The following is a 72,089-nucleotide window of genomic DNA, read 5'->3' on the forward strand; positions in this document are numbered from 1 at the left end:
AGAGAATCTGGTTAAGGAAATTCTAATACTGTTGGAGATACAGTTACGAACAGGATTAGAGCTAATGTTAATGTAACACCAAACGTGGCAAGCGAACCAGCGCTAATACCTACAGTGGCTAACTTTCTTGCCAAGAAAGATTTTTTCACGAGTATACATAATAACACGAACAATGGGGTAGAAAATGGTCAAGATGTTTTGGTGAGTCCGAGCTCTTCTACTTCATTTGTTGACAAATTGAATATTTTTGATAACAAATTATATTGTAGCAGAAAGCTACAGTTGGAGGTTTCATACCTCCAAGAATGCATCAATCTAAAAATCGTTCCCAAAGGGTTACGCCAGTGGCGTTACCCTGCTGGACTGATAAACAATTCAGTATTTCACCAAGAGTTACTTGTCCTGTTTGACAAGCAAGGCACAGAATTCCTAAGCTCACTTATTAACTTTTATAATATGGAATTGAACATATTATTGGAGGAATTAACACAGTTGGAATAATTTTTACAAGGTCATTCAGATTTCATTAGGTACAAGTATGATTATGTTAGGATTCTATCAAGTATTGAAGCATCCATTAATAAATTAGTGTTGAACAAAAAACGGAAAATTGACAGAGATGTTAAAGAGTATGCTAACAAAAGAGCGTACCCCCTCCCCCTTTAGGCCAGTCTAGGTTGGGGGATACAAATGTGAATGTCACTACTGATTCTATGCCACAAACCATTCAGCAGGCTTCAGAGAATGCTGATACACAACCCATTAGAAGGAGTAAGCGTATTAGAAACCAAGGTACTCATGTTAACAATGACAATGGTGGTTTTAATAACCACAATCAGAGTGATGGTGGACATAATGTGAATGATAATAACCAGGGTTTTCACAGGAGGAGGGATGGCTCGACTCCTGGCATGAGCAACAACAACAATCCCACATCCAATTACAGGGGGAGATTGCAGAGAAGGAAGAAGGGGAACCAATGGAGGAGATAGAGACTATTGAAGAATCTGGTCCCATCATCCTTACCAGCCAACAAGGGGATTTCAAAATCTACAATTATACTGTTCTTACAATTGAACAAAATCTTACTGACTTTTTTTCAAAAGATCTTACTTTTGTTCCAGATAGAAAATGTAATATAGTGAACACAATTGTAGATTTGAAATTATATGTTTGTAAATTGAACCTTGCTTTTAGACTAGGCAACATGCCTTCCCTTCTCAGCACCCACAGAGTTTCAAGTGTTTTTAATCCCCCATTACACAGTTCTTTAAATATTTTTGAGAAAGTTTGTGAGATTGATTTAAGAACATTACTCTCCTGTCATAGTATCCCTAAAAACATGAAAGCCAACATTTCTAAGGAAGAGTTAGCATTTATTTCTTTGCTTAATGAATGTAACATAAGAGTGATGTTGCCAGACAAAGAAGGGGGTTTAGTATTTATGGATGAATACTTTTACAACGGAAAGTTATTGGAACATCTGGATTCTGACACATTCAAAATCTAGTCTCAATGAGATACACATGGCTTATAAAAAGATCAAAGGTATCTTATACGATCTTTTATTCAAGGGACTATAGATTCCGACATGTTACAATATCTTGACATGACAGCACCTAAGATTCCCACCATGTTTGGCACACCTAAAATTCATAAAAACTTGGTTAACCCCCTCTCAGACCCATTGTGGATGGAAGGGGTTCCATCACGTACGCATGTGCCAAACTGGTGGACAGTATTCTTAAACCATTATTAAGTAGTGAGTCTCAAATTTGTAAAGACTCTTGGGGGTTTTTGCAACAAATTGACAAGATGGTTTATAACCCAGACCTTACGTTTTTAGTTGTTGACATCAAGGATTTGTACACAATTATCCCACAACAGTTGGGGATTGAATGGACAAGGGAATTCATGCTTAGTAAAAAAGCCTCTAATGAACAAATGAACTTGGTTGAAACACTACTTGAGATCGTGCTGTTAAATAATTTTTTAACATTTAAGAGTCAATATTATCTTCAAAAGACTGGTATAGCCATGGGGTCCCCATGTGGATGCAGTTTTGCGAACAGCGTCCTTGCATACTGGGAGCACCAACATTTATTTCAAAATGAGTTATATCAAGAAAATGTCACCTGGTACAATAGATACCAGGATGACATGTTCTTGTTATGGAAAGGGCCACTAGAATTGATCCCCCAGTTTATAGACAGTATTTCAAAGATGACAAATTTTCTCCAATTTACTTTTAATATTGGAGAAAATGAAATCAATTTTTTGGATGTCAAACTAAGTAAGGACATCTCTAATAACAGATTCAAATCTGTTATATATAGAAAGCCTACCCACTCAAATTCCCTTCTCTACTTCTCAAGCGGACATCCATTCCACCAGAAGAGAACTGTGGTGAAGGGACAATTTGTGAGGGCAGCAAGAATTACATCGGATCAACAGGATTTAGTTAGTGAATGTGAAAACCTGAGTGAAAAGTTTGTCATGAGAGGATATCCTAAAGCTTTAATTCACGAAGTCATGAAAGAGGTGCTGCACAAAAGAGAAGTGGGCTTTTTTAAGCCACTATTAGGAGGGGGTAGTATGCAAACCTCACTGAAACCAATAGTAGGGCAGACACCTGAAATTAATTTTATTTTCACTTATTGTATTGACTTTAATATCATAAGGAGCATCATTAACAAAAATTGGAGCATCATTTTGGAAGACACACTTTTGGCAAAAGCAGTAGGCTCTAAGCCAAAGTTCGTGTATAGGAGGGGGGTCAATCTAAAAAAGTTAGTTGAAAAACCCACTGGTAAAACTAAAAGTACGAAAGTGGGCATGACAAAGTGCGGGATGTGCCCACAATGTAAACACATCCTCCCAGGTAACGAGGTACACATCAATGGTATTAAATATCGGATTAATGGCAAATACAATTGTGAAAGTAAAAATGTGGTTTATGTGGCAGTGTGCGTAAAATGTTCTTCATTTTACATAGGCAAGACTGAGCGGGCACTAAAGAAGAGAGTGTATGAACATCTCTATGCCATTGGGCGGAAAGATCTAAATAACGCACTTGCCAGACACATTTGTGAACAACCTGACCACTATTTCTTATTTACTGCCATACAACAAGTTAACATAGGTATTAGGGAGGGCCCATGGCAACTATGGCTTGAAGAACAAGAACTCTTATGGCAAATCAGAACACTTGCCCAACTCCCCCCAGGTTTAAATGAGTATGCATCGATAAAATGCATATTAAAACTAAGGGCATTAAAGAGATAATGTATATTGTTTGATAAGTTATATATACAATAGTACTAACATGGTGAGTTTTATGTTTTATGTGTATTCGTAAATTAAAACAGTGTGCGATAGGTATATATATATAAATACTTAAAAAATATATGTCTTTTTAAGATAACCTAGATGTCAAGATATATGGTTATCTCTTATATTTAGTAATACAGTTTTTTAACTTTTACATATTTAATAGTAATTTATTTTAAATAAGAGTCTGGTTTGTTGGAGAGTTTAGTGTTATAACATTCATCATCTAAAACTTAAAAAATATTGAAATGTTCACATAAAATATTAACTTTTTATAAAGTAAGAACATTTTTAAAGAAAATGGTGATTTAATGTTTTAATACAGTTTTAATATAATTATAATATTGTATATATACATAAATGGTTTTTATACAAAATAAGTTATATTAAGCAGCATGTGTGGTATAAACACAATATACAATATATATTTTTATATTTTTATATGTCTTCAGCTTTAAGAGGTTACAATAATTAATAGGTTAACTGGTGCCTATTTTCTAATTATGCATTGTATATTTAAGGATGTTTTATGGTTGTGTTAATTGTATTTGTCTGATGAAGGTTGAGGTATCACCTCGACCGAAAGCGCTTACATTAAAGTCCGTGCTCTGTTTCTTCTGCTGTGGCCATTTTTACTTTTTTCGTTTGCAGTTACAGTTTGGTATCGTTTTTGAACTCTTTTCCAAAGATAGGAACACTTATGACAACATTAAAAGAATTCTTTCCTTAATTGATTATATAAATGTCACAAAAAACAAAATGAATGTTATTAGCTTAGACATAAATAGCACATTTGATTCAGTGAACTGGGATTATCTGTGGTTAGTTTTAGAAGAATATGGCTTCTCAAACAACTTCACTTTGTTAATAAAATCATTATATGAAAAATCATTGGCTTATATAAAACTGGGATCTTGTCTGCCTAAATCTATTAAAATAACTAAGGGCACAAAACAAGGCTGCCCTCTTTCTCCATTATTGTTTGTGCTAGTCATTGAACCCTTAGCAAATAATATACATATGGATAAAAATATTGAAGGAATACAACTAGACAACAGCCTAGAGCTTAAAATTCAACTTTTGCTGATGATATTTTAATTACCTTAAAAATAATAATAGCAGTTTAAAAGCATTATGGGACTCAATTCAAAACTTTCAAAACTTTTCAAGTCTTAAATTTAATGAGAACAAAACAAATGTATTGCTTATAAATACTAATAAAAAGATCTAAATAAAAAATACCATAAATATATCTCTACCGATAATATAATTAAATAATTGGGAATTATAATAACTAACAACCTAGATACTACAATTGAAACAAATTATAAAGAGACCTTAAATAATATTAAAAATCTAATACAAAGATGGAATAAATTCTTCTTTTCAATGGAAGAAAGGCTTTATATAATTAAAATGATCATATTTCCAAAAATTCTTTATGTCATACAAGCTTGTTCTTTGCCACCAGCTAAATCGCACCTAAAACAATTAAATGATTTAATGGTAAGATTACTATGGTATCCAAAAAAAACAAGGATAGCTATGAAGTATCATCTAGATGATTGGGATATAGGTGGCATAGGTTTACCAGACATAGAAATATATTTGTATTCATCCATTATTAAAACAATATCATTATGGCTAAATACAAAATATACATCAAAATGGAAGCTAGTTCATGAGAGAATCTGGTTAAAATCAGGATTTGTAGTAGCAAATAAGTATACAGATTTCATACCAAACAATTTTCTATGGCTGATGAAGGAATATATGATGATACATAAGAATAAAAATATAAGTTCCAAATACATTACTTATACATTAAAAATTTTCCAAAATCTTATTAATAGCAATCCTGATATTAAAGCATGGTCATTTCTTTTATATCCAGTAGCGTACACACAAGGTAATATAATAACATTTAATATGGAAGTAGTCAAGGGATTAATATATTGGCATCAATTGCTAAACTCTGGAAAACCTCTGACAATAGACCAGATTAAACAGAAATTAAATATGGAAGATAGTTCGTGGTTACATGTACAAGAATTAAGACAGTATATATTAAGCAAACAAGAAACAATGCAACCATCAATAAGACAAAATGTTCCTAACCTTATAGAACATATAATATTACTAATGAATCAACCCATCTATTTATAAAACAAACAAAAAAATAAAAATGCATAATAATAACAAAACATGGAATTATTATAGATCAGTTAATGGACATGTGCCAGATGACAGAGATAAAAAACTAATTCTTCTCTCTCCAAAGCAGACATTACTTTCATTACATTGGAGACTTTTTACATGGCAATTCATACACAGATGTTATGTAACCCCTCATAAAATGGAACTTATGTTTAAGAAAAATATTGGCTGCTGGAGATGTGATTTATCAATAAAATGCCATTTGATTAAACCATATTGGGATAAAATAAATTATTTTCTGCAAATGGTATTCAATGATAAATTCCAGATTTCCAAATCTATTATTTTATTTAATGTACCTTTACCCGACTGTGTGCCAAGAACAAAATATGTAATCTTATGGACTCTCCTAGCTATTGCAAGGAAGAACATTACATCAAACTGGAAATCCAAAGCTTCTCCAACTTTTAAGCAATTCATGAATATGGTGTCAGCAGTATTGCAATTGGAAATGAACACTATTAAAGGAATAACTGAAAGAACTACATCATTATATGTGGCATGGCAAAAAGTAACTGAAATACTGGAGAATAATGACTGCAGCAGAATATAATCAGGAAACAATTGTATAGAAAGTCAATTATATGTCAACAATAAACACCCTTGTAAAAACTTTATTTTGGTTTTAATGTTTGATATCTGTTTAGAGGTTTTAGCCTACCTTTTTAAATAATTTGTAAATACTTCATTGTCATAAATAACCTGCATTCATGTTTTCTTGTTTTTGGAAATGAATAAAAATATTAAAAAAAAAAAAAAGAAGTACATTTTGCCACACAGAGACCAGGGTTTGAATTCAGCACCCTGTAGCACTATATAGTAGCAGTCGCAAAATGATAACAGATTTTCTCTCTACAGGAACTAAAGGAAAGTGGGTTTGTTAGGCCATAGTCTGGGTAAAAATAACTGTGTGCTTAGATATCACAGACTGTTAAAATCATTACCAAGTATGTGACTATACAGAATCAGATAAAGGAAATAAATAGAATACTAATAAAAGAAAAGAAAAGAAAAGAAAATAAATAAAATGTGTAATCATTGGTATGGATGATTGCCTGGAGTGTCTGTTAAAGGTTGCTGCAGTCGAGTAATACATTTGATACAGATGTCCCCTGCAGTCACTGCTATTGGGTACCATCCCCATGCCTGTCAAACAAGGCATGATAGTAGTATAGTTTATGTACTGTACACACATACATGTCTATCAAGTGTCACGCTGTCACAGAATGTAACTAGTAGTGCATAATCCCTCTGTCACACATTTAACTTCAACATGAGCATCTAACCAGGAATGTATCATGACATCAGCCCACAGTGCACCTTGGTAGTTATATAGGTCCACCTGATGTGCTAGTGTTCTGTGTAGTTTACTACCTGAAGTTGTTATGGCTTCATCCATAATATTGTCCCATGTGGATAGTTTGAGAGGTATGTACGTGCTACAGCAGCTATAGTCCACTTGTAAACATAGAGAAAGGACAGACCTGTAGAGTAAATAACAGTACTGTTCTCCACAAAATAGACTAATAATGGTATTAATGGACTGATTATTTCTCTCTCCCTACCTCTTATCTTCATTTATTTGTTATTGTTATCCATTGGTTATGGTTTACTGTTAGCATCTGTTGTTACATGACACTTTATTTTGGGGCATGTTTTCTACTATTGTTATGTATTATAATAGTTGCATATTAACATATCTTGTTAAATACCTATGTTGTCGGCATTATGCTGTAACTGTTAATGACATGCTGCTAATATATTGACTGTTATATTATTTATTGTTGTGTTCCATATAATATGCAGTGAAATGTGAATGGGTTATTTCAACTTTTCTAGCATGCTGTTATTACTAACAAACTGTATTGTTCATAACTAACCTATACCCATTGTTATACCTCTATCACCACAGCACGACAGGGTAGGCTGGTTCCTACTGATCCGCCTACCCTACCTCAGCTGGTCGTGGTATGGAGTACCAGCATGTACATGAACATGTTTGCACTTATAGTTATGAGCAACCACGCAGCCTGCTATACATGAAGCATTTACTGCAAGATGCCCATTCAGACATAATAGGGAGAAGGTACATACCTGGGGCAGTGGTTCTACACCTGGCATATCATTGTCAAGATAGGTGTACTGCATTTTATGTGTACTTCTGTCTCATGTACTGTCATATTGTATACCTCACAGGTGTATTGAACTGGCAAAATTACCCAGATGTAGCTGATGTGCATGTTATACAAGGCCTGAGGGTGTGTGTGGTGTGCATGGGATCAGAGATGAGAACATGTAGGACATGTATTGCAGTTGTGGATCCCCATTTAGCTAATTCCGCTTAAAACCCTGATATTTTAGAGTTTCTGTGATTTAAAAAGCTTGTTTCAGCTACATATTGTACTTATTTTACTGCCTGCATTTTAACAAAGTTGTTTTTGTGTTTAACTTACCTGTTTAACTGTTGTAGGCTACACACTCAAGTGTGATAACCATTTCTGTGCATTTAAAGTGTTTTTTTTTATTGTATCTGCTTTATTTTCGGAAAAAAAAAACAAAAAAACAAAAAAAAAATACTTGTTTTCCCACCTTTCTAAGCTAGTTTAGTCCAGTTTTCAGGTTAGTGCTGAATTCAGGGCTGTGTTACAAGTTTCTGTGTTTGCCCATACCTTACTTGAAACGTGAAATAATACCACTATTCTCCAAAGTATCCTGGAGCAAAGCAAAACAGCAACCAGTAAGCAAGATAAAACTCCAAAGGACACACCACAAAGTATTAGTAAGATTATATTTCTTTCCCTTATTCAGATTAGTCTTACTAATACTTTGTAAACAGTGAGTGATTCACATGAAATATGTGTTTTACTAGTTTCGGGTTATGGCATTGGAGTTGAGTAAATGCAATTGATTAATGTGTATATATTATAGTTTCATATTTTCAGTTAGTTGAAACTGCGATACACAGGATCTCTGGTTGAGCTGAAGTATGCTGTGCAACATTTACCACAGGGCTTACTGCAAATTGTAAATTGATGTATCAATTATCAGTTTGACTTAATTAGGCTGTTTGATTAATGTGTGTTTTTTATTGGTTGACATCTACTATATAAGGAATGTTGTATTTATTATCAAATAGATCTGATGAAGCGTGCACAGCGCACGCGAAAGCGCTTATCCATTCATTCTGTTTTATGTGCTGTTTGGAATAAAAGACAGTGATTTTATCCTACTTCTCGTGGTGTGTCCTTTGGAGTTTTATCTTGCCATACCTTACTTGGATAGAAGGAAGTTTCTCTGTTTACCTGTGAGAGAGCGGAGCTTTGAGCAGCCTATCTGTCCCTGGAGGAGTGGTTTCAGCCCAGAAATTAGTAGTTTATTGGCCATTTTGGGCTAATTTCTATCTCTTTTATTTCCCTGCTACAAAACCTGCATTAGCGCTATTTTACGCACTGGGCTGTGCTGGTTAGCTAGGGTATAACTATCCCCGGCTCCACAAAGTCTACTGTTCAATTTTTCCCTTGGAACTAGACAAGCTTTCAACTTAAGCACTCAAACTATTCACTTCTCAGCCCGGCACTTGCTCAAAACTCATAGCAAGCACTAATAAACCTTAGCACTAGACCCCCCTATACTGTAGAGAAGGACAAGGCTCTCTATTCGACCTTACCAGCAAATCAGTAAAACAGCTCACTGTACCTATCCAGGCATGTCCAAAGGGCAGTTTCAGGTGTACTCTCTGGTCCAACTGGTGAATCTGGGCATTTTGAGGCAATGTTACAACTGCCTCATGTACACTGACAACCCTCTCCTCCTACCACCAAACACTAATACATGCGAGAGATGCAATTATACAGCCAAACTGGAGGCTAAGCTCTCTCAACCCAAGACTGGTCCAGATAGTCAAGAGGAGAAGGGAATTACTTGCATCACACCACCAGTCTCACACAGACCTATGAAACCAGCACTGGCAAAAAAACACACATAAATACACAAAAACATACTTGGAGGCTTTAAATAAAAATCTGCAAAAGCAACAGAGACCTCCAAAGCAGACATCCAAGCAATCTCCACCCCTCCCAACATAAACCATGAAACACATACTTCACAAAACCAGTGTGCCACGCAATCACAGCCCTTAACGCAAAATAACATACCCAACACACTAGTAATTGGTGACTCTATAGTCAAGCACACTGACGTCCCACTCACTAGGCTGAACAAGGAGAAGGTTACTGTTAGCTGCCTGTCGGGTGCCAGGATCCGCCACATAACACAAGCACTCAGGTCTCTCCAGAACAAGTACAAATACGACTCTGTCATTGTTCATGTTGGTGTGAATGACCTGAGTCTTACCCCCCTGGACTACATGAAAAGAGACATGGAAGAGCTCTCTGATCACATAGCCCAGGCTGGTATGACCCTGACCCTAAGTAGCATCCTGCCATCATCAAGAATGATACCATGGTATAAAGAAAAAAAATGTATCAATTTCAACAACTGGCTAAGCTTCTGGTGTCATTCAAAGGGGATCCAGTGTCTGTCAGCTTGGGATGATATGCTCGACAAGCCACACTGCTTCGCTAGAGACAGCTTGCACCTGTCACCCTTAGGCTTTTGAATACTGGCCAAGGCTCTTGCCACCCACATAGTGCCTTTTTTAGGCAAGGCTCAAAAGACAAACCCACCGCTGTAAATAGCACAAGTAACAAAAAACTGAGGGTAATGCTATTCAATGCCAGAAGTCTAAACCTCAAAATGCACGCACTCGAGGCACTTCTCAGTATGGAGAAAATCGATATATGTGCAGAAACAGAAACCTGGTTTAAGGCTCCATAGAGCATCCCAGCACTACAAGGCTACAACTCATACCATACATTTTGGCGGGGGCGTATCCATATTCATCAAGGATACCCACACCTCCAGGTTAGTGGCACAGCACGATGCTTCAGAGATCATCCGCGTGCAACTAACAACGGGCAGAACTGCAATTCAAATTATAGCTTGTTACAGATCATTCACCATGTCCCAGGACTGCCATTCCACACTTCTGGAAATACTGAGAAACATAAAAGTCCTACCAAACACCCTGATATTGGGTGATATCAATTACCCAAACATTAACTGGGAGAACTACTCAAGTACTAACTCGCTTGCCCAACATTTCCTAGAATTTATAAACTCAAACACCCTGTATCAACTGGTCAACACCCCCACTAGAGGTGACAACATATTGGACCTGGTCATCACCAACATGGGCGACCAGTGTTCCGTACCAGAGGTCAACCCCTCGCTGGTTAGATCTGACCATAAACTAATCACTCTGGAAATCCACATTCTGCCCCCACACCCGGTCAAAGAAACCACCATGAAAAACTTTTCAAAAGCAAACGTCATGTTACTTAAGACCGAGATGGAACGTTTTAAATCCCCCATGCTAAAGGATAACGCCACCCAAGCTGCAAAATCCTTTACTAATGCAATCTATGGACACCTAGAAGAATGCATGGATCGTGCTATCCTAAGCAAAACCAAGACTCACTCCTCCAGGAAAAGGAAGCCGGTCTGGTGGACCCCTGCCATAAACAAGCTATACAATAGAAGGAGGAAACTAGTAGAGAAAAGAGTGAAATCCTAAGAGGGGAAGGCATTGCTGATCAGAATTAGCAAGAAACTACGATCCCTCATAAAATCATCCAAGGCTAGCTTCGAAAGAAAAAATGCCAAGGACTCCAAAGATAACCACAAGGCATTCTTTAGCTATGTCAAGAATCTAAGTGGCAATTCCCAGATCTGCTCAGAGTTAGTGCAGAATGGCACAAAATACACTGAACCGACTGATATCACCAACATCCTGGCAGACAGGTTCAGTGCAAAAGTCACCCCCCTCTCACCCCCAAAAGGGCCCATAACCATACCAGAAGAATGTAGTGCCCCTGAAATCAGACACTCAGATTAAAACAGCCCTCTCCAAAGCCAAAAACACAGCATCAATGGGACCGGACAATGTCCCAGGCTGTGTCCTACATGAGCTCAAAGATGAACTACCCCCTCACCTAAACACACTCTTCAAACTCATCCTCTCCACAGGCTATGTGCGCAAGAGTTGTGCACAGCAACGGTTATTCCAGTCCACAAAGGTGAAGCCACAACAGACCCTGGGAAATATCACCCTATAAGCTTGATAAGCTTGGTCTGCAAGGCTATGGAGCGCATCATCATGGATCTCATTAACAGAGACACTGAGAACCTCCAAACACTGGACCCTACCCAGTTCGGTTTTATTAAGGGCAGATCATGCCTCCTAAGCCTGGTGGACTTCTTTGAGACAGTTACCAAGGCTATAGATGAGGGATAGGTGGTCCACACATCCTACCTAGACCTTGTAAAGGCCTTTGGCACCATTCCCCATTCTGGTATTATAGACAAGCTCACCAGCCTAAACATAAACCCCTGCATCACGAGATGGGTTGCCAACTGGCTCATGGACAGAACCCACATGGTAAGAGTTGCGGGAGCTAGGTCTGACTCTAAACCGGTTACAAGTGGCATTCCCCAGGGCTCAGGCCTAGGACCCTTCCTGTTCAGCATATACTTCTCAGAGGTACAGGCAAGCAAAGGAGGACTATGGCTGGCCAAGTTCACGGACGACTGCAAACTTAGGGCTATAATTGACAATACAGCTGACACAGACATCCTCCAAAAGAGTCTCACTGAGACAGATACCTGGTGTCAAAACCATGGCCTCAAGCTATATGCCAAGAAGTGCATTGTCATCCCCTTTGGAAAAAATAAAGTACCCAGAAATTACCACATAGGTGGTAGTCCTGAAGATGAAATAAGGGATCTGGAGACCCAAGTAGATAGTAATCTCTCCTTTGATAATCACATTGCCAAAGTGGTTAGAAAATCCTTATATGTGGCCCACCTATTCACAAAAGGGTTTGCATCCAGATCAAAAGAGGTCATTGTGCTCCTCTATGCATCACTCATCAGACCCATCATAAAGTACAACACCCCATTTGGGATGTACCTTACAAGACAACTGCAACAGCTGGAAAGATCACAGAAGTACCTCACCAAGAGGATCACTGGCCTCAAACAGATGCCCTATTCAGCTCGACTGAAGAAACTCCAGCTTTACTCAGCTTTACTCAGTTGCATGCCACCTACTCAGAGGTGATCTCTGCCTGACATACAAGGTCATGTCCAACCCAGAATTGATGGAAATGCTCCACCTAAAGAAAACCATATCCCCTCATGCCATACACTCTAGGGATCTAAACCTCACCACAATAATAAATAGGAAGTGCTGGAGGGATAGATTCCTGTCCCAGAGACTTCCCATGCTCTGGATCAAGATTCCAATCTACATTAGGCAGAGCTCCTCACTAACACTCTTCAAGAGAAGCCTTGATGAGTGGATGGGAAACAGGAAGTTTACCCTGGGGATCTCTTCAGTGGCTCTGCTGGACAGAGGCACAGAGAACTAATCTAAGGGAGAGGCAAAAGCCAACACATTCTGGCTAGGCTTATAAATGCCTTTTGGCAGCTAGCCTAGTACCTACCTATGAACCTATGCATGAGTCTGTGTGGATTACCATACATAATAGTGCAGGTGGTAATGTACTGCTTTATCTTGCTTCTCACAGGTGATCAGAGGGTTGGTGTCTGTCCTACTCACAACCAGCTGTCAGTGTCTCATCAGACTCTGATGATTATGGTGACCATAGTGAGGCACAGGTGGGGTTGGCAGAGGCTGGATATGTCCCAGACATTGACATCCCTCTTTTGCCCCATTGTCCCTGCACACAGTCAGTATGCCCACACATACCCAATCACCAGAGGCCACAGATATTGGACAGTCAGAGGGTGGAGACATAGTACAGAACAGTGGGAGAACTATGGTGTCAGTGAATGTGGACACTGGCCATAGGCAGACAACTGTTGAGGTCCCACACAGGCAGATTGACAGGGGTGCTCGAAGGAGGACTGCTGCCCATCCACTTCCTGTTGCAAGTGTCACATTGCAGGTCACTCGCCACATATTCTGGGCTGTAATGGAGGCACAGGCATGAGACAAATGCAACACCAGATGGATGCTTAGGATTATGGATATGGCACAGTCTGATATCAGTGATTGCCTGCACCTCATTGGTGATGCCATGGAACATTTCACTGATATAGTGGATAGAAGGTGGGCTCAGACATTGCCTGTCTTTGAGTGCACATTGTCTGTGCTGGAACATGAGGTTGGGGTTGGGCATTGCACATGTGGATGTAGACCAGCAACACCGTCTGTTGGTAGTCCATGTGGCCATGCACACGCACATCCCCATAGTGGCAGCACCTCCAGTGCTACAGAGGGAGGTGTGCTGTCCACACCATGACATGTCAGGCCATGTGCACATGGTCCTGGGTGGCCCCATGAGGGACATGGGCCCAGCAAACATTAGTCAACATCAGGTACTAACACTGCATCCAACCTTGGGCGTAGTGGTGCCAGTGCTACACCAGAGAGGGAAATTCCCATGTTCATGGCCAGAGATGGTGAACTGTCCATTCTATCATGTATGTTTCCCAGGTGTCTAACATATACACATGTAGGGCTAGCACTGGGCTTAACTGTGTACAAGCACACCAGCAAACTTCACTGTTACATGCAGGTCACCAACAGACACACATGGCACCTCTCCATGGGACATCTGACCAACACCCCTTCCTGACTCACACACATGCTGCCAAGTTTATGGTACATCCTAGGCCTATGGTAACCCCACATCACACCGTATGCATGTGCTGTAGCTGTACCACATCCCTGCCATCTGTGCCATCGATGCAAGGACATGCAAATATGTGTGTGATGCACAGGGTGACCATATTACTTTCAATGTAGTTGTGTAGAGCAGTATTGTTATGCCATTGAAGTTGTTGTGGGCGACAACAGGTACTGCATGTCGGCATGTGCCATGGCTACACAGCAAGCCTTGTGTATCTTAAGGGCATGATGTTAGACTGGTGGCAATGTGACAGAATGGCAGGTGTATCACGGACCTGTGTATGTCTCCCAGAGGTTTAAGTGGTTATTCTATGGACACATGGTGGCAGTACATCAGAACAGGATGGCATGGCAGCACAGCAGAAATATGATGTCAGCAAGGTACAGCAGTATTTGTGTATGGTTTCCTAGGTATATATGTGTAGAAGGTCATGTCTGGGACAATTGGGGCAGCTGGCATAATTATGTATTTATACTTTGTGAGAAGGTCTGCTACCCTTTACACATGTCACCTGGGTTTTCTGACTGTACAAACCTAGATGGTGGCAGACATCTGTGATGCCTATATAGGACATGGAGCTTGTCACATGACTGTAAAATGCATAGCCATTGCACAGAAATGTATCATATGGGCATGTCCATAACAATACTAGGGGATATATCTGTGACCACACACACACATACACACACACACTCACACACTCACACACACACACACACACACACACACACACACACACACACACACACACACACACACACACACACTCACAGAGTCGGCTGGTGGGAACTAGAACCTACCTATCGACTATTACACAATACAGCTCGCAATAGTTATCATATGTGCCCAGAGTTTATCTGATTTTGGGCTGTCAGTTGGTACTGTTAAGGTGGATGGCATCAGCAGGCTTTGTAGGGGAGGGTATTTAGAGGCCAGCAAGTAGTCTTAGGCCCATAAAATGAGCAACCAGTGCCCTTGGATCCCAGGAACTACTGCCCCATCAGTATGACAAGCCTAATCTGCAAGGCCATGAAACATAGTATAATGGAACTTATAAGCAAAGACATTGGCAACCTTCAAACATTGGACCCCACCCAGTTTGGGTTTGTGAAGGGCTGATCTTGTCTCCTGAACCTGATTGACTTCTTCAAATCAGTCTCCAGAGCCATGGACAAGGGTAAGGCAGTCCACACATCCTATCTGGACCTTGCTAAGGCTTTGACACCACCTCCCACTCTGGAATCATAGATAGACTTACTAGGCTCGGCATTAATCCCTACATCACTTGATGGGTTGCCAACTGGCTTACTGACAAAACCCACACTGTAAAAGTAGCTGACTCCAAATACAGCTCCAGACAAGTGACAAGTGGAGTACCTCAGGGTTCAGTCCTGGGACCACTCTTGTTTGGCATCTACTTCTCTGAAGTACAGGCCAACACAAAGGGACTCTGGCTAACAAAGTTCACAGATGACTGCAAGCTGGGAGCCATTACTGAATCCCCAAATGATGTGGATCTACAAAAGGGCCTTACAGAAACAGATGCTTGGTGCCAGAGGTAGAGCCATGGGTTCAAGCTCAATGCCAAGAAATGTATAGTTATCCCCTTTGGGAAAAAACATGTACCCATGAATTACCACATAGGTAGCAGTACACTAAACACCAAAAGTGTGATAAGAGACTTAGGGACATAGGGACACAGGTGGACAGTGGTCTCACCTTCGGTAACCACATCACCGCAACAGTCAGGAATTCCTTCTTTGTGGCACACCTCATCACTAAGGGCTTTTCATCCAGAAAAAAGGAGGTCATTGTCCCACTGTACTCATCCCTCATTAGACCCATTATAGAATACAATGCCCCGTTTGGTATGTACCTCTCAAGACATATGCAATAACTAGAAAGGCCACAGAAATACCTCACTAAAAGAATCCCAAGCTTAAAGCAGATGCCCTACGCTGACTGCCTTAAAAACCTCCAGCTATACTCTGTCACATATTGTCTACTCAGAGGTGATCTCTGCTTAACATACAAGGCCATGTGAAACCCAGAGCTGTTGGACATGCTACACTTAAAGAAATCCCAATCCCTCAGAGCCACACGCTTCAGGGATCTAAACCTTGTCATCACAATAAACAAAACATGCTGGAGGGATAAGTTCCTGACCCAGAGACTCCCCAGACTCTGGAATAGACTGCCCATACATGTCATGCAAAGGGCCTCTTTGGCCCTCTTTAAAAGGAACCTTGACGATTAAATGGGAGAAAGGAAATTCACCCCGGGGATCATGTCAGTCTCCCTGCTAGGGGTCTAGGGAAATAACTAGTGTGGGAAGAAATAGCCAGGGAATTGTTATGGCTAGGCTTGTATAGGCCCTGAGGCCAATAGCCTAGTACTAACCTATGAACCTATGAACAAAGATAACCCACTTGGCCTTGTCTGTAATGCTGCAGATGGATACATGCATACACACACTCATGGAGAGTTAGCTTTTAGGGAGATTAGAATCCCTACCTAAGTAATAGTACACACTACAGCTTACAGTACTTATCACATGTGCCACAAAGATTGTTTGAATATAGACTGTCAGCCAATGCTGTTAAGGTGTATGAGATCAGCAGGCTTTGTAAAGGAGGGCAATGTAGAGGCCATGTCTGTACTGCTGCAGGGAGTGATATCCACACACACACACACACACACACACACACACACACACACACACACACACACACACACACACACACACACACACACATTGGGCTGTTGCAAGATTAGAACTCCTACCTATCTAGTAGTAGACACTAGAGCTTGCAATATTTATCACATATGCCACAGAATTACTTGACAGTAGACTGTCAGCCAGTGCTTTTAAGGTAGATGACATCAGCAGGTAAAGGAGGCCAATGTAGAGGAAAGCAGCTAGTCACAGGGCCATAAAATGAATAAGCATTGAACAGACATAGACCAGATGGGCACGTCTTTACTGCTACAGGGGATATATCTGTATACACACACAGAGCTGCCTGCTGTGAGATTAGAACCCCTACCTATCTAGCTGTACCCACTATAGCTTGCAGTACTTATTACATGCACTACAGGTTATGTCTGTTGTATTTCTTGGTGCAGCCACAGTACTTGTGGCCTACGCAAAGTGGCCTTGTATTACACAGCATGTGTGGCCTGCAGAGTGCTACAGCATGCTGCTATTGTCTCTAGTGTCAAAAAAGTAGGATATCTGTTAGTAGCCAAATTTGTGTACAGTTCCCAGTATAGCCAGATCTGTCTGGTTGCAGTTTAGTAGGTGGACAATTGGCCATGGACAACATGGCCTGTCCAATGCCTGTGTTACAGCCATTGCACATTACACCAATTGTTCACCATTGTCATCTATTGATTGACATTCCTCAGGCACATGGTTCAGTGGGTGTGTGGATTATGTCCTTTTGCAGCCTTAGTCTGTAACCATCAGACAACAGTTGTGATGTGTAGGTGCAGATAACCCCAGCATTCTGTGTGTAAGTGGGAAAATTTGTAAACCCCCCACACACAGATATATATGTGTGTGTGTGTGTGTGTGTGTGTGTGTGTGTGTGTGTGTGTGTGTGTGTGTGTGTATCTATATATATATATATATATATATATATATATATATATATATATATATATATATGTTCTGATAGCTAGAGCAATCATGTGTGAGGGGGATAGGGGGAGACATACATAGCTGTCGTTATGCGCAGACATATTTACACGTAGCTGTTCTTTGTGCGGAAGGGCTCAAGTTGCTAAGTGTAGGAGCATGCCCAGTGTGACTGTCTGTACTTTCAAGGTGACTCCAGGCCATACTTACCTGGACTCCACTCCGGGATTTTGTGAGCTACAGACCATTGGCTGCTGCACCTGTTTCCACATTCCAGCACTTCCCTGATATTTTGTTCAAGGCATTCCTCGGCTGTTTGCTTAATATGTGACTCATACCTATCAAATGTACTGATTTGCACAGAATGTCCAGATATTTGACTCATATCTTAGGTCTGTGTTACATAACATTGTGGTTTTCTGGCACATTAGTGGCAAATCATTAAAGAGTGACATTAGGAAATATTGACAGACATTTGAGATTCAGACTGCAGACATTTCCAAGAGATTCATGGTAATGCAAGACCTATTATTCTATTGGTTCTTTACATTTGTAAGTGCAATATTTAACAGTTGCCTCTATTTTTGGATCTTTGTCCCACTTATATTCATGGCTTTGGCCAGATTTGTTACTGTAAGAGATTGAAAGGTTTGATGTGACTGGGTGCATGCTGTAACACCACATGCAAGGTGACAGTTTGCATATCTCTCCCTGTACATGTGTTTGCAGAATGTCCAGCCTATAGCCTTATATGTCTGCTCTATTTGCCAGCATCTTTCTGTAAAATGCAAGCACTGAAGTGTTGTAACTACTAAGACATTTAAGTGATGGCCTTTACATCCTGCAGCTAATCTGACCTATTGCAACCTGCTGTTATACTAGCCACCTTCTAGGTTACTCAGACCATGTATAATGTATAATGTATGTCTGTAGGTTTCGCCCACTGCCCCCCCCCCCATTTTCTCTGGCTATGTCCAGCTGTCTTGCAGAAACCGATTGGAGCATTATGACAGTCTGTGGGACTCCTACCATATGAGTAACTCACATGCAAAAGTTGTAGATGCTGCAAGCTTCGAACCATCAATGCCATCACCCATGCTAATGCCTTCAGCCCAGTGAGCCACATCAGCTGCCAGAGAAAGAGGTTTAATTCCTCATATTATCAACAGCATACAGACATACACTGAGCCCTGCATTTTGTGTGTAAAATATGTGGCCAGGTCGCATGTCACAGCCCTGGAAGTGTGTGGTCTGCTGATATATCCTTACAAACATACTCTGTTATTGCAGTTGTATGGGAACACAGATGTGTTGGAGGTAGGGGACTCTGGCATTGACAGTCGTGCATCTGTCTTATGACCCCACTGTTTGGCATTTCCCTTGCATAATGCAGTGGGGTTTCCAGCCATATGGCCTAAAAAATATTATGGGGCACTTAGTATTGGACAGAGTACCTGTTCTCCCAAGTTGCTGTTAGATCTCTGCAGGTTGCCCAGTGGCCCATGCTATTCCATTGCATATATCCAGCAAGTCCATACATATGTTACCATAGTCTATTACCCTGTACATGTATTGTAAAGGAGAGTGACTTACCTTGCAAATGCAGTGGTTGAGAGACCTGTGTTTCAGAGCTGATTCTGTCCGATGCATGCAGTACACAGTGCATACATGGTTAGGTACAGGTTGTGCAGGTTGTCTGGCATCACTTTTCATATATGTATGCGAGATGGAGTGAGGTGTCAGTCCCTAGGGCCCTAGGTTGTCAATACATGTGCTATGTGTTGCCTCTTGGCCAAGCCCAGGGCATACTGGGCACACCTATGTCTGCCTGGAGTGACAGCCTCAGGGGGTTCCTCCTCCGTGTCCCCCTGTGTGTGTGGTTGTGGGGACCTAGGCACTGGTGGGGGGCTGTGTGTCCCTTACCTGTGATGATCCTGCCACAGCTGTTTCTGCAGGATCATATTGTGCAGCATGGCACATAATGTGAACATCTGTGCACATGTGGCAGGAGAGTACTGCAGGGATCTACCAGATATATCGAGTGACCGGAACCGTGACTTGAGCAGCCCAAACACATGCTCTATGATGTTCCTAGTTTGTGCTTGTACATCATTATGGCATTCTTCAATAGGTGAGTGTGCATTTTTGATGGGTGTCATCATCCATGGTTCCAGTGCATAGCCAGCATCCCCCAGTAGATGGCCATATGGGATGTCCCCCCTGGCAAACATCTGGTACAGCTGTGATGCGTGCCAGATATGGGAGTCATGATAACTGCCAGGGCTGCCAGCACACACATTCATGATAATGTCCTGGGCATTCCACATGACCTGGCAGTTGATGGAGTGATACACCTTGTGGTTGATGTAGAGTCTACCCTCCTTACTGGGCAGTGCTTTGATGTGGACATGAGTTAGTCTATAGCACCCAGTACCTCAGAGTAGTATGCTACATGGAACAAGAGATGCATACTGCTGGCCATCTCCAAAGGGATGTGAGGTAAATAAATGTTCTCACTAGTATGTGTGTGCATGGCATCCAGGAACTGGTGGACTACCCTGGATGCTGATGCCTGTTGGCCCCCATCATGTCCTCAATTGGTCTTTGAAAAGTACCTGTAGCTAGTATCCTAAGGGTTACACGTACCTTTATTTCCACTGGGATGGGTTCCCCTCTGTTAGCTCTGGGTCTGAGTTGAGGGTGGCAGAGCTCGGTAAGTTCTTGTAGCATGTCCCTGGCCACTCTGCAGCGCTCCATAATCTCCAGCTCATGTAGCTCCTGGAAAGTTATCCTGGGTCTGAACACTCTTCTCCTTCTTAGTCTAAGCCTATTGTCAGCAGCAGCATCAACTGCCCCTAGCATTCTCTCAGTTAAAATTCCATGGTCTGTGCTTCATCGGTGCAGAGTATGGGGAGGATGAAATTATAGGGTGTATGCATATTTTATAGTGCTCTGCTGCAGATGCAGCCTGTGTGATTGGCTAACTATGATGCATTCCGCCTGCCAAGCACATCATTGAGGGTCTGGACTGGCCCAGTTTAGGTGGAACAGGGGGCATCAGTAATTTATCAGTAATTTATATATGACTGGCTTTCTTGGCCACTTTTTTTTTCTTTTTTTTTACAGCCTTTTTTGCTAAGCACTGCAGTATGGTGCGCAAACCTACACTACAGGTATAAACAATGCTCAGCAGTCAATAGACACATTCCCATGAACAGGCACGCTCAGCACAGCAGCGTCCCATGCAAACATGCTCAAACCAGGTAAAACATGTGCCTATAACTAAACAAAGCTAAACAGCACTGGACATACACCACTGCTTGGGTCTATATTATAAGATCGATGTTTGAAAACATTGAACAACATATGGTCGACACTATATGGTCGATGTCATCAAACATCGAACTTATAAAATCACAGAAAATAAAAAAGAAAAAAGTACCCTAACAGGTTTAAGCAGGGTGGCAAACCCCCCCCTACACCCCACACATGAGGGGCTGTGTCCCTACACCCCCCACTACATAAATATACCAACTCCGAGACCACACTACATTGCAGTAAATGGAAATCTCCCCTTACAGAGATTTTCATTTACACGCTCGAGATTCTGAGCATTCGATATTCTCATGTCCACAATGTCAGATTTGACATTGTCGGCATGCGAGAATATAATATAGACCCCACTGCTTAGTTCAGTGGAGTGGAGAGCAAACAGGCCCCACTGAGCTCCAATGTGCTTAAAATAAATACAGACATGCACCCTTTTGATATCAGCTACTTCTTCTATGGACACCAAGATGGTTCTGGGGCTACACGGGTTTGATCTGTGGGCACGGATATCCCTTTTTGCTATTCAGTAACCCCAGCTCATTTGCATAAAGATCCATGCATACAACCTGGATACTAAACAATTCCAGGACCTGCCTCCTTAGCAACCATAGACATCTACCATTGCACATCCTCCATGCAAGGCCCTATAATGCATTATTGTCACATATTTTATTTTATTTGTTTTTACACTTTGAATTTTTTTTTCATAATGGCATGTTTGCACACTGTTGCACACTGTGCAAACATAATATTGGTATTAAAAAAATATATATCTATTTTAAATTGTTTTCCATAACATTTTGGAAACATATCTGTGTCTGCTTTGCTATTCTGATCTTCTAACTGGGCTTTTACAGCCCTTGTTCACGTTTTAATTTAATGTACACAGAATTTTTCCATGTACACATAAGACACCACCACAGAATCTGCACAACTGCCTATCTGCTTCCTGGATTACTCTACACCCTCATTTGCATGCAATTCACCTGCTTATGAGGTGATTTGCATGCCATGGACACCTCCATGTTGGCATGCTTGTGCACATCACTCAGCTCTGTTTACTGGATCGCATGGGTGCTTTCTTCCATGTAAGCCCCGTGCCACTATGCCTACATGGAAAATTAATTTATTGAATTCCCCCTCATGTTTCTTCTGAGCTCAGCAGTGCAGCATACTTGGAATTCTGGGTCTGCAGAAGAGTTTGATGGGGTGCACTGGAGATGAAATGAACGGTTTTCTTACTATCAAGAAACACTAAGAAGAAAGTTGTGCTCTGTAGTGTGAGCATCAACACATGAGGGTGAGTGTTACAGTTGGTAGGAGGGATGATGGCAAATGTTTTCTATATTTCAGCAAATCAAAAAAGGGGGGCTTCTATATTTTAAAGATTAGACATTAGTAGGCAGGTAGGGTTGGAGCAGTTAACTAATTAAATATACAATAAAAAAGCCTAATTATGTAAAGTCCTGAAGATAAAAAGTTGGAAAAGTGAGTGAAATAAATGTTTAAGTACCTTAATGGATTCTGTCGTGTCCATTTGGGTACAAAATAAAATAAATGTGTAAGGGTAAGATGATACAAGCTGAAGTAACAAAAAGTACAACTTTAGGGAGGGAAAAAAAAGATGTACTCTTTCACAAAAATGGTAGTAGATGATAGGAACAGCCTTCTCAAAGACGAACTAGGTTCAAAAACAGCAAGACAGAGATCAAAAATGCATTCCACAGAATGATGGGTAACATAAACTGATGGTTAAATAGTTTTTCATCATGTCCATTAGTTAGGAAAACTGTAAGGGGAAGGAGGTGTAAGGAGTTGTTATGTGGCATCAGTATTCTATGTTTTTCATCAGTCTGCCTCTCTCTGTCTACACACACACACATATATATATATATATATATATATATATATATATATATATATATATATATATTACATTTGAGAAACAGAGAAGCCAGACCAGAATGACAGACAAGAAAGATGGTTTTGTGCTAATAAATTCAACTTTCATGTTTAATTTGTCTCAATAGTCACTATAAAGCTTGTATGATTATTTTGCTAGATTTATTATTTATAAACAGTTGAAGCCCTGCTTGTATTGAATTTCTGTACATGTATAAACTTTATAACTGTGTATTTAATATCATTCATCATGGCTTTATGTTATATTTGATGTAGACAGTTAAGGCTATAAGCTGTTGTTCCTGTGGTACAGGGGTTTATTTCTCTTAGCCCTCACTTGCCTTCTTTGTGGCCAAGAGCAAATCATTTAGGCACACATTGCTCCCTGGTCACCCATGAAAAGGGCCTGTGTCTCTAGTGGGCATGTATGGTTAACAAATAAGTATTATTATTATTGTTATTAAAGTGTATTAGAACATTTTCTATGAGTGCTGAGTTCTGCATTGACCACTCTCTGATATTTCTGTAGTGCTGTATTACCAAAATAATGTATTTTTTGCTGCTGAGGTAAGATGTGCACATAGATAAATACGTGTGTTACCAACAGTACCTGTATTGAGCTGTTCTACCCTCTTCTGCCAGATTTAAGGGTGAGAAGCCTTCCTCCATTAGGAAAGTGGTAAGAAAACTGTGTGCGTGTGTGCATGTGTGTGTGTGTGTGTGTGTGTGTGTGTGTGTGTGTGTGTGTGTGTGTGTGTCAGGGGCAGTGTTGGTAAAAAAAATAAGAATACACGACTGCTGCACCCACCCCTTTTAGGAACGAATGTGAGGGTCTGACATTCACTGATGATAATGCAGCTGGGAAACTAATTTCTGTACCTATGAAATCTGAGTCACTGAGCTGATATTTGCTTTTTCTTTTTCAAGTACTTTCTGAAGAAGAGTTCCATCAGAAACATCAATTTTAACTTTTATTTTCTATTCACTGCTTGTATTTTTAATCCATTGTTGCTTTGTTTCAAGGACAATTTAGATTAAACAACCCCGCAGTATAAGTAATGACTTAACCACCAAAGCAATCAAATAGGGAATAATCAACAGCTTCATTTCTTCAATTATTTTTCAAGTAGCTAGATGACAGTTGTAACAATAGCAACCATTTGAAACATTTGAAATGTCAAGGACAAAGCTTAGATAATTCACTTCTCCCAACACCTACCCATGCAAAATCAAGGTGTATTTATGCAGTCTTTTTTGGGGAAGGTGAATTTATTACAAAGATACAGAACATTAGAGGTGGGTGTCTAACAGTTCTTTCAGTTTGGTGTTTTGTTGTATCATCATAAAGGGAGATACTTATGAGTGAAATCTTTTTAACCCGTACAATATGGCAACCTTTAATCACTAGAGAGATGTACATCTGCCAGTCTTTGATACTTTTGTATTATTCTTAATTCATATTTTTTTCTGTTTGCATGCATAACTACAACTTCCAGTTCATGAATTGTCTAACATATAATCTACTTTGTTATGCACCATTATGTTTTCCCTTTGCTTCCTACACCTTTTGTTCAGATTAAATATTTTTAAACCGCTTTTACTTTTTATTGTGACTGTCCTATAAATAATAGCTGTAGCGTTGAATACAATCAGCCTGTCCAGTTCATGATATTATCAAATGTGAAACACACATAAAAAAAAATACCATAACAAACTGTATTTTTAAATTAATGTATATTACTGTATATAGTATTTCTGCACCTTCTTACTTAAATACATTATATTTTCTGCATTACTACTGTACACTCCATATATTGTAAACTTCCGTAACTTCTCATCATACTATGACATAATATATTATTGTTTGCTCTATTGATTGCCTGCTCTATGAATTTATACTCATCTCTGACTTTTGTAATTTTATCATGTTTGTGGAGCTGTTGTAATTTTGTATTTTGTATTTTTATGATTGTCATGTACGTGGAGCTTTTCTCCCCAGTTCTCTGCGGAAAACAGGCACTTGATTGCCCAGTCAGACCAACTGGGTAATCAAATATAATATAAATAAATAAATGAATGTTCTTCACAGATTTTCTCCTGCTTTTGATAGTATACTGCATGGAAATCAGTTTTACAGTATTTAAACTTTTTCTTTAATTGCTTTATCTTTCCACTGTAAATTTGACTAATATACATATCTGTACTAGTTATTATTGCTATCTCTTTTTATTGTGTTATCTATTAATGCTACACACCAGATTTATTAACAGCTACTTGGTATAGCCATCATGTTTGCAGTGCAATACCTTCGTTAAATAGCTTGACACGATGTGTAGAACCGTCAAACAAAGAGAAACAGCAGAATATTTTAAAGTCAGCTAAAGAGCTGAAATACATGCTAATTAACCAATCCAACATGGTGGAGTTATTCATGAAGCTGTAAAGCAATTATGTACACTCAGTGTAGGCTTTCGCCCTGTATACCAAGGCAGGATTATGCTTAGAAAAAAAAAACATGTTGGGGCTGCTGTATTATTAGACTGTTTGTGCAATAGGCTTTAAATCAGGGGGCAGCTGCTGCCAGACTTCAGGCAGGAAGAAGGATGTGTAGACCCCATCTGACTTATCATGGTCTAAATAACACAGAAATTGCTAAGAGATACAGGGCAGACAGGGAAACACTGGAGGAAATATGCAGCCTCTACACCCCACAATTCAGGCCCCAGGGGAATTGTGGAGAACCTGTGTCAATGGAAACAAAGGTATGTGTAGCGTTACACATTCTAGCTACCGGTACTTTCCAAAAACACACAGTGGATATATTATTACGGGTGTCACAGCCACCAGCCTCAAAAATATTACATCAGTTTTTAAATGCAGAGATTCTGCTTGTAAGGGTTCACATCTGTTTCCCATGCACCCTTCTGGAGACAACAAAAGCTATGCAGAAATTCTATGCAGCAGCACACTTCTAAAATTTTCAGGGGCTGTAGAATGCACACACATAGAAGTAAATCCCCACCTAGGGAACAATGAAGGAGGTACATAAATAGAAAGGTTTCTACTCTGTAAACTGTTTTGTTGTCTGTAATGCCCAAGGGATCATCTGCAATATATGTGCAGGTAATCAGGCAGTACCCATGATTCACACATATGCTTCGAGCTGTACACCAGGTTTTCTAGAGGTGACATTACCAAAGGGCATCTAGTAAGAGATGCATGTTATGCACTTGGCCCCTGGCTCATGACATCCATGAGAAACCCCTAAAACCCCACTGAGTAAGGATGCAACAAGGCCAAAACTCAAACTAGAAATATTATAGACCATGTGTTTAGATTACTTAAATCAAAGTTCCCTGTCTAAACAAATCAGGAGGTGCACTGGAATATGACTCAGGTACCTCTGCCAAAATATTTACAGTCTGTACCATGTTACACAATATAATTTTCTGGAAATATCTTCAACAAGGACAGCAAGGGGCTGGACCACAGTTTCAGAGGCAGGGTCAGCAGCAGCAGATACAGAAGAGAAGTCTGAGGGAGAACCACCAGCTGAAAATGGTGCCAGCAGATGGAGGCATGCACAGTATGCTCTGGGTCTGGCTAAGACTCAAAAGCATAGCGCACACAATCACTTCCTAGGTCAAAGGCTAAGATCTCATGCACATACAACTATGTAAACTGATGCTTGTCAAACTCCACAATGGTTACTTAACCATGTATTAGCTTGTGTTCTGATAGCATCAGACAAGGACAGCCTCCAAGGACACAATTGTTACTTGTAGTAATGACAAGGTAAGTGTGGAACCTGTGAAGGAAAAAAAAAAGTAAAAAAGAAATTATGTAACTGATAACTCTCATCTGGAAATATGTATATGCCCCTAAGAAGAGCATTTGTCTGAGGTGTACAGTTATGTCAGTAATATTTCCTATGTCAGATTTTTTTCAATATACAGTTACATATGAAGACCAATTAGTGCATCAAACATTTCAACGTGCAATGAGTCAATTATCCTCTCATTTGCACAACTTCCTAACTTGACCTGGCCAAGACATTTGACACAATACCCCACTTGGGCATTGTTGGCAAACTCAGGAGGTTAGGTACAAACCTGTATGCCACCCAGTGGGTAGCCAACTGGCTCACAGACAAGAACCAGGAAGTTAAGTCCACCTCTACTAAGAGCACAATCACAAGTGGAGTCTCTCAGGGTTTAGTCCTTGGACCACTCCTTTTTGGCATTTAATTTGCTGATGTTAAGGCCAATGTCAATGGTATCTGGCTGCAAATTAGGAGCTGTCATTGAATCCCACACTGATACAAATGGTCTCCAGGAAGCACTGGCACAGAGAAACAACTGGTGTCAGGTCATGGACTAAAACTAAATGCATAATACTATCCTTCTGGAAGCCATCCACCCCTGGTAACTATCATATTGACAGCACACCCCTTAGAGTTGACCCAGTAGACAGGGATTTAGGGACACACATGGTCTACAGTAGTGAGAAAATCATTCTATGTTGTGCAACATATAAACAAAGGTATGGCATCTTGGTCCAAAGAAGTCATTGTTTCACCATATTCTGCATTAATCAGACCTATCACTGAGTACAATGCCCCCTTTGGTATGTGCCTAACCAGGCATATCTAACAATTGGAACATCCACAGAGGTTCCTCACTAAAAATGCAGGGTGTAAGGGCCCTGTCCCTGTATTCTGTCTCCTATAGGCTGTTGAGGGGACATCTATGCATGGCATACAGTGCATTGTCAGACCCCATTCTGATGGACCTTCTGCACCAGAATTACCTCGTCTAAAGACTAAAACCTTGCTTGTGATATAAATAGGGCCTAATGGAGAGATAGGTATGTATCCCAGGGACTACCCCATCTCTGCAACAAACTCCCCATCCATATGAAGCAGAGTTCTTCCCTAACCCAATTGAAGTGTAATTTGGATAGTTGGATAGGCAAGAGGAAATTCATCCTTGGCTTGGCACCTATGTCTCTAATGGACACACACAACCTATAAATGGTTCATCTTCCAGGCCCCTGCTTGTAAATGTTCCATCTCCCTATCCCCTGCTTACACTTATTAAGGGTACCAGACCTTGTCAGAGATTTGGGATGCATGGCTAGGCTTAAAAAGGCCCTTGTGGTTATTAGTCTAATAAACACCTATGAACCTATGAGCCTATACCAAGAATCAAGACTGAAGTACCTAATGCTTCCACTGCTTTACTGGGAATACTAACTGAAATAATGTCATGTTCAACAATTATATAAGAAATCATTCACAAATTAATATGAACAAAAATCAAAGCATTATATTCTGCAATACATTCTGATAAATGCAAGCTTGTGAATAAGCAAGCATTAGTATGCTCTGTGCATCAGGTATATATGCAACCCTAAGTCACAGAGACATGTACAAAGGGCAGGGCATAGTCATCATCATCATCATTTGTGTGTGGGGGGGGGTAGGAGGGCAAGGCCAACACCAAAGAAGTGGGCGTGTGCGAGTAAGAATCACATGTATCTATCAGAGTATACAATGTCCAGGGCTAGTAACAATAGGTACTCTTTCGATAGTCTGCATGTGTGTGATGTGGATGTGGGGAAGTGAATTTTCTTTCTTCAGTGTGTGTCTGCATAAACATAATCAATCACTTTGCTAGAAAAACATCCTGGTATCTTAGACAGGTGTGAGCCATGCATAGCAGAGAAATCAGGTCAGCATCATCACCTCTGACCATGAGGACCACCTCTGTCAGGAGTTGCACTGATACTTCCATGGCCCTGGCTAGAAGTCGGGGTGCTACCTGAATGTGAGTGTTGTCTACTAGATGAGTTCTCCTCATAAGTACATCCAGGAATGTGAGTGAGATCTACTAGATGAGCTCTCCTCATAAGTACATCCAGGAATGTGAGTGAGGTTTACTAGATGAGCTCTCCTCATAAGTACATCCAGGAATGTGAGTGAGTTCTACTAGATGAGCTCTCCTCATAAGTACATCCAGGAATTTGACTGAGGTCTACTAGAGGAGCTCTCCTCATAAGTACATCCAGGAATGTGAGTGAGGTCTACTAGATGAGCTCTCTTCAAAAGTACATCCAGGAATGTGAGTGAGGTCTACTAGAGGAGCTCTCCTCATAAGTACATCCAGGAATGTGAGTGAGGTCTACTAGAGGAGCTCTCATAAGTACATCCAGGAATGTGAGTGAGGTCTGCTAGATGAGATCTCCTCATAAGTACATCCAGGAATGTGAGTGAGGTTTACTAGATGAGCTCTCCTCATAAGTACATCCAGGAATGTGAGTGAGGTTTACTAGATGAGCTCTCCTCATAAGTACATCCAGGAATGTGAGTGAGTTCTACTAGATGAGCTCTCCTCATAAGTACATCCAGGAATGTGACTGAGGTCTACTAGAGGAGCTCTCCTCATAAGTACATCCAGGAAAGTGAGTGAGGTCTACTAGATGAGCTCTCTTCATAAGTACATCCAGGAATGTGAGTGAGGTCTACTAGAGGAGCTCTCCTCATAAGTACATCCAGGAATGTGAGTGAGGTCTACTAGAGGAGCTCTCATAAGTACATCCAGGAATGTGAGTGAGGTCTGCTAGATGAGATCTCCTCATGAGTATATCCAGGAATGTGAGTGAGGTTTACTAGATGAGCTCTCCTCATAAGTACATCCAGGAATGTGAGTGAGATCTACTAGATGAGATCTCCTCATAAGTACATCCAAGAATGTGAGTGAGGCCTACTAGAGGAGCTCTCCTCATAAGTGCATCCAGGAATGTGAGTGAGGCCTACTAGAGGAGCTCTCCTCATAAGTACATCCAGGAATGTGAGTGAGGTCTACTAGATGAGCTCTCCTCATAAGTACATCCAGGAACATAACATCATAGCCTAACATATACAAGTGTGGACACCACAAGCACTGATGGAGCAATGGATGTAGTGTCACTATGGGACCGGGATCTTGCATAGACACATGTGCTAATACCAGAAGATGTAGGGCTCTCTGGTCATGTGGATGCCCACCCTCCTCAACAGATGTTCTATTACAGACACTGCCTGAGCCAAAGTGTCATTCATCTTGTTTGAGGAGTTACCCACCCAGTTCAGGGAGTCAAGTAACTCAAAATACATGGCCTTATGTAGTTTCATTATCTCTTCTAAGGCATTGGTGGAATGTGCCTGTGGCATCTAATGACACTCCAGCATCTGGAGGAGGGTGGACAGCAGGCCTCCTTCAAGCACTTCTACCACCCTTCTGTGTGGCACCTTGCCCTCAAGATGACTATGGAAAGTAGCTACCAGCACTGCAACCTGAGCAACCACACCAACCTGATCAATTGTCACCCTCAACCTGTCCTGTATGAACATTTTCTGTGTCATGGGTATGTGTAGGCATAATGACTGTGTCTGAAATATGGGCAGGGGATGTGGAAGCTACAACTTCAGTGTCAGACTGACACTCTGCAACCCCAGACTTTACCTCTTCATCTTCGCCATCTCATCAGAGGCTATCGATACTCTGAAATCAGATAGTAAGAGTTCCACAGTGCAACTCTCAGGATCACCTATGATAGCAAGCAATAAACACAACAAACAGAGAAATAGGGAATAAAGTTGGTCACATATTTTTCTTATATGAAAGCTAAGTTAAACTCTAAGAGATGTTAAAGCAATACAAATTTTACTCTTATATAGACCTGAAACTATCCAATACACAGTAATAACAGTAACCAAATATATGCTTACGATGTGCATGCGGGCTGTTCCTGCTACTTTGTTTGAGGATTCAAATCCATGCAGGGTCCTTTTGCATGACAAAGTTGATTAAACATGATAAATACACAATTAAAGTACTTGATTCCAATTATTTCCTTTATTGATTGTATGCCATTTAGCATTGCACTCTGATGACTGGCAGCAGTCAACAGCATTGTAGGACAGTTCACTGCCCAAGGTTAAAACTGACAAATTTGTTTTAACTGCCATCAATAGCACAATTAATACTGGCATTGCTGTGCTTTCCTCAGCAGTCTGGACAGTACTGAGTAAAAAAAAAATCAGGTTTTCATACTCCTGTCTCTGTGGAATAGTGTGTGAATGTATTGAGCTTAGAGAAACAGTACAGATAAAGCAGGGTTTGAAACCTGTTCACAGATCATTTTATCGAGAGAGGTCATACTAAATTGTGACATTCATTTTGGTGTATGAAAGGGTTGATGTAGGAAACTCAAGTAAGGTTAGTATTGACTAAAAGTGGCAGCTAAGTCATTTGAAATTATATCAGCATTAGTTGTGTGTAGCTGTGTGCTCAGTGAAAGCATTTCTTCTTTTCCCCCGCGTTCTCCTCCATTCCCATGGCTTTAGCTAAAGCCCTCATATTGTGAGACACACATGATAGTACTGATGTGGCAAGGAGATGTTTGAAGGCTGAATGTATCAGTGTAATGCAGTAGTAGTTTGAACTGTGTTCATTGCTAGATATACACTGTGATTAATTTCATGTCTCTTCAAATTGTTATCCCATAAAAGCTGGGTGAATACTTCTGATACGTATTGCCTTCTGCATTTGCATGCCACTTGGCAGCAGGAAATGTACTTTTATGGCTTCAGGAAAAAATGTTGAAAACTTAGTTTAGGCTGCTTTATGCAGTGTACGAAAGCCTGGCAGCATTGTATGGCTGTCAGCACCTTGGATAGTACTCACTGAAGAAAATACAACTGTCCAGTAACGTCCTCTATGGCATAAGGTGTAAGTACAGTGAGCTCAAAGTAAAGGGACAGCTGATGCAGGGTACAAGTCCGCTTAAATGGTAATTTTTCAGAGGGTGGTCTGAATACATATTTAATCACATGTTGTGATACCATTACGTTATTGTTTAAAATCAAATATTGTTAGTATTGCTAACAACATGTGAGCTGTTGTGTGTCCACTTTCATGTTATTTGTATAATAATATATTCCATAAAGTAAATTTCTGATGTTGCAATGAGATGTGAGAAGGATGATCTGGATACACTTCTTGCTCTGGTCATTGCTACATATACCCATTGATTGAATTAAACTCACTGTCAGCATTTTTACTCTTTCATATAGTTTTTCTAATGCCTTTTCCATTTGCAAAAATGGTTCACTGCCTAAGAAAAAAGTGAAAAATGTAGTTTAGTATGCCTCATGAAGAGCAAATATACCTGGCATCATCAGCACATGGCTCTCTGCAACATGGATAGTACTTACTGCAGAGAACGCACCTGACAGATGTCCTGTTCTGTAGCACAAAGTATAAATGAAGTGAATTGAGTGAAATAAGTCACAGGAGGCATTGTTTGAATCATGTGTCAAGATCATATCTCACTTATTCTGTAGATACATATGTAATGTAATGTACTTCTTTAATTTTTAATCTGCATTTGCTCTCTGTTTTGCAGTTTGCAAACACGTTTCAATTTCTATGGAAATAAGTGAAAACTTTACTTTCGGCTGCCATATGTAGCACAAACACACCTTACAAGGATGTTCTTTTCTAGCTCTTGGGAGAGTACCGAGTAGAGAAATTCCAACTATCAAATACCTATCTTGGGGCACAAGGTGTAAGTGTAGCGACTTTAGATAAAGAACAAAACCGATTAAGGGGTTTAAATCCAGGTAAACGACACTTTTACTAGGGGGTAAGAAGGCCATTTCTCTCAACCTTTTGATTAGGACTGTAACAGTAAAGAAACATGATAACATTAAACCTATTTCTTGTAAGCAATGTATAAGTTATGCTTGCATAAGTAAACTTTGCTATTTAGAATGTATCATTAATGTTTCATATATAACCTCATGCTAATGTGTGTACAGTTTCTTAAACATGACAGTGATGGTATTTAGTATAAAATTCACTTGCGTATGTATAATGGCACAGTACTTTTATTATAATCATCATGACACATCACATATCTGACAGGTTTAGGACAGTTAGGTCTAGTGACGTATGTCTGTAATTGTATTTTACTCAGCTCATTCAACTGCGTCCGTATGAAATCTATTTACAAACAGAAAAACTGTCTTTTACATAGGAATGCAACCCCAGGACTAATTAAAATCACATACGTACAAGCTTCTCTGTTGCTTCTCGAGTTGTTCTGAAATTAATATATCTCTAATTCCCATGCTTGAAAGGTAGTTATCCTGTGGTAATGACAATTAATAAACTAAGTTTCAATTTCTTCATGCTTTATTCCATGGCTTCAATTCCCAGCCATTACAAGAATATTTTTACATTGTGTAAGTCCCAACAGCACAATATGTCACAATTCATCCTTTTTTCTCCTTCCAAACTTCAAGGATTAAAAGTTACGCCAGTAAGCATTCCAATGTTGAATACTGCAACCTGTTTCAACAGTTTGAGCATCACACAAGGCAATGCTCAATGCCATATTTCACACCTTTACTGTTGTGTGTTGTAAGTAGTGCCAATGTCTCTGCCAAGGAGTTCATCCACTTTCAATAGTGTAATTGCAGTTGGCAAGGCTGTTTGTCTTTGTGTATAAACACAAAAATACCACAAGGCACAAAAACCAATGCAACACAAACACGGCACACTGGACACTGGACCCACAAATGATCTCCAAAATTCGAAACGGCAAGTATAACCAGTTTTATAAAACTTCACAAAAACGAAAACAAACTCCACTGTTACAAAATCCTTGTTAAGCGCTTTCACCCAGTCCAAATACGAGGCTTCATCAGAACAGTGAACATCATGTTTAAACAGCTTTAAATAGCAATTAACATGTCATATGACCACCCCCTCCCACAAAAAATATATTAACAATTTAAAAAGACATAGTACTTACATCAATCGTAATACAAAAGCATTCTGTAAAAAATCAATCAGCAGCTGTTTAAACCATACCCCAATTAGTTGTGGCAAAACTATTTATAACCTAGCAGCCCTTAATTTTAAGACGCTGCTAATATTGATATTATCATTCAGCCCTGGGAATCTCCCCGCGTGCAATCTCAGTTGCCAAAGAAACTCCCTATACTCAAGTCTTGATTCCCAACTACCACCCCTAGGATCAACTAAAACCTGCTCCAAAATAAAAAAACTTAATGTCCATTCCTTTACAAACTTGGGCATGTTTGTAAAACAAATTAGTATCCTTACCCTTATTAACATCATACATATGTTCGTATACTCTCTTTTTCAATTGTCTTTCCATTTTCCCTATATAAAACCTCATACAGGACATACATAGTCCCATATAAACTACACCCGTCATCACACAATTGAAATAATTGGATGATTGAATTTTAAATTTCCTAGAAGGTATATACACTGACCCTTGATTAATCATATAACAACATTGGTGACAGGCTCCACATTTATAGGTGCCTTTCTTTGTTCTATCTCGTGTTTCCTGGGTATCAAACCCTCTTTCAACCAATTCCTTAAGATTCTTGTCTCTTCTCCTAACAAAATGGGGATGTGTGGGGAGAAAACTGGAAATTTCCTCATTAACTTTTAATATAGACCAGTACTTTGTGACTATTTTTTCCACTTCAGCTGATGTTGTATTAAAAGTGTGTATAAAGGCACCTTTTAATTTTGGTGCCTCTGAGGTACACTTAGTGTGATCAATCATTCCAATACCCAAAATAGGAAAACATTTTGAATCCCTGTTGTCAACCACGTCTTTAACCAGACTGTCAATAGGTTTTCTAGGGTAACCCCTTTCTAGAAAAAGTGTGGTAATAAACTTCACTTTCTCTAAAAATTGGTCCATCAAACTTGTCATTCTCAAGGCTTTGATCATTTGACCCTTAACAATCCCCCTTTTTTGATAAAAAGGGTGTCCACTATCAAAATGTAAATATGCGTTTGAAAATGTCTTTTTTCTATATACCTTGGACTGAAAACATCCACTACTATAATCCTTGTGTAACGTAACATCCAAATAATTTAAACTACACTCATTTATGCTGGAAGTAAAGGCCAAAAAGTCCGTAGATCCATTAATGTAACAAAGGAAATCTTGTAATTTCCCTTCAGAGCCCTTCCACAACAAACAAAAGTCATCTAAAAATCTAGTATAATAAGAAATATATCTAGCCCACTCAGTTTGTAAAATATATTTTTGCTCCCAGAAGTATAAAACACAATTGGCGTATAGGGGGGCACAAGGTGCCCCCATAGCAACTCCCTTCTTTTGGTGAAAAAATTCACCATTAAAATACATAAATTTGTTCTTAAGGACCGTTTCAGTAAATTCAATAATTAAATTAATAGAATTACCATCCAGCCCTGATTCCCTAGTAAGCACCTCAGCAAACCATTCGAGACCAGTGTCATGGGGGATACTTGGAAAAAGCTCTACTACATCTAAAGTAACCATCAATATATCCTCCTCAAATTTGTCCTTACTCATTCCTTTCAAAAATTCCCATGAATCCTTACTGATATGTGGAATTGATGCCACAAATTCTTTCACTTTCAGGTCCACAAAAGTGGCTAAGGGTTCTGTTATACCCCCACCACCGGAAACTATAGGTCTAAACTTGATATTGTTAATCCCCTTGTGTGTCTTTGGAATCCTGAAAATAATCGGGATCCTGGGTTGATCAATATACAAGAAATTATACAATTTCTCATCAATACTCCCTTGCAAAAGATGATCAAATAAATAATATTTAATTTTAGCATATGCTATGTTAATCTTGTTCCGGGAGACCAATGAATAGTGTTCAGTGTCCTGTAAAATGTTATACATACATGTATCATAATCCACAGCATACGTTAACACCACCCCACCCCCCTTATCAGGTTTCACAACCTACACTTTTGTTCATTTAACATTTTCAGTCTGTTCTCATTATCCACAGAAACATTATGACTTGAACCATACTTAAAGTTCAATTGCCTAATTTCTTTTTCTATATTTTCAAAAATGTGTGAGTAGGGGGATTAAATAAACTCCTCCTGGAAAGATCTTGCTGTGTAATTTCTTGCCCTTTAAATAAAATACTTAAATTTAATTGTCTAACAAAAAGTTTAAGGTCAATGATAGTATTAGCCAACAACCCAGGATGGGAAGGAACAAAATGGAACCCTTTGGAAAAAAGTTCAAAGTGTTCATCCGTTAAACAAATATCAGTGAAGTTGTAAATGATAAAGTTCCCTTTTTTACAAATTCCACTTTCCTGAAAATGCTATTCTCCGTTTAAATACGATATATCATCATCAGCAAATGCAGGTGACAAAACATTTAATTTCTGGGATAATTCCAACCCCTCCCCCTGTACCCCCCCCCTCTGGTATTGAAAATCTTGAGCTGAATGTTTTCACTCTTTTTCAGCCAATCTCTCTCACTTCTCCTAAGGACTGGTTGTCCCCCTGGAGGTCTTACAAACTGCTGATTATTATTGTGGCCATCATCTATCCTATTAACAAAAACATTGTCCACATTGGAGGAAGAATAAGACCCTTTGGTTAAGGGATAGGCTCTCCCTTCTTTGTATTCCAATAGATCCCTCTCAAGTTTCCTTAATTTTCTGGTAATAATTTTTTCACAATGGTTATCAACCTCCATAAAAACATTCTCATATTTCAATTTCTCTCTACCAAACATGTTGTCACTTGTAATTTTGTAGTGTACAGAATTCAGTTCGTTCAACAAAGCCTCACTTTGAGCCTCATATTCCCGTATCATTAAGTTCATCACTTCAATACCAGTCCTATTAAATACTTCACACAACTGTTGATACAAAACACTATCCTTTTTAACATTATTGGGAAACTTAAATACCCGGAGTCCCTTCGGGACCCTATTAACTTGAACACATTCCTTTAAATAGTCTATCTCTAACTGATTAGCTTTAAAAGAATGAAGTTTTTCACTAAACACACTAAAATGATCATCAAAATTAACAGTATTACAATTGAATGTACCTTCATTAAATTTAAAACGCTTGGTAGTCCATGTTTCAAAATTAAAATTGTTCATGTTCTCAGTCCTGAAACTTTCCTGCACATTTTTATTATTATTAATGCTCGCCATTCCTTGTTGTAACTGTCCATATTGTTCATTCGCATTAACACCATTTGTACGAACTTCACTCTCCACAACAGCCCGGGAATACGTCATTGCACGTCCATTACATGTTATTTGGGCATCAGGAAGCTGCTGTTGATTCCCTGGAAAACCTGAGGACTTCTCTGGTGCGTGTTCACGCAGGTTCTCAGTTAATTGAGTTAATAGGAGTATAACCTGATTAAATTCACCCCTGGTAACCGGAGAATTGTCCACAGTGTCATTATTTTCCTTTAAAATATATGAAGTATCTATAAATTTGTCAGAGTCCATTCCTTCTGCCATGGAATAACCAAAAACACAAAAATACCACAAGGCACAAAAACCAATGCAACACAACCACTGCACACCGGACACTGGACCCACAAATGATCTCCAAAATTCTAAATTTTTAAATTGTTAATATATTTTTTGTGGGAGTGGGTGGTCATATGACATGTTAATTGCTATTTAAAGCTGTTTAAACATGATTTTCACTGTTCTGATGAAGCCTGGTATTTGGACTGGGTGAAAGCGCTTAACAAGGAATTTGTAACAGTGGAGTTTGTTTTCATTTTTGTGAAGTTTTATTAAACTGGTTATACTTGGCGTTTCGAATTTTGAAGATCATTTGTGGGTCCAGTGTCCGGTGTGCTGTGGTTGTGTTGCATTTGTGTATAAACAGTTATCTTTGAGATCTGAACTGGATGCCAATACAGACATATTTTGTTACCTTGACTTTTGCAGACATAGCTGGTGAAAGAGAAGGTGGGATGTTGAGGAGTGCAGGATATCTGTGGCACTTCTTGTAAAATGCTACAGCCATAGGCTGCTGCAGAAGGATTATTATGGGTCTCAGTGTAACTCTGAGGCTTAGAATAGCTTAGTCAAGATTGTCTCCAGTGCAACTGGCATTCGGGTTCCTATCAGAACGACGAAAAATCAAAATCTTGAACGCTCAGATGAACGAAAATGCAGGTAATTGAAATCAATATTGTGAGATTGCGGTACAGTGAAGACCCGAAAAATTTGCCCTTTATTCACTGTAGCCTGATCTTGGAGTTGGAATATATTTTTAGGGGGGTGTGCAGCTCCCATAATTGCGATTTCGATTACCTGTGTTTTCGCTCATCTGAGTATTCGAGATTTTGATTTTTCATCTATGTAATATAGACCCTGGCATTCCATGCACTGAGGAACAATGTTGTCACAAATTTACTGACCATAGGAGGTGCAAACAGGATCCCCTAAGCTGATGGGAGGTTAAAATGTAGGTCTGCAAATACTCCCGGTTATGTTAGTATTCAGACCAATAACCTGTCAGTGATATGGCATTGAAAATACAGCCAACCAACACAGGTACTCATTATGCGTTTATATATAGTTCTTTTCTTTTCTTTTTGTAGAGGAGATAGCTGCAAACTGACCTCAGAGCGGCAGGGAGTAAGTATGATTCAAGTCCAAATTCAAGCCAGAAATTTCTTTTCATACCCTCAGTCACTAACATCTTGAGCAGGCATACCTCAACCTTTATTTCAAGCATGCATGCCTTCCCCAATAACTCTTGCTGCTTGCATTAGGCAATGAGAACATCAGCTTAATTGTGTGTGGGTTTAATACCAATAAACAGCAATTACCTTTTTATTACTGGATTAAGTCTTTATAAAATATCAAATCAATAATATGTCTTGAACAATTCAATCATGGTAATTACAATATTGCAGGGACAGTTCTGAGGGTGAGGACTAGATTCTCACTGTTCTCAAGCTGGACATGGATGCACCTTTGATGTCGCCTACCTATCCTCAATCATGGTGTCCCCTGGCCTTTTGTCTCTGTCACCATCCCTGCCTCTCTTATATGCCCTGTATGTCTGCGTATGCTTCCTAAACTACCCTAACTGTACCTTACATCAGCTGCCTCTCTCATTCCAAGGCAACTTTCACAACATTCCTCTCTTTCCCAGAAAATAATAAAAAATGGGTACCTATCCCACACAACAAAACACTTCCCATACACAACATCTTTTCAAACTTGATTTGGTCCAATTGGTCACATGATTATTTTGTTGTCATCCATCACTGGTGTGGTGATTCTCCAAAGTCATGAAATTGTGTATACAGCTGCACAGTTATGTTGCGAAGAAGTGGATAGCTATGGTGTTCTCACACAACCATCCTGCAAATTCCTGTATTCATTCCCCTGTGTCCAACCCTCTGCTTGCCATCCCCATTTTCAACACTCTCCTAACCACCCCTTTTTCACACATTTAATCTGGTCAAAAACGATTCACACAAATAGCCTATTGAAAAGCCTTCACTTTATGCCTTTGGCATTTGAGCAGAAGTTGGAAGAGTGAAGTAATGCTGACTAACAATGAGTGCTGTTTAACTTCTTTTTGAAAAAGCTGAAGATTTCAATTTAATGTGCAGTGTCCCGTTACTTTTCTACAAATTTGCTTAAATCTGCCATGCTTTTAGACTACAGTTAAGGCAGACTAAAAGCAGTACTATGAAATGGTTAACGTAACACTTCTTAGGCTGCTTCGTGTAATGAAGTAAGAGTTCCTATGTGGTTTGCTGAAAAAAATATCCTGTACTTGGAAGGATGTTTTTGCATAGTGTCATGGGTTTGATTACAGCTGTAGCTCAATGTATTAATTCATGACATTTCATATTACTGTTGTATATTTAATTGCAAACATCTGTATTTCTTTGCAAATGCACAATTTAGTAACATACCATTTGAATAGTGCAGCAAGACATCATTTGCTAATAAACCTAGCAAACTGAATGTAAGCTCCTTCATTGTAAGATGGGTTGCCAACTGGCTCACAAAATGAACACAGACTATCAAAGTAGGTGACTCCACATCAACTAGCAGACCTATTACCAGTGGGGTGCCACAGGGGTTAGTGCTGGGCCCCCTACTGTTTGGAAAATACTTCTCAGAAGTTCAGATCAAAGCTAAGGGGGTGTGGCTGACCAGGTTTGCAGACTACTGCAAACTAGGTGCAATCATCGAATCTCCAAATGATGTCACTATACTCCACTCTCATTCAAACCAACAACTGGTGTATTAGTCACGGTCTCAAACTGAATGCAAAGAAATGCATCATCATTTCTTTCAGCACAAAAAATGTCCCCTCACACTATCAGATCAGCAACAATACCCTAAGTACCCATGAAGTGGTAAGCAACGCGGGCTCACAAGCTGACTTTGACCTTTACTTCGACCACCATGTGTCTACTGTAGTACTCTAGTACATAGCACACTTGATTAGTAAATGCATCACCTTGAGAGCAAAAGAAGTTGTAATCCCCCTATATTCAGCACTTATCTGGCCCATAATTCAGTATAACACCCCGTTTGGCATGTACCTTACTAAGCACCTGCAGCAATTAGAGAGACCTCTGAGGTTTCTTACACAGACCAACTAAAGTCCCCTGTCACTATATTCTGTATCATATAGACTTCTTAGGAGAGAATTATGCCTGGCCTACAGAGCAATCCAAGACTCAAACCAAATGAACTTGATGCATATCCATAAATCAAATAGTACTAGGGATACCTGTTCGAGGGACATAAATATGGCCTGCAACTTTAATAATACATGCTGGAGGGACAGATTTATCTCCCAGCGACTGCCACATCTTTGGAACAGGCTACCAATTCATGTGAAACAGAGCACCTCTATGACACTGTTCAAGAGGAACCTGGGCGAGTAGATGAGGCACCGTAAATTCTTACCGGGGATAGAGCCCACAACCCTCCTGGACACGGGCAGTCATCACTAAATGCAATCTTGGGTATAGACTAGCATTTTTATGGTATTACATTGGAATGAAACGGCTAAGCTTGACATGATCTGTGGGTCGATAGCCTAGTAATCTCCTATGAGCCTATGATCCTATAAAACATTACAGCAACAGCAGGGAACATTATTAAGCTCTCCTTATCCTGCTCAGATCTTCATGTTTCTTACCCCTTATTTCTCATTGTAGCAAGTACTTTGTTATATAGAACATGTCAGATTAATGTAATGTTGATCTAATAAATAACAGTAACACACCATACAGATACTCCTACATATCTCCCAAAATATATTGTTGCTTTTCCTCTCTGTATCTGTTTCTCTCTCTCTCTCTCTCTGTTTACCCCTTCTACTTCAGTAATTTGCCACTGTTTCAGTCATGTTATTTACATGTTATCAATTATTATACAATGACTGGCCATTAGGATTCAAAAACGAGCACACTGATTGGCCAGCCCAACCAGTGTGCCCATTGTAAATCTGAGAATATGCCAACGGGAAAAGGTCTGGTCGCCCGGACTTTTTCCCGTTAGTATATCTCGTATTTTTTTTTTTTTTTACTTTTCTTATTTTTTTTAATACCAAACACAACTGAAGATGTTCGGGAGATGGCACAGACAGTAATAAAAGGATAATCAGGTACGTTCTACAAAACTTAAAAAAACTTACCTGATTATCATTTTATTTTTGTCTGTCCCGACTCTCCCCAACATAAAAAGTCTCCCATGTTCTTCTTTTTTTCATTTTTTTATTGATTATAACAAAGACGAAGAAGCCATGGAGATCTTTCTTTCTCCATTGCTACCTCTTCACAGCCCTGATGTACTGCATAAGCGGTGGGAGCACAAGTCCCATACACATGTGCAGTATATCAACAAAAGTTCCAGGATACCACATAAACGTGGAAGGGCAGCACGGAGGCATTATACAAAGACATTATTTAAGAAAAGTAAGTATTTTTTTTCTTAAATAATGTCATTGTATAATAACAATAACCGACTCCGTGGTTGTGGTATATTGAAATTTACTCACAGTTGGCTTTATTTAATCACGCGGGCTTTGCCTTCATGATTAAACCATGCCAACCATGGGTAAATCTTCAATATATCACACCGACATTGTCGGTTATTGCTACAGTAATCCCTTTGTGGCATAATGAAATAATGCTCACATGCATTGTTAGCTTTTTTTTGATTGCTTTCAAGGGTTCTATTCCAGCCATTATCTAAATGTTTTGACTGTTTTTGTGCAGTATTTGATGTATATGTGTTGGCTAAATATTGTTATGATTCATCATTGTCTTTCGTTTGTCTTAAGCTGCTTTCTCTATGCCTCCTCTGTATTTGCGGAATCTCTGATGGTGGGTAACATATGCAAACAAGGCTAAATGCAAGTACACAGCTTATGGCAACATCTTGTGATTTTTTTTACCTTTGGTTGCATTACTCTGCTCAGCTTTGATCCACTGTGTTTAGTTATGTATATTAAGTTAAATGTACTTTTCAACAAGCAGAAAAAATGGATGTATAGACTATAGTGGTCAGCAGAATAATGAGGATGAATACACACATTTAAGTTTCTCGAAGTCTGCTATCAAATGTGAACTATCAGAATTATGACTTCACCTTTTTTTAATTTCTTCAAGTCTTTTGGGTTTCTAACACCATGATGGGAATGGACCCCATTCCTAAGTCAAAGTACGATTAAAGATCATGAAATTAGTGTTGTTTCAATCTTTGATTTCAGCCAGAAGTGCTCTTTGCAGCACCAGCAATGTGCCCAGTAATGACTCCTTCTGCAATTTGTATGGCATTACATGTATTGATAACATGTCTAAATATCATTGTAGATTATATTTTATAAGACCCGTTGCTGCTACTACTATTGGAACAGTCTTGTTATCTTTCTTCCACATGGCTCTCGTTTCTGCCTGCAAATTTTGATATTTTATGACTTTGTGTCTCTCTGTACATAAGACACTGTAGTCACTGGGTGTGCCAATTGCAATGATCAATGCTACCTTTATCTTCTTTTCATGGACCTCTATATCCAGTTTTCTATCATCTATCATGTGGATGATCATAAGTAATGTAAACTTCATCATTTTCTATGATGCTTTGTGGCTCATGTTTCCTGTGCTTTTTAGCCACTTCAGTACCATAATTTTTGCACAATCCCAAGTGTAACAGTCTTGCCACATTATTATGCTTTTCAGTATACAGTCCTTTTGCCATTAGTATGTCGCAACCAGCAATGAAGTGTGCAACTGATTCCAATTTGGTTATACAAAACCTACAGTTGTCTGTTTCTCCCACATGTTCAATAGACTTTGTAAACCAACATGTACATAGTCCACTGTCTTGGGTCACCAATATTAATCTTTCATATCTTGGTTTAAATTCACTTTTCCTTAACCATTTCTGCATTCAATTCTGATCAACATGAGGTTCTTCTAGAAGTTTTCTCTACTTGCTGCAACTATATTTATGTTTTTTTCTACATTTCTTGCCTTCTCATTTGATCATTCACCTTATTTTATCTAATTGTAGTTTGATTTGCATTCCTGCTTGGTGCCGATATGCTTCTGCTAGACTATCATATCCTACATGGTATACTTAGATTATACTCGGGTATAAATATTTTCCTTGCAGTGCTCTAAAGGTTTGAATCTAGATGGATGAAAAACTGTTTCAGAATGTTTTGTCTGACTCATGTGGCTGTAAGTGTTGGCTACACGTTTCATTAATGCACCATTATCTTGTTTATTTATTTATTTTTATTTATTTAAATGTGTTGCTTTATTAATGTGCCGACTCCCTGTTGTGAAGCCTGTCTTGCTCCAATCTTTGCGCAAATGTCAGCAAAGAGCAACATACGGTACTGATAATTCCTGTTCTAAGTTCAACATGTTAAGATATGATTATGCACGCTCTAATACTTTGCCATAATCAACACAATTCAGCTTGGCAGTGCTGTTTTCAAAGAGTAACATAAAAAAGGAAATCACAGAATTATTGTTTTAGGTTGTGCAAAGCTTGCATGTCTGTATTAATTTTGTCAACAGATTATCTTTATTCCAGAATGATGTTGACTCATTTAATTCAGTTGTTTAATGTATGTCTGCTCTACAGTGTTTACACTTGCAACTGTGTTACAAGTTTAGTTAACCTATTCTCACATAATCCATCACAGTTATTCTGCAGTGCACTGCCATATGTGTGACATACATATTTGTCTCGTCTCCGCACAGTGTGCAAGTATGAGACAATACAAGTGCTCAATCATCCCAACATAAAGTTGCAGGATAGTTTGATTGATGTACTGGTGTACAACAATGAATTTGTATGGCTTCTCGTATTGTGAAACATGTCAATGTCCCTCACACTAAGCATTGTATATGAAGGCCATTACCTAAATTAGAGTAGAGAAGTATGTAATTATATCTGGCAATCATACTGATGTTATATTCACCTGTGTTTCCATATGCATTTGTTGCATAACCTGTAATGCACACTATCTGTTCTAAACTGAATTTTCAAGAAGTACAAATGTGGTGTTTCTCATAACTTATGTCAGTCTTCTCCTATAGTGCTTGCAACTAATACAGTGCTTTTTAGGCTGTATAACTAGACAGATAGGAAGCTCAATGCTCCGCATGGTAAACTTGTGTCCATATTAGGGTGTGTAATGCTTGATGCTGTATCTACTTTCCCTGAGAAGAATGCATTTAACTCTTCACACACCTCTCTTTTCCTGCAAAAGCATCCTGTATTAAACACAGTGATGAGGTCATCCTGACAAAAGTGCACTCTGTCCCCTTAAGAATGGGACTTCTCTTGTGGTACTTGCAACTAATACAGTGCTCTCTAAACTATGTAAGTAAATAGGTAAGAGTCTCAATACACCCAATGAGAGAAGGTGTGTGTAGCACCTGATGCTGTATCCACTTCCCCTGAGAAAAATTCATCTAACTCTTCACACAGCTCCCTTATTCCACTTTTTGCTTCTGCAATACTGTGTGAGCCTGCAAATTAATTCAGGATTGCTTTGCACACACATTTGCGGGGATAACTATTATGACTCTAGATGGGTGTAAAATTCATTTTATCAGACACATCTCCTTGGCAACGCACTGCTGATGTCATGCCTTCATAGATTTTGTATGCATCATTTGTGCTTGTTATTCTCCTGTGGCACTAGCTACTGATAATGTACTGTATAAATGATTAGATAGGTAGGTGGTTCGAGTCCAGCCCTGCTTAAATAGTTTGAGTGTTATTTCTGTCATATTCCACTGGCCACATCACAGCCAGTTTTATGTACACTTCTGGTTCCTAGGTGTATACTAGGCTAATGACCACTAAAACCCTTAAAAGCCTAGCCATGCAACCCAAATGTGACCCAAGAATTTGATTTATATGGGTTGATTTACTGGCTGCCTCTGTCCATCAGAGACATAGAAGCCAGACCAGCTGTGCATTTCCAATTGCCTGTCCAGTGGTCCAAGTTGCATTTAAATAGGGAGAGGGAGGAACTCTGTTTCACATGGATGGGAGCCTGTTCCAGAGAATGGAAATTTTCTATGGAACATCTGTCTCTCCAACATGTCCTATTTATGTTGCAAGCACAATTTAGGTATTTTAATCTAGTAGCTCTGATGCAGTGTTTTGCAGATGTGCAAAGGATTCATCAAAACAGGGTTTTGGGGTGCCTTAAATGCCAGGAAAATTTCATCACTCAGAAGTCTTTATGATACTGATTTATCACTTATGAGCTGGATTTACAGTGGTATAGTGTTACACTAACAAATTCCAGCATCCCAGAGAAAATAACCTTTGGACCACACAGTGATTACATAATGCTACTATAACTGCAGTATCTCATAGTAGGAGTGCACATTCTCCTATATTGTGTGTCTCTGATACTGTACTTTCCACATTGTGTAACTGTATATGTCATATGTTTGAGGCCTGCTATGACTGTGTCTTTCTCCCTCATACTGTATAGATTACTCTTCGAATACATATATGATGTGTAACTGTACAATGTTAATGTGCACTTTAAACACTTTTTTAGCATAAACATCTAGCTAATAAATAGTGGTGACGTCATCCATTTAACTGTGCACTGTCCCAGTTGTACCTCAACATGCTTGTGATTCATGCACTAATCTGTAGCTAGTGATCCTAGGTAGTTATGTAAATTCTACCATTAATATATCATCTTAGTTTATTGTGAGTGTCCATGTCACTAGCACTGTTGTCCAACACATCTGCTGTGTACCCGTATAGATGTTAATTTCTCATACAAAAAGCTCTGATAATTTCTCACATAACAACATAGCAATGCTTTTATTCAAAGTGATAATAACATGTGATTATATTTTCCTTATATAACATATGTAGGAGGCATTATCCTCTGGCACAAGGGAATGAGACAAAATTCTGTATGTTGTTGCCTTAGTACAACAATTACAGGCTCACATACTTGAAACAATAGCATGATGTAATACCTTGACATACTGACATATCTCACAACTGTAGTGATACTTCTACAGTGGTGCACTCATCATGTGAAATACCATGTATGTTCTGTTGTCACATGCTCATGTGTTCTGCATCCACATCCAGTGCTTGTTAGCATTGTTGGCGGACCTTATTCTGCAATGCATGAATGGTACCCACCTCAGTTATCATTTTTATTTATTTATTTACATTTGTTTATGGGGATAGTCCGACTGGGAGGAAGTCCATTATTGGCAGAGGCCTATGGAGAAAAGATCCATAACATAATACATAGACATATAACAGTACACAGACATAGAATTAAAAGCACAATTCAGTATTACAAGTAGGTTTTGAATGTAGTACATCAAGAGAGTGGAAGCATAGATATAGACAGTTACTAAGTATAATAGAAAACCTTCTTTTTTTGTCTTACAACAAAATAGTTGTAGATTAATAGATAATGTGTCCATTTACAGTGTAAGAGACCTCCACCATCCCTTTCATCTCAGAGATTGTTTACCATGCATACATCTAATGCAGCAACTTAGCAAAGGTGGAGTGTCACAGTTCTGTTAAGACTTCCACTGTGGCACCTGGGGTTCATCCACGTGTCGTTAGTCAGTGGAGTTAGACAGCTTGCTGTTCAATTCCTGAAAGGACAATATTATATGAATGTACTGATGATACACAAACACCACTGTATCTAGTTATTTATATCCATTGTCATGTCAGACAATAATATATCATCACAGGTTGTGATTGCATCACAATGAAATGATTTTTTAGGGCATGTCATGCTGTGTGTCCTCCTGTGGCATATGCATTGAGTACTGGCTTGTACAGCAGACCTACATAGATAGACTTTGATTCAGTTCTGGGACGGTGTGTGTACTACACAATGGAAACAGTTTCCTTGTCAAAGAAGCATTGATATTGTCCTTTTTACTGTTGTGTGAACAGTAACATGTGAAACTCCTTTCCAGAATTCTGACTAAATCTGATTGTTCATATTATATTCGTAATACCTGTCTTAATGCAAACATTCAGTTCAGTTATTTGTGAGACCCTCCATTGCTATCTGATGTGACACATGCAGTCAATACACAGATATGGAAAGAGCTTAGTGTAAAAGGCAGGTGGTTGGAAATGGTAACATCTGCTTGTCAGGCAGTAGTGGCTACACACAGATAATAGTTATGGCACAGTCATAGCGCCACATTTTTCATGCCTTGTCCTACAAGGTAGGGCGTCCATGCCCCTTATGATAGGAAAGTGCTGTAGGCTCCTCAAGGGTGATCTTCATGACTTAAACAATATGTGTAGTTCTGTGGCATCCATGATTGTTATGCATCTTTCTGATATCTATCCTGGCATGTGTTTGAAAAATTACATACTAGTAAAAATTATTAGGTCATTCATTGCTCAAAGCATTACCTATTCCTGAAAGAATTATGCTCTGTATTGCATGTCTTAATCAAGATATTTATTATTGCTATTGTTTTTTTTTTTTGCTAAATTATACAGCTTAATGACAGATAAGATCTGCCAGGAACATTTCTACTGTATGGTATGCAGCCAGACCATCAGAAACTGTGATTGGTTCTCTGTTACAACACTTTCATGTGTGCTAGTGCTGTTGAATTGCTGTTATATGTTACCGTTCCCTGTAATTCTATGTGAGAATGCCCAGTATAACACTGGCTGAGATGTTTGCAGATTAACAATGTAAAACTTGAAATCATGGAATGTCATCTGATCTGTGTTGTCAGTTGTCACTTGTGTATGTTATGTGTTATTATATTAAGATTTAGCATTTACATGAGCAAACAACTCTTGCTTGTCTATTGCATGTTTTAGGTGATAAATCCCTTTCCTGTGGGTGCCACATTTCTTTGCAAAAACATGCCCATTTGTGATGTACTTGACAACATAGTTGTGAGCTCCATTTGTTGCTGTGTACATATGCTGAGATAGAGAATACAGCTGCGGTGTCATCTTGCATAAATACATTCCCTTTATATACATTTGCTATAAAAAACTGCAGTCTGTGCATGTATCCAATAATATATCTTCTGTCCTTGCTGTTAGCTCGACTCATCGTTTTATTAATGTTTATCACATTTTAACTCCCCTTTGTAACACTGCAACTTCATAACCTTAGCATGTCCTTTGTTAGCGCATCCATTTTTATTTATGGGCATAACAATGGTGTCGCCATTGACATTCTAATTATTATTACATCAATATGACAGGACTTATGAGAGTTTAGTGTTTATGGTCATTGTCTAGCTGGGTTGCCAGGGCTACGGCTTGGAGAAAGCACCTCAATGGTTCTTTTGAGCTTTTTTTAAAGTTGTTTCAGGTTTCAACTTTTTGTTAAGAAGTTAAGTTGAGTGTTTCAGCCATTACACACAGAGCTATCTGAGGAGGAGGAGCTGATCTGTGATATATAGCAATAAGTAGCCTGTTTTTTGCTTATTTTTAGTAGTTATTGCTTATTTTAGATATTTATAGCAATTTTATTGTATACTGTATACTTGTACTGTATTTCATAGCTATTGACACACTTGTGATGAACAGTTCTGTAGTGTTTTCTGCCTAAAATAGTTTAGGTTGTTGCTGTAATATTGTTCATATTCCTGACTGTGTTTGTGATAAACATTTCTGCAGTGTGTTCTGCCTAAAATAGTTTAGGTAGTAGCTGTAATATTCTTCATATTCCTGATTGTGTTGTGGGCCTAGTTGTTTGTTAGAGGCTGTTTTCTGAGCTCATTGTTAAGGCCATCTTAGTTAGCAAAGGCCATCCCCCACTTCAGTGAGAGTTTAGTGTTTATAGTCATTGTCTAGTTGGATTGCCAGGACTATGGCTTGGAGAAAGCACCTCAATGGTTCTTTTGAGCTTTTTTTAAAGTTGTTTCAGGTTTCAACTTTCTGTTAAGAAGTTAACTTGAGTGTTTCAGCCATTACACACAGAGCTATCTGAGGAGGAGCAGCTGATTTGTGATATATAGCAATAAGTAACCCGTTTTTTTTTTTTTTTTTGCTTATTTGTAGTAGTTATTGCTTATTTTAGATATTTATAGCAATTTTATTGTATACTGCATACTTGTACTGTATTTCATAGCTATTGGCTCACTTGTGATAAGCATTTCTGCAGTGTTTTCTCCCACTCTTCCTCCCTGTTGGCATCTTGTCTTTATACCTGCTGGCCTTGCAGTTGCCCGCCCCTACTCCAAATCTGATCTTGGACCCTCCTCCCAGTCTAGTGTTATTAGCTCATTCTACCTAATACAGAGAGAACATCTGAGAAGGCCAACCCACTTAGTTTCTTTCCTTTTGTTCCTCCTTTCTCCTTTTCTTTAAAAAAAAATTGCCTGAATCTCCTTGTGTTCTGACTGTGCTTCTCAAACATTTTGGAAATATAGAGTATATTTTAGTGCATTTATTAAAACTGTATTTGCCTTAATATTGCTACAACTCAGTGCTCTACGTTAAACTGCATCTGAATTGTTCTAGTGTGTTTTAGCTGCTTTTCTGTATATATAGACTTTTTTGTATATGTAGACTAGCTGCTTATTCTAAAGTATTACTGCCTCTTAAATAATTTTTCAGTTGTGCACTTGCCTTGCTTCATTCAAAAAGTTTAAAATTGTTAATTTTGTAGAGTTTAATTTTATTTACTGTTTAGGGCTACACACTCAAGTGTGTTAGCCTTTTCTGTGTTTATTTAGTGTATTACTGCATTGTTTAGCCTGTTTTAACAAAAAAAAAATACTATCTTGTTTGTTCGTTTCCCACCTTTCCTAGCTAGTATAGTCCAGATCCCAGGTGTTGCTGGTTTCAGGTCTTTATTTTCTGTGTTTAAAGCTAGCCAGACCTTGCTGTGGTAGAGGGAAGTCCTACTGCTTACCAGTGGGAGTGGTGAGCATTGTACTGCCTGTCTAACACTAGAGGAGTGGTTTCCAGCTCTGAAATTGTAATTTTAGCCATTTTGGGCTGATTTCTATCCCTTTCAACTTTCTGGTTTAAAAACAGCCTTATTTGCACATTTTTCGCATCGTGCAGCACCGCGGGGCTACGGTTAAACTATTCCAGGTGCCAGAAAGTCTGCTCTTCAAATTTTCCCTTAGAAATAGCTGGTTTCTCAGTAGTAGCACTAAAATCTGAACCCCTGTGACTAGCACTTGCTCTAGAACCTGCTGGAAAGCACTAGGAAGCCTTAAACTGATACAAGCACTCAGATCTCCTTGTTAATAAGGAGAAATTAATCATAGGCACTAAACAGCCTATAATTGCAAAGTACCTTGAAAAGGTAAGGGAAACAGCTCTTGTACTTTACAAAAAAGCACCTAAACAGGCATATCCAAGGGTCAGCTTCCGGTGATTTCTCCTGTCCACCTGGTGAATCTGGGCATACTGGGGCAACACAGCAACTGCCTCATGTACACAGACAACCCTCTCCTCCTACCACCCAACACTATAACCTGCGAGAGATGCACTTACATAGTCAAACTGGAAGCAAAGCTCTCTCCAGCCAAGATTGTGCTAGACAGTCAAGAGGAGAAGGTTAACACCTGCACTACACCTCAAGCAACACATAGCCCTTCAAAACCCACACCATCAATACGCACACATAGCAACACTAAACCCACATATGCGGAGGCCCTTAACATTAACCTGCCCAAGCAATGAGGACCTCCGAAGCTGAAATGCAAATGAACACCAGTCACAACCAAAGTGACGCATAGCTCAAAAGACCAGTGTGTTACCAAACAACAGCCCTTAAGGCAAGATAACGTACCCAACACTTTAGTCATAGGTGACTCTATAGTCAGGCACACTGATGTCCCACTCATCAGGCTGAAAAAGGAGAAAGTTACAGTCAGCTGCCTGTCGGGTGCCAGGATCCACCAGATAATGCATGCACTGAAGTCACTCCACAAGTACATATACAACTCTGTCATTGTCCATGCTGGAGTGAATGACTTGAGACGTACCTCCCTGGACTACATGAAAAAAGACATGGAAGAGCTCTCGGATCATATGGCCCAGGCAGGTATGACCCTAGCCCTGAGTAGCATCCTGCCTTCACACAGAATGATACCACAGTACAAGGACAAAATGATTGACTTCAACAATTGGCTAAGCTTCTGGTGTCATTCAAAGAGGATCCAGGATCTGTTTGCCTGGGATGACATGATCGACAGACCATGCTTTGCCAGTGATGGTCTGCACCTGTCACCCCTGGGATTCAGGTTACTGGCTAAAGCTCTTGCCACCCCTATAGTGCCTTTTTTAGGCAAGGTTCAAAGGACAAAACCACCACCGTAACAGATACAAGCATGCAAAATCTGAAGGTAATGCTACTCAATGCTAGAAGTCTAAACCTCAAAATGCACTCTCTCAAGGCACTCCTAAAAATGGAGAGATATCTGTGCAGTAGCTGAGACCTGGGTCAAGCTACAACTCTTACCACACTTTTCGGCCACCAAACCAAGACAGAAACGCAAAACGTGGAGGACTGTCCATATTCACCAAGGATATTCACACCTCCAGGCTAGTTGTCCAACACAATGCATGTGAAATTCTCCAGGTGCAACTAACACTAGGTAAGACTGCTTCTCACTACACCTTTCTAAACATACTCAAAAATATTAAGATACAACCAAACACCCTAATACTGGGTGATTTCAACTACCCTGTCCATTAACTGGGAAAACTACTTGGGTACCAACACCTTTTCTCAACGGTTCTTGCAATTCATAAATTCCAGCACCCTGGATCAACTAATCCATTTTCCCACCAGGGGCTCCAATATCCTAGACCTGGTCATTACCAGCATGGGAGGTAGATGCTCCACACAAGTGGTCACCCCCTCATTGGTCAGGTCTGACCATAAGCAAATCACCCTTGACATCCACATCCCACCCCCACCCCCTCAGTAAGGAAACCTCCGTAAAAAGCTTCTCCAAAGCCAACTTCATGCTACTCAAGTCAGAAGTGACAAACTTCATGACATCCATGCAGACGGGAGCTGAATGTTCGACTGCTGAATCCTACACTAAGGCACTGTACGACCACATCCACTCATGCATGAATCGTGCCATCCCAAATAGAACCAAGATGCTCTCCTCCAAAAAAAGAAAGCCAATCTGGTGGTCCCCTGCCATAAACAAACTATACAATAGAAGAAAGAAACTGTTGCAAAAAAGAGGAAAATCACAGGATGCAAAAAACTCCCTTACCAGCCTCAGTAAGAAGCTGAGATCCCACATAAAATCCTCCAAAGCTAGTTACAAAAATAAAATTGTCAAAGATTCCAAAGACAACCACAAGGCATTCTATAGTTATGTCAAGAATCTAAATGGCAATGCTCAGATATGCTCTGAGCTACAACAGAATGGCATTAAATATACTGATCCCAAGGATATTGCCAATATCATGGCAGACTGATTTAGTGTCAACTTCACCACCCTTTCCCCCCCTAAAGGGCCCATTTCAATACCAAAAGATTGCTAAATTCCGGTAATCATGGCTACACAGGTAGAAACCACACTCTCCAAAGCTAAGAATACAGCATTCATGGGAGCAGATGACATCCCGGGCTGTGTACTACATGAACTACAAAATGAACTGGCACCTCACCTAAGTGTCATGTTTAATCATAGCCTCACCTCAGGCTCCATGCCTACTGAGTGGCGCACAGCTACAGTTATCCTACTCCACAAGGGGGGATCCACCTTGAATCCCAGGAACTACCATCCCATCAGTCTGACGAGCCTGATCTGCAAAGGCATGGAACGGATTATCATGGAACTTATAAACAAAGACACTGGCAACCTTCAAACACTGGATCCCACCCAGTTTGGATTTGTGAAGGGCCAATCTTGTCTCCTGAACCTGATTGACTTCTTCAAATCAGTCTCCAGAGCTGTGGATGAGGGTAAGGCAGTCCACACAGCCTATCTGGACCTTGCCAAGGGCTTCAACACCATCCCCCACTCTGGAATCATAGATATACTTACTAAGCTGGGCATAAATCCCTATGTCACTCGATGGGTTGCCAACTGGCTTACTGACCGAACCCACACTGTAAAAGTAGTTGACTCCAAATCCAGCTCCAGACAAGTGACAAGTGGAGTACCTCAGGTTTCAGTTCTGGGACCGCTCTTGTTTGGCATCTACTTCTCTGAAGTACAAGCCAACACTAAGGCACTCTTGCTAACAAAATTCACAGATGACTGAAAACCGGGAACCATTACTGAATCCCCAAATGATGTGGATATTCTACAAAAGAGCCTTACAGAAACAGATGCTTGGTGCCAGAGCCATGGGCTCAAGCTTAATGCCAAGAAATGTAAAGTTATCCCTTTTGGGAAAAACCATGTACCCATGAATTACTACATAGGTGGCAGTACACTAAACACCAAAAGTGTGATGAGAGACTTAGGGACACAGGTGGACAGTGGTCTCACCTTCGATAACCACATTGCCACAACAGTCAGGAAATCCTTCTATGTGGCACACCTCATTACTAAGGGCTTTTCATCCAGAAAAAGGGAGGTCATTGCCCCACTGTACTCATCCCTCATTAGACCCACTATAGAGTACAATGCCCCATTTGGTATGTACCTTACAAGACATCTGCAACAGCTGGAAAGGCCACAGAAATACCTCACTAAAAGAATCACAGGCTTAAAGCAGATGCCCTGTGCTGACCGTCTAAAAAAACTCCAGTTATACTCTGTGGAATATTGTTCAGTCGGAGGTGATCTCTGCTTAACAAAAAAGGCCATGTCAAACCCTGAGCTGTTGGACATGCTCCACATAAAGTAATCCCAATCCCTCAAAGCCACACACTCCAGGGATCTCAATCTTATCATCACAATGAACAAAACATGCTGGAGGGATAGGTTCCTGACCCAGAGACTCCCCAGACTCTGGAATAGACTGCCCATATATGTCAAGCAGAGTGCCTCCTTGGCCCTCTTTAAAAGGAACCCTGACAAATGGATGGGAGATAGAAAATTCACCCCGGGATCATGTCAGTCGCCCTGCTAAATAGGGGTCCAGGGAAGTAAATATTGTGGGAAGAAATATCCAGGGAATTGTTATGGCTAGGCTTGTATAGGCCCTAGGGCCGATAGCCTAGTACCAACCTATGAACCTATAAATGTTTCTTTAACACTTCAGCACATTTGCCTGTGGTATATGGGTACACTTAACCCATTTCCCCTTTCTCTTTTTACTAATTATTATGCAGCACAAGCCATTATTCTTTGTGTACAAATCCCCCATTTCACTTCCCCTCCACCAGAATTCTTTCACTGTACCTTTCCTTAATATTTCAGGGCTACAGCACTGCTCATATCTTAGCTTTTCTTAGAAGTAAGCCATTTTGCTTACATTCTCTGCTCGTGCTTGCAAGCACCATTTGATGGTTGCAAACACTACTGTTAGCCACAAAACGGTGCTTGCAAACATGTAGGTGTGATGAGCAGTGTGCATATTTGATTGGTGGAGCTGCTTCTTATCTCACTAACATGTATGCATCATATAGGCTTAGCATGAAGCTTACATGATTGTTAATGAATCCCAGGGATAGTCTGTTTATTGTTGTTTTTGCCATATATCCCATGTAGTGGCTGAAAAGGGACACATACTAGCCCACTCATGCAATCAGCAAACATTAAATAAATGTTACATTTGAAACCAGCATTTTGTGTTTAATAGGTCCTATTGCTGTAGTGATTGCTTGCTGTTTTTATATTCTTTGCCATTGTACACACATATAACTCTGACACTTCATCATATGTCTTTCCTAACAGCTTCTTTGTCCACAGTTAGGAAGTACTTTAACAGAAACAACAGATTTCAGTTGTAGGAGATACTATAGCAATAACCCAAAGCTGAGTATGGGTAATGCTGGATTTACCCACGGTTGGTGTGCTTTAGTCAACAGATCAAAGCCCGAGTGACCAAACAAAGCCAACTGTGGGCACATCCAGCTTTCCCCACACCCAGACATGGGTTATTGCTATTATTCATCAATATTATTTAAGAAAGAAATTACTTACTTAAATACTTAAGATATAAATAATGCCTTTGTATATTGGTGCCGTGGTGTTCTTCCACTTTTTGCAGGTGTCATGGGGCTTTTTTTGATGTACTGTGCATGCGTGTGGGACTTGTGTTCCCATGCTTACGCAGTACATCAGTGTTGTGCAGAGGTAGCAATGGAGAAAGGAAGATCTCCGCTGCTTCTTCTTTTTTTTTTTTAATTGAATCTAAAAATGAAACCGGGAGACTTTTTATGTTCGGGAAAGTTGGGATTGACAAGTAAGTTTTGCAGAACATACCTGATTATCCTTTTATTTTTGTCTGCGCCATCTCCCTTGTTTGCTTCAGGTCTTCTGTTTTCTTTTTTATTCAAAAAAAGAAAGAAAAAAAAAAATGTGATATACTGACGTTAAAAAGACCGGGCGACCGGACTTTTTCCCGTTGGTATATTCTCAGACTTACAACGGGCGTGCTGGTTGGGCTGACCAATCAGTGTGCTCGTTTTTGAATATTACTGACCAGTCATTGTATGATATAGCAATAACCCACACCTGGGTGTGGGTAATGCTGGATTTACCCATGGTTGGTGTGGTTTGATCACGAGGGTGAAGCCCGAGTGGCCAAACAAAGACAACCGTGGGTAAATCCAGCATTAACCACACCAAGAAGTGGGTTATTGCTATTATACAATGACATTATTTAAGAAAAAAAATAATTACTTTTCTTAAATAATGGCATTGTATAATGCCTCCTTGCTGCCCTTCCGCAGCTGTCTGGTATTCTGCAGCAGTTCTGATGTACTGTGCATGAGTATGCTTATGCAGTACATCAGAGCTTTGGGCGGAAGCAACGGAGAAAGCAAGATCTCCGTTGCTTTTTACAAACTGTCTCACTATGTTAAAGGAGTTTAACATAGCGAGACAGCTTTAAAAAAAGCAACGGAGAATCTTCGTTGCTTTTTGTAAAGCTGTCTCAGTATGTTAAACCCATTTAACATAGCGAGACAGTTTTGAAAAAAGCAACAGAGAAAGCAAGATCTCCGTTGCTTTTTACAAAGAGTCTTGCCATGTTAAAGGAGTTTAACATAGCGAGACACCTTTAAAAAAAGCAACGGAGATAGGAAGATCTCTGTTACTTTTTTTAAAGCTGTCTCACTATGTTAAATGGGTTTAACATAGCAAGACAGTGTGTAAAAAGCAACGGAGATATTGCGTTCTCCGTTGCTGTAAAAAAAAAGAGTTATATTAATGGAAAAGTCCAGGCGACCAGACCTTTTTCCATTACTATAACTCTGATTTACAACATGCACACTGACCAATCAGCATGTACATTTTGGAATATTAATTGGGGTCGTTGTATCATATATAATTCCCATGCCTTATCTGACTATTTAGTCTGAAAACAATCCAGAATGTCTCTCTCTCTCTCTATCTCTCTCTCTCTCTCTCTCTCTCTCTCTCCAGGAACATCAACAGAGAATTCTCCTCTCATACATATTTTAAAGTGGTATGTACCATAATCAAGAAATGATTACTTGATGAAAGCAATATCTCTATGTAGTTGCACTAAATTTAGGCTGCATGTAAAAAAATAATGTGATGTGATCATTATTTTTCAGAGATATCAGAGTACATCATTGAACTCTTAAGCTTAACTTATTTTAATTTAAACAGATTCTGCATTGCCAATACCACATATTTATTTATTTTTATTTTATTTATTGACATTTGTTAACCGGGATAGTCCAGCTGGGCTTTTGGCCCTTTTTCAGTGGAGACCCGAGGAGAAAAGCTCCAATACAGACAGTTTACAAACCAAAATAATATTTACAGTAATATATGAAAAGAAATTGAGTTATACAATATCATAGACATACAAAGCAACGGATGCACACACTTTTAGTTGAAACAGACCTGTGTTAACAGAGTACAGATTATTTTCATATTTACAAACATGGGTTTGGCCCATCAGATATGATATATAAATCAGAAAGTGGTATCCTCCAGGATAGGGATTGCTATTGTTGTGAGGGGCAGCTAGTGAGCAGGATATGCCAAGGATTGAGAGGGAGGGGTCAAGTTGGGGCTTTACAAGAACAGATTTTGGAGCTAAGAAAATGGAGTTTGAGTTTTTCCTTAGTGGGCTGGGTGAATAGTGGTGCATATGTCTCTAGGAAGTTTGTTCCAGGTTTGGGCTATGGAGTATTTATATAAGAGTTTGCCTACGCTTTTTTTTTTTTTTTTTTTTTTTTTTTTGTAGGTTTGTAGTAGTTGCTGATTTGAGATACGAAGAGTATGAGGAGGTGTGTAAGTAGAGATGGACGAAGAGAGAGCAGGACAAGATGACGGTTTGTAGAGAATAAAGTGTAACATTTGAAGTTGTGATAGCAACAGTAAGTGGGAGAATTACAGCCATTTGAGGGATGTAAGGGCTAGGCAGTGGTGTGTATTGTATGGAGAGTGTGTGATGAATCTAGCAATCTAATGGCAAGTTTGTTGAAGTTTGTTTAAGGTTGTGGATTGAATGTTGGTGAACACGGGGGCAGTATAGAGAAGGGAGGGGAGAAGGAGAGCTTGAACAAGGGATAGTCTAGCATTTGGAGTTAGAAATGTTTTGTTACAATAAAGTAAACCTAGTTTTTGGTTTGTCTTTTTTATACATTGGAGAAGGTGCATATTAAATTTGAGTTCATCATCGATGACGACTCCTACAAGTTTAGTGTGAGCATCAGGTTTAATAATTGTGTTATTTGAGGAAGTGATAGAGAAGGAGGATTTGCAGTGGGAAAGTGAGTGGGGGAGAAATAGTAAGAGTTTGGTCTTTTTAGGTTTAAGGATGAGTAGGTTATCAGTTAGCCACTGTTCGGTAGATAAAAAGATATGTTGGGTAAGAGTATGAAGCTCAGAGATGTTCTCAGAGATGGAGATGAGGGTTGAATCGTCAGCATATTGGACGAGGGAGGATAGTTTACAAGATGTGTGGAGGTCGTTGGTGAAGATATTGAACAGGAGGGATCCCAGGATGGAGCCCTGGGGGACTCCTGTTGGGGCAGGTAAGAATGGAGAAGAGGATGAGAGTCATTTACAGACTGCTGTCTACTAGATAAGTAACTGAAGAACCAGGTAAGGGTGGAGGATGATAGACTGAGACTAGCAAGTTTAGATAGCAGTAGGGGATGGGAGACTATCAAATACCTTTGAGAGGTCTAGGAAGAGACAAGAGATAAGATTTGTTGTTACCTAGGGCCTTAGCAGTGGTATGGGTAAAGGACAGGAGGGCAGTAGTTGTACTATGGTTGGGATGAAAACCATACTGGGTGGGTGTGAGAAGATTGTGGTGGAGTAGGTATTTTAGAAGTTGTGAGTGGATGCTTTTCTCGAGTATTTTGGAGAGAGGGGGTAGGATAGCTATAGGGCGGTAATTAGATGGGTCTGTGGAGTTACCACCTTTGTGTAGGGGAATAGTGAAAAAGGGTTTACACAGGGAAGGTACAGTTGATTCCTGAATGGACCTATTGATTGGAATAGACACTGGGAAAGCTATAGAGTCAGCTGCTAGTTTGAGGAAGCAATCAGTGGAAGGGGAGCAAGGTTTGAATTTTAGAAGACGAGAACGGATGTAAGACGTAGGAACAGGTTGTAGGGAGAAAGGATTATTGTTAGGTGGGTTGTGAGGGGTAGGTTGAGGAGTAGTAGTATTACTGTTTGATGGTAAGAGAGCCTGGATAGCATTGATAAAGTGTGAATTTAGTAGTGTTAGCTGTTTCTAGGTTGGATGTATTAGGGTAGGGAGAGGGATTTGAGGGGCAGCCAGGAGAAAGAATTTTTTTTATGGCTGACAAGAAATTCTGAGGGTTGGATTTGCTATTTAGTTGAGTAGAGTTAAAGAAGTACTTTTTATGAAGATTGATTTATTTCTTAGTTAGATTTCGGAGATGTCTATATTTGTGAAGCAAGGGTAGCTGCTTACATTTGATCAAGGCTTCCCATGCTTCATCTATCATCAAAACAGCTACTTTTTATTTAGGGGATCCTTATTACAACAACCTGATCACAACAGTAGCACTGCCTTCATTTGAGACAGTATGCATTTTGTAACCATGGAAACATGCTGCTCCATCAGTGACCTTCTGATAAATTTGTTGCACTTGTGAATAAAAATTGAGTTTGCACTTTTTAAGATAGAAGTGTTTAAATGAAAAATGTTTATTTCAACAGAGCAGTTGAAAATTATTTTCAGACACTCCAGAATACTAGCATCATATTGTGTACAAACCTTTTATAAAAAATTCTGACAGTAAGATATGAGAGTTATATTTAGTATCAAAACTATTTTTTCTCCTACAAACTAATGTTGTTCCATACACATGGTGGTACATAAACCCTTCTACTAGAGCAGACATGACTGGGGCCCAGTCCATTTTATGTACCGTTATGGACTAAAGCCAGGTATTCAAAATGTATGTAGATGCTCAGCAGAACAGCATTAGCATCAGTTTCACGTACTTCTAAATTATTGTGCAGGAGGCCAGGTGATACAGACGATGTGTCAGTCAGTAGGCATTGCTTCATGTATCATCCTAGACTTTTATGCATACTCTGGGAATTCAGTTTAAGATTAACAACACTATCAAAGAAAAAAATCAGCACTAGCTTGAGATGCCTGAAACTGAAACTGCAATTTGCCCATATCAGCCCCCACAACACACACACACACACACACACACACACACACACACACACACACACACACACACACACACACACACACACACAAAACAGAATGAGCACTGTATATGTTGCCAGACTTTAAATTATGGACTAGCTGTACACATTTCAGAATGTTCTCATACCATGCACACATTTCATAGGCATGACTTTATGTATGTATTTTTAACTATCGCTGTCTTTGGCAAAGGGAATATTTATTGTTGCATGGCTAAGACCCCCGACCCTTCCCATGTTATTCATTTCCTGGAGGTGCTTTGCAGAAATTAAAAGTAATAGGCTTCAGCACTTTTGTTAATAGTCGTTATATACCCATATCCAAGCAAGCTGTTTATTTCTACCTGTGCATAGGTCAGCTTCCTCACCTCTCATTATGATATAATTCTTTAAACTGAACTGGTGGTGCACAGTTTTAAAAGAAAAAGGGGTGTTAATTTAAAGATAGCAGCAAGAATAAAAGTATTATAAACTTGACCTAGCAGTAAAGTGATTCCAGTATCTCTTTCATCTGCTATATCATATCATTATGGACATTATTAATGAACAACTGCTCATCATGCAAAGCTCGCTTGCACAATGAACAGTGGCGAGCGCATCAAGTGAGATCCTGGAAACAATAATACACGTGGCCATCTGCAAAAGAAGGGATAGGAAGACTATAATCTAATAGCCATATAATCAGCTGTGCTGTATGTCAATGATTTAAAAAAACATGCTGGAGAGATTCAGAAGCAGGTAAAACATGAACAAATTATATAGTGCTCACTTTACCTTTGAATTTGGCACTATACTCCCATATAGCCACAGGAAAACTTTAAAATATGTTAGAGGTTGTTACAACAGATGTAAACTTGTATCTACAGGAAGATCTGATAGAAAGTACTGATGATGATGTTGCCAGACGTCGCTTACAAATGCATAGGGTTTTCAGACCGCATTTAACCTAGCATCGGCTCCATGAAATATAAATAGAAATAATGGATTGCTACAGGGTGGACAGGGACACCATGTAACAAAGGAGTGGACATCTGCTAACCTCATCTTAGGCCTCATGGAAATCACAACAACCCATTCTAGTGGATACTAAGGTATGTGTACCTTTATGTATTTTAGGTACAGAGACATTTCAGTGACCAACAGGGGACACAGTAGGGGGGAATCTGCCTCAGAAATACTCCACTAGTTCCTCAATGAAATTCTCCAACATGGGAGAGTATATGTAGTTTCCATGTCCTCCAGGGGACAGAACAAGCAACATGCAAAATGTGTATGCCATAGTACATTTCCCTGAGGTACTGGAGGCTGTAGACTATACCCACATTGAAATAAAGGTCCCACCTAGTGAACTGGGAAGGAGGTAAGTGAACCACAAAGCGTTTCACTCTACCATCTACCAGGTGGCCTGTAGTGCGCAAAGTATCATCTACAATGTGTGAGCAGTTTTGTGGCTTACACATTTTTATTTTATTTTACATTTGTTGACCGGGCTAGTCTAACTGGATACATGTCCATTTTCAATAGAGGCCCGGGGAGATAAGCTCCAAGACATAAACAAAGAGATACAACTATAATAACTATAACAAATAGGAATAAAAATATTTATGGCACACACATATGACACACCTGTGATGCAGAACACTCAAGCAGCTTCATGGCTTACACATATGACACACCTGCAATGCAGGCCACTCAAGCAGCTTCATGGCTTACACATATGACACACCTGCGATGCAGGCCACTCAAGCAGCTTCATGGCTTACACATATGACACACCTGTGATGCAGGCCACTCAGGCAGCTTCATGGCTTACACATATGACACACATGTGATGCAGGCCACTCAAGCAGCTTCATGGCTTACACATATGACACACCTGTGATGCAGGCCACTCAAGCAGCTTCATGGCTTACACATATGACACACCTGCGATGCAGGCCACTCAAGCAGCTTCATGGCTTACACATATGACACACCTGCGATGCAGGCCACTCAAGCAGCTTCATGGCTTACACATATGACACACCTGTGATGCAGGCCACTCAAGCAGCTTCATGGCTTACACATATGACACACCTGTGATGCAGGCCACTCAAGCAGCTTCATGGCTTACACATATGACACACCTGTGATGCAGGCCACTCAAGCAGCTTTACAGCTTACACATATGACACACCTGTGATTGTTAACAAAGGATTGTAAGGAGGTGACTTCCCTCAAGGATATTTAGTGGGTGATGCTGAATATGCCCTAGATTATTGGCTTATGACCCTTATATGAAATCCACACAACCCTACTGAGCAAGGTTACAATACCTATGCACAGACTACAGAGCATATGATTGTTTTTCTCAAGTCATGTTTCCACTGACTGGCTACATCTGGTTGTGTCTTGCAATATGACCACGCTTCCTCTGCAAAAATCCTAACTGTGTGCTCCATCTTATATAATATAATACTGGGGAACAGTCATAACAGGTGGCCCAGTACAGGGACTGCATTTTTCAGTACAACAGGCAGCAGCAGCCAACACAGATGAAGAGTCAGATGATGAGCCAGCGGCAGGGGATGACCGTGCCAGACAGAGGTGGGCACAATATGCTATGACACTGGCTAAAAGGCAGCAAAACGCAAATACACTCCCCAAATAAATAAAATAAGAGCTCATCTGCTATAGACAGTAACACTGGGGTATACAAACAAAAGAGGCGATGCTTTCCCATACACTGTCTGACTACTGTTAAGCATCAGCCCTAGGCTAAGATTCTGACAGCAACAGTAGCAAAGGTATGTGATCAACCTTCCTTCAACAAATACTACAATACCTAAACAGAGTAAGCAGATAGTGAAAAATGACAATGAGTACACAGGAATATCACAACACTTAAACTGATATATCCATCAGACACAGACACTAAAGATGATGCAAACAAACAAAGCAGACCTTACCTACCCATGCACTGGCTGGCCACTCTGTGGATCAGACCTAGAAAACCCTAAGTCACACAATGGTGGGGGGGGTATAGTTACCAGAAGGCACAGTGTGATAGCTGAGTTAATAGCAAGTAGTCACACAATGGTTGGGGGGGGTATAGTTACCAGAAGGCACAGTGTGATAGCTGAGTTAATAGCAAGTAGTCACACAATGGTGGGGGGGTATAGTTACCAGAAGGCACAGTGTGATAGCTGAGTTAATAGCAAGTAGTCACACAATGGTGGGGGGGTATAGTTACCAGAAGGCACAGTGTGATAGCTGAGTTAATAGCAAGTAGTCACACAATGGTTGGGGGGGGTATAGTTACCAGAAGGCACAGTGTGATAGCTGAGTTAATAGCAAGTAGTCACACAATGGTGGGGGGGTATAGTTACCAGAAGGCACAGTGTGATAGCTGAGTTAATAGGAAGTAGTCACACAATGGTGGGGGGGGGTATAGTTACCAGAAGGCACAGTGTGATAGCTGAGTTAATAGCAAGTAGTCACACAATGGTGGGGGGGGGTATAGTTACCAGAAGGCACAGTGTGATAGCTGAGTTAATAGCAAGTAGTCACACAATGGTGGGGGGGGGGTATAGTTACCAGAAGGCACAGTGTGATAGCTGAGTTAATAGCAAGTAGTCACACAATGGTGGGGGGGGGTATAGTTACCATAAGGCACAGTGTGATAGCTGAGTTAATAGCAAGTAGTCACACAATGGTGTGGGGGGTATAGTTACCAGAAGGCACAGTGTGATAGCTGAGTTAATAGCAAGTAGTCACACAATGGTGAGGGGGGGTATAGTTACCAGAAGGCACAGTGTGATAGCTGAGTTAATAGCAAGTAGTCACACAATGGTGGGGGGGGTATAGTTACCAGAAGGCACAGTGTGATAGCTGAGTTAATAGCAAATAGTCACACAATGGTGGGGGGGGGGGTATAGTTACCAGAAGGCACAGTGTGATAGCTGAGTTAATAGCAAGTAGTCACACAATGGTGGGGGGGGGTATAGTTACCAGAAGGCACAGTGTGATAGCTGAGTTAATAGCAAGTATGGACTCTCAAGGCCAGTGTGTGCAGATGTGAAGATATTCACAGTGAAGTATTTGTGTGTGTGTGTGTGTGTGTGTGTGTGTGTGTGTGTGTGTGTGTGTGTGTGTGTGTGTGTGTGTGTGTGTGTGTGTGTGTGAGTGTGTGTGTGTGTGTGTGTGTGTGTGTGTGTGTGTGTGTGTGTGTGTGTGTGTGTGTGTGTGTGTGTGTGTGTGTGTGTGTGTGTGTGTGTGTGTGTGTGTGTGTGTGTGTGTGTGTGTGTGTGTGTGTGTGTGTGTGTGTGTGTGTCTGTGTGTGTGTGTGTGTGTGTGTGTGTGTGTGTGTGTGTGTGTCTGTGTGTGTGTGTGCGTGTGTGTGTGTGTGTGTGTGTGTGTGTGTGTGTGTGTGTGTGTGTGTGTGTGTGTGTGTGTGTGTGTGTGTGTATGTGAGGTCTTATGGTCACTGCAGGGTTTAGTGTGCATGTGTCTACAGGGAGATAGCCACAGCATTTGTGCTAATACTATGCCCTGGTACACACGACAGTTTGAGCCATGACTGAGACCAGGTTTGTTGTTGGTGCTTCTACTGATGTGAACTATCTCTGCCAGGAGTTGCACTGCTAGTTCCCTGCCCCTGGCTAAAAGTCGAAGTGATACTTGAATGTGAACAATGTCTGGTGTATGAGCTGTCACCATTACCATGTCCAATGCCATGACCACATGGATAACTTTGCCTGGGTGTGGACACATCCATCACCAAAGAAGCAGTGGAAATGCTACTACACCAGGTCCAGGATCTGGCACGTCCATATCATATTGGCTGACATCTGGTGATGTGCTAACAGACCTGTTTCACAGATGCTGCATCTCCCCCAACAGATGACCCAGAACAAACACTGAACACTCCAGTGTGCCATTCATTCTATCCTAGATGTCACAGATATGGTTCATGCAGTCTCAAAAATCAGAATCCACAACATGCAGTAGTTATATGATCTCTTCTGAGGCCCTGGTGGAACTTCCCTGTGCCTCCATGACATCCCTGCACATACATTGGGTAACACCTACTGACACATAAACCTCAGGAAGACAGCAGTAAGCATACCTTCTCTGAGCACCTCTACTGACACCCCCTGTGTGGTACCTCCCATTCACAATGATGAGGGGGAGGTTTTGCCATGTCTGTACCTGGAGCTACCACACAGCTCTGATCAACCATCTCCCCATCAGCCTGTGCACTCTCAGATGGTTCATGGGTATGCATAGGCATACTGACTGTGTCCATACTGTGGGTAGGGCATGTGGGGGTGTACTGCCTGTGTGTGACACACCCCTTGCACTCCCATACTGTGTCTGTTCATCAGTGCCATCATTGTCATAGGTAAGGATCCCTGAACATCAGAAGGAGGGAAGTCTACAGTGTTAATGCCAGACAGTGCTTTACCTGTGAATACTCCAAAAATAAAATATCAGTGGAAATACCTAATGCTTTAAATAAAATGCCACAACCACATGCAAATGGTATAATTTTAGTGACTAGTAAACATTACTAATATATGTATATATGCCCATGCCATGTGTAGGTGACTACCCATTGCAAAGGTGGATGCAAATATATTTGCAAGGCACACCTGGGGCATCAATATTGCAAATCCACTGGGGCCACTAAACCTCTGCCCCAACATCCAACACCACACTGTGACACTCTTCTGAGCTGCCTGAATCTCTTATAGATGACTGGAACTCTTCTGTCTCAGTGATAGGTGGTTTGGTCGACAGTCAATCACCAACAGCCTTCTGCTACTGTGCCACAGCTTATTCCCTGAGCTTGGCTTTGTGAATCATGTTACTGGCCCTGTGTTGGACACTATTATATATATGGCAGTGGCTACCAAAAGCACTGACATCCTCAACTTCTTGCCACCAGTCACTGTCACAGAAGGGCTTGTCGGAGGCAAGTACATCAAGGAACTGCCCACCATGGAGATGGAAGGCCTGCAGTATTACCTCATTTGCAGCATCTGAGAAAAAAGGCTTCCTTGAGGATGAACCCTAACTAGATTTAAGAGTCATATCCTTGTTGTGATGGAATAAAAAGCAGATATTGCAACAAGTTTACACACAAGGTAGTACACAGACATTAACAATTATGGTGCAAAATATATCAATATGCAGTCAGTGAGCAGCATACAAATGTGTAACACAGACATACCTGCACCCTAAAAACATGCACCTTAAAAAATACAAACAAAAGTCTAAACAACAATGCAAGCTCCCAAACAAAATACCTAACATATTTATAGCTTATGGAAATACAACCAGTACTGTAATATTCAGATGTGTACACCGCTACAACAACTGCAGAAGATAAGAAAAATATATCAGATGCAGGAATGTACATCTAATAAGCAGACAAACAACATAATCAGAGGAACAATATGGGGAATGTAAGAAAAGCTTAGTTAACTCTCTCAGTGACAACTGTTTTACGCACTTGTACACATGACCAGCATTGCAGTGATGCAATGAGTTATTATCTCCCCAAAAGGTATATGTCTAAACTTTTCACCTGTTACAATAATATGAAAATTTGGACACATGAATGAGTGTCTTCCTGCTGCCTGACTCAATGAATTACATTTCAGATGACTTGAACAGATTTCAGTGAAACACTGCAGGAAGACAGAAAAATGCAAATAATTATCAGCATAGTAAAAATAAGCAGATGTACAGAAGAAGACATACCTTGCAATATTTTCTGAGAGTATCCTCTCCAGTCCTATATCCAAAATGTTAAGACTAATAGATTCAACAGCATTTGAGAAAGAAAACAATCTTCCATAGCATGATGGAAGATCCATACCTCAACTCTCATTTATAAGATGAGGATAAACCCATCTTCGTACGTTGAACATGTTAATTACTTATCAGCTCATTGCTCTTTCTCAGTCCCTAAATTTGCACAATGAGCAATGGAGATAAACACAACACTGGTTTCTACACACTGACATGCGATGCTTGAAAGGAAAGGTGAATATCACATGTTAGCTAGTGCTCCTGCTATGACCCAAGAAAGCCAAAGAGCCTACCTACAAAAAAGTGGAATCACTCTGTATTAAATCCAGTACCATTTTATTAGGTGATATAAACTATCCACCTGGGAGACTTACACCATCACTAGCGCACGTACAGAGATTCCTGTGTTTTATCAATATAAGTGCCCTGGATCAATTAGTCAGAGTAGACACTGGGAGGACAACATATTTGATCTTGTTTTAACTAATATGGTGGCATCTTACACCATTCTGTTTGGAGGTAGAGTTTGGGTAATGGTTGCAGATACAAGGTACAGGGTTTTATTCTCACCTTTGAAAGGGAAACTGGCTAAGCTTAAAATGGCCCACAGGGGCAGCTAGACTAGTACTTAGCTATGAAGCTATGAACCTACATCTTTGTCACTTGTTAAGTTTGACAATAAAGCCATCTCCTTCCAAATAAAATTGAAGCTACAGACTTTTTCCACCAAAAATAACTTTAGAAAATGCTTTAAGACAAACTACCTACTCCTAAGTGACACATTGGCAAGCTTCAAATCCCCACCAAACCCACTTAACTCTGATGAATATGCAGAAACATATAACCCCACACTATACCAGCATGTAAACAGATGCATGCTGTAGGAACAAGCTCAGGGCAAATCTCAAGAAACAAATACCCTCGGTGGAACCATAACATCAACAGGCTTTACAATAAAAAAGAACAAAATTTTGACCAAAAGTGAGAAAGTAACTCCCAAAATGACAGTGCCTTAATCACTGAAATAAACAACTCAGGAGCTTAATAAAATCCATCAAAGCTAAGTTTGAGACTAAAATTGGCACCAAAGCCAAAGACAACCACAGTGCATTTTCTAGTTATGTTCATAATCTCAGAAGCACAACACAGTAATGTGCTAAGCTGATTGTGAACAATGTTACCAACAGTAAGGCTGAAGACATAGCTACCCCTAATGGCTAATAAGTTCAGCTCAAACTTTACCACGTTCTCTCCTCCATTTATCCCACAAGAAATACTTGAAACCAACTCACCTCCAACTATCATATAAGACCAGTTCCTGAAAATGTTATAACAATACTGCATCAATGGGACCTGACAATATCCCTGCATGAATCTTAATTAGCATGAAGTCAGTTTAGCCAGCCCCCCTTAACAACCTCAACCTTCATACAAGTCTTGTACCAGAAGAATGGAAACCAGCTTCAGTCATTCCTCTGCATAAGTGGGAAAACCTTCCACAGACCCATAAGTCTGACCAGTTTCATAAGTAAAGACATTGTATGACTTATAATGGGACTAATTAATAAGGACATAGCAAACCTACAAACACTGGACCCATTTCAGTTTGGATTCATCAAGGCCTGGTCATGCTTACTCAATCTTTGAGGAGGTCACCAAAGCAATGGATGAAGGTAGCCAGGTCAAGGTATGTGATGTGTACTGTTTATGACTTTTGAAACAATGACCTATTTTGGCTTAATAGAAAAGCTAAATAAACTGGTAATAAACACCTACACCTCACAGTGCATTGCCAACTGGCTCACAGATAGGACACAGGAGATCAAAATAGGGAAAGCTACCTCCTCAAAAAGAACCAGTGATGTCCCTCAGTGTTCTGTGCTATGACCTCTCCTGTTTAGCATCTACTCCTCTGAACTAAAAGACAATGCCAAAGGGGTCTGGCTGACTAAGTTTGCAGATGACTGTAAGCTAGGAGCAGGTACTGATTCCCCAAATAAGTTAGCAATACTGCAGGAAGGTTTTTCCCAAACAAATAACTGGTGCCAGAATCATACACTGAAAAAAATCAGGACAGTTCACCTTTTCTTCAGAGGACTTAAAAATCTGTTGGGAGTTAAAGAGACTTGAACTGGAGGCCAAATATTTGGAATTAGAATCAGCAGAGAGACTGTGGCATTTGGAGGCTGAAGAAAAAGAGAAGTAGCATCAACATGAGAGGGAGATGCTGACCCTTCACCAGGGTCATGAAAAGGAGAAGCAGCATCAACATGAGAGGGACATGCTGACCCTTCACCAGGGTCATGAAAAGGAGAAGCAGCATCAACATGAGAGGGACATGCTGACCTTTCACCAGGGTCATGAAAAGGAGAAGCAGCATCAACATGAGAGGGAGATTCTGACCCTTCACCAGGGTCATGAAAAGGTGAAGCAGCATCAACATGAGAAGGAGATGCTGACTCTTCACCAGGGTCATGAAAAGGAGAAGCAGCATCAACATGAGAGGGACATGCTGACCCTTCACCAGGGTCATGAAAAGGAGAAGCAGCATCAACATGAGAGGGAGATGCTGAACCTTCACCAGGGTCATGAAAAGGAGAAGCAGCATCAACATGAGAGGGACATGCTGACCCTTCACCAGGGTCATGAAAAGTAGAAGCAGCATCAACATGAGAGGGACATGCTGACCCTTCACAAGGGTTATGAAAAGGAGAAGCAGCATCAACATGAGAGGGGGATGCTGACTCTTCACCAGGGTCATGAAAAGGAGAAGCAACATCAACATGAGAGGGAGATGCTGACCCTTCACCAGGGTCATGAAAAGGAGAAGCAGCATCAACATGAGAGGGAGATGCTGACCCTTCACCAGGGTCATGAAAAGGAGAAGCAGCATCAACATGAGAGCTGACTCTTCACCATGGTCAGGAAAAGGAGAAGCACCATCAATATGAGAGGGACATGATGGCCCTTCACCAGGGTCATGAAAAGGATAAGCAGCATCAACATGAGAGGGAGATGCTGACCCTTCACCAGGGTTATGAAAAGGAGAAGCAGCATCAACATGAGAGGGAGATACTGACTCTTCACCAGGGTCATAAAAAGGAGAAACAGTATCAACATGAGAGGGACATGCTGACCCTTCACCAGGGTCATGAAAAGTAGAAGTAGCATCAACATTAGAGGCAAACACTGACCCTTCACCAGGGTCATGAAAAGGAGAAGCAGCATCAACATGAGAGGGACATGCTGACCCTTCACCAGGGTCATGAAAAGGAGAAGCAGCATCAACATGAGAGGGGCATGCTGACCCTTCACCAGGGTCATGAAAAGGAGAAACAGCATCAAAATGAGAGGGAGATGCTGACTCTTCACCAGGGTCATGAAAAGTAGAAGTAGCATCAACATGAGAGGGAAACACTGACCCTTCACCAGGGTCATGAAAAGGAGAAGCAGCATCAACATGAGAGGGACATGCTGACCCTTCACCAGGGTCATGAAAAGGAGAAGCAGCATCAACATGAGAGGGGCATGCTGACCCTTCACAAGGGTCATGAAAAGGAGAAGCAGCATCAAAATGAGAGGGAGATGCTGACTCTTCACCAGGGTCATGAAAAGGAGAAGCAGCATCAACATGAGAGGGAGATACTGACCCTTCACCAGGGTAATGAAAAGGAAAAGCAGCATCAACATGAGAGGGAGATGCTGACCCATCACCAGGGTCATGAAAAGGAGAAGCAGCATCAACATGAGAGGGAGATGCTGACCCTTCACCAGGGTCATGAAAAGGAGAAGCAGCATCAACATGAGAGGTGACTCTTCACCAGGGTCATGAAAGGGAAAAGCAGCATCAACATGAGAGGGAGATGCTGACTCTTCACCATGGTCAGAAAAAGGAGAAGCAGCAACAATATGAGAGGGAGATGCTGACCCTTCACCAGGGCCATGAAAAGGAGAAGCAGCATCAACATGAGAGAGAGATGCTGACCCTTCACCAGGGTTATGAAAAGGAGAAACAGCATCAACATGAGAGAGACATGCTGACCCTTCACCAGGGTCATGAAAAGGAGAAGTAGCATCAACATGAGAGGGAAACAATGACCCTTCACCAGGGTCATGAAAAGGAGAAGCAGCATCAACATGAGAGGGAGATGCTGACTCTCCACCAGGGTCATAAAAAGGAGAAACAGCATCAACATGAGAGGGACATTCTGACCCTTCACCAGGGTCATGAAAAGGAGAAGTAGCATCAACATGAGAGGGAAACAATGACCCTTCAGCAAGGTCATGAAAAGGAGAAGCAGCATCAAAATGAGAGGGACATGCTGACCCTTCACCAGGGTCATGAAAAGGAGAAGCAGCATCAACATGAGAGGGACATGCTGACCCTTCACCAGGGTCATGAAAAGGAGAAGCATCATCAACATGAATGGGACATGCTGACCCTTCACCAGGATCATGAAAAGGAGAAGCAGCATCAACATGAGGGGGAGATGCTGACCCTTCACCAGGGTCATGAAAAGGAGAAGCAGCATCAACATGAGAGGGAGACACTGACCCTTCATCAGCGTCATGAAAAGGAGAAGCAGCATCAACATGAGAGGGAGGTGGTGACCCTTCACCAGGGTCATGAAAAGGAGAAGCAGCATCAACATGAATGGGACATGCTGACCGTTAACCAGGATCATGAAAAGGAGAAGCAGCATCAACATGAGAGGGAGATGCTGACCCTTCACCAGGGTCATGAAAAGGAGTAGCAGCATCAGCATGAGAGGGAGACGTTGACCCTTCATCAAGGTCATGAAAAGGAGAAGCAGCATCAACATGAGATGGACATGCTGACCCTTCACCAGGGTCATGAAAAGGAGAAGCAGCATCAACATGAGAGGGACATGCTGACCCTTCACCAGGGTC

The sequence above is a fragment of the Protopterus annectens genome, chromosome 1.part1 (assembly GCF_019279795.1).
Source record: "Protopterus annectens isolate FY-2018-M chromosome 1.part1, PAN1.0, whole genome shotgun sequence".
Taxonomy (NCBI): domain Eukaryota; kingdom Metazoa; phylum Chordata; order Ceratodontiformes; family Protopteridae; genus Protopterus; species Protopterus annectens.